Here is a 71,909-nt window from a genome sequence, read left to right as displayed (position 1 = left end):
CACATACATATATGACGAATGGAAATAACATTCAGTTCAGTTCAGTTGCTCAGTCATGTCCAACTGTTTATGACCCCATGGACTGCAGCATGCCTGTCTTCCCTGTTCTTCACCAACTCCCAGATCTTGCTCAAATTCATGTCCATTGTGTGAGTGATGCCATCCAGCCAACTCATCCTCTGTCATCCCCTTCTGCTCCTGCCTTCAATCCTGCTCAGCATCAGAGTCTTTTCCAATGAGTCAGTTCTTCACATCAGGGGGCCAAATATTGGAGTTTCGGCGTCAGCATCAGTCCTTCCAATGAATATTCAGGACTGATTTCTTTTAGGATGAACTGGTCAGATCTCCTTGCAGTCCAAGGGACTCTCAAGAGTCTTCTCCAACACCACAGTTCAAAAGCATCAATTCTTCAGTGCTCAGCTTTCTTTATAGTCCAACTCTCACATCCACACATGACTACTGGAAAAAACACAGATTTGACTAGATGGACCTTTGTTGGTAAAGTAATGTCTCTGCTTTTTAATATGCTGTCTAGGTTGGTCATAGCACTTCATCCACGGAGCAAGCATCTTTTAATTTCATGGCTGCAGTCACCATCTGCAGTGATTTTGGAACCCATACCCGCCCCCCCCCAAAAAAAAATTCTCTCACTGTTTCCATTCTTTCCCCATCTATTTCCCATGAAGTGATGGGACCAGATGCCATGATTTTAGTTTTCTCAATGTGGCTTTAAGTGAGCCTTTTCACTCTCCTCTTTCACTTTCATCAAGAGGCTCTTTAGTTCTTCTTCCCTTTCTGCCGTAAGAGTGGTGTCATGTGACGTTACTGATATTTCTCCCGGCAATCTTGATTCCAACTTATACTTCATCCAGCTGGGCATTTTGCATGATGTACTCTGCATAGAAGTTAAATAAGAAGGGTGATATTATATAGTCTTGATGTACTCCATTCCCAGTTTGGTACCAGCCTGTTCCATGTCCAGTTCTAACTGTTGCTCCTTGACCTGAATACAGATTTCTCAGGAGGGAGGTCAGGTGGTCTGGTATTCCCATCTCGTGAAGAATTTTCCATAGTTTGTTGTGATCCACACAGTCAAAGGCTTTGGCATATTCAATAAGTAGATGATTTTCTGGAACTCTCTTGCTTTTTTGATATCCAACTGATGTTGGCAATTTGGTCTCTGGTTCCTCTGCCTTTCCTAAATCCAGCTTGAACATGTGGAAGTTTACAGTTCACGTACTGTGGAAGCCTGGCTTGGAGAATTTTGAGCATTACTTTGTTAGCATGTGAGATGAGTGCAATTGTGCGGTAGTTTGAGCATTCTTTGGCATTGCCTTTCTTTGGGATTGGAATGAAAACTGATCTTTTCCAGTCCTGTGGCCACTGCTGAGTTTTCCAAATTTGCTGGCACATTGAGTGCAGCACTTTCACAGCATCATCTTTTAGGATTTGAAATAGCTCAACTGGAATTCCATCACCTCCAGTAGCTTTGTTCGTAGTGAAGCTTCCTAAGGCCCACTTGGCTTCACATTCCAGGATGTCTGGCTCTAGGTGAGTGATCACACCATTGTGGTTATCTGGGTCATGAAGATCTTTTTTGTACAGTTCTTCTTGTCACCTCTTCTTAATATCTTCTCCTTCTGTTAGGTCCCGACCATTTCTGACCTTTACTGTGCCCATCTTTGCATGAAGTGTCCCCTTGGTATCTCTAATTTTCTTGAAGAGATCTCTAGTCTTTCCCATTCTATTGTTTTCCTGTGTTTCTTTGCACTGATCAATGAAGAAGGCTTTCTTATCTCTCCCTGCTATTCTTTGGAACCCTGCATTCAAATGGGTATATCTTTCCTTTGCTCCTTTGCCTTTAGCTTCTCTTCTTTTCTCAGCTATTTGTAAGGCCTCCTCAGACAACCATTTTGCCTTTTTACTTTTGTTTTTCTTGGGGATGGTCTTGATCCCTGCCTCCTGTACAATGTCATGGACCTCCGTCCGTAGTCCTTCAGGCACTCTGTCTATCAGATCTAATCCCTTGAATCTACCTGTCACTTCCCCTATATAATCATAAGGGATTTGATTTAGGTCATACCTGAACGGTCCAGTGGTTTTCCCTACTTTCTTCAATTTAAGTCTGAATTTGGCAATAAGGAGTTCATGGTCTGAGCCACAGTCAGCTCCCAGTCTTGCTTTTGCTGACTGTATAGAGCTTCTCCATCTTTGGCTGCAAAGAATCTAATCAATCTGATTTTGGTGTTGACCATCTGGTGATGTCCATGTGCAGAGTCTTTTCTTGTGTTGTTGGAAGAGGGTGTTATGACCAGTGCGTTCTCTTGGCAAAACTCTGTTAGCCTTTGCCTTGCTTCATTTTGTACTCCAAGGCCAAATTTGCCTGTTACTCCAGGTGTTTCTTGACTTCCTACTTTTGCATTCTAGTCCCCTATGATGAAAAGGACACCTTCTTAGGGTGTTAGTTCTAGAAGGTCTTGTAGGTCTTCATAAAACCGTTTAACTTCAGCTTCTTCAGCATTGCTGGTCAAAGCATAGACTTGGGTTACTGTGATATTGAATGGTTTGCCTTGGTAATGAACAGAGGTCATTCTGGTGCTTTTGACATTGCACCCACGTACTGCATTTCAGACTCTTTTGTTGTCTATGATGGCTACTCCATTTCCTCTAAGAGATTCTTGCCCTCACTAGTAGATATAATGGTCATCTGAGTTAAATTCACCCATTCCAGTCCATTGTAGTTCATTGATTCCTAAACTATTGATGTTCATTCTTGCCATCCCCTGTTGGACCCCTTCCAGTTTGCCTTGATTCATGGACCTAACATTCCAGATTCATATGCAATATTGCTCTTTACAGCATCGGACTTTACTTCCATCACTGGTCGCATCCACAACTGGGTGTTTTTGCTTTGGCTCCATCTCTTCATTCTTTTTGGAGTTATTTCTCCACTGATCTCCAGTAGCATACTGGACACCTACCAACCTGAGTTCATCTTTCAGTGTCCTATCTTTTTGCCTTTTCATACTGTGCATGGGGTTCTCTAGGCCGGAATACTCAAGTGGTTTCCCATTCCCTTCTTCAATGGACCATGTTTTATCAGAACTCTCCACCATGACCCACCTGTCTTGGTCGTTGGCCCTACACAGCATGGCTCATAGTTTCATTGACAAGGCTGTAGTCCATGTGATCAGTTTCGTTAGCCTCTCCCATCAGGAAGCTTCCATAAGCCTCTTATCCTTCTCTGTCAGAGGGCAGCCAGAATGAAAACCACAATCACAGAATATTAATCAAACTGATCACATGGACCACAACCTTGTATAACTCAATGAAGCTATGAGCCATGCTGTACAGGGTCACCCAAATTAGACAGATCATGGTGCAGAGTTCTGACAACATAGAGGCCTTTCTCCACTGGACAAAGGAATGGGAAACCACTTGAGTATTCCGGCCTAGAGAACCCCATGCACAGTATGAAAAGGCAAAAAGATAGGACACTGAAAGATGAACTCAGGTTGGTAGGTGTCCAGTATGCTACTGGAGATCAGTGGAGAAATAACTCCAAAAAGAATGAAGAGATGGAGCCAAAGCAAAAACACCCAGTTGTGGATGCGACCAGTGATGGAAGTAAAGTCCGATGCTGTAAAGAGCAATATTGCATATGAATCTGGAATGTTAGGTCCATGAATCAAGGCAAACTGGAAGGGGTCCAACAGGGGATGGCAAGAATGAACATCAATAGTTTAGGAATCAATGAACTACAATGGACTGGAATGGGTGAATTTAACTCAGATGACCATTATATCTACTAGTGAGGGCAAGAATCTCTTAGAGGAAATGGAGTAGCCATCATAGACAACAAAAGAGTCTGAAATGCAGTACGTGGGTGCAATGTCAAAAGCACCAGAATGACCTCTGTTCATTACCAAGGCAAACCATTCAATATCACAGTAACCCAAGTCTATGCTTTGACCAGCAATGCTGAAGAAGCTGAAGTTAAACGGTTTTATGAAGACCTACAAGACCTTCTAGAACTAACACCCTAAGAAGGTGTCCTTTTCATCATAGGGGACTAGAATGCAAAAGTAGGAAGTCAAGAAACACCTGGAGTAACAGGCAAATTTGGCCTTGGAGTACAAAATGAAGCAAGGCAAAGGCTAACAGAGTTTTGCCAAGAGAACGCACTGGTCATAACACCCTCTTCCAACAACACAAGAAAAGACTCTGCACATGGACATCACCAGATGGTCAACACCAAAATCAGATTGATTAGATTCTTTGCAGCCAAAGATGGAGAAGCTCTATACAGTCAGCAAAAGCAAGACTGGGAGCTGACTGTGGCTCAGACCATGAACTCCTTATTGCCAAATTCAGACTTAAATTGAAGAAAGTAGGGAAAACCACTGGACCGTTCAGGTATGACCTAAATCAAATCCCTTATGATTATATAGGGGAAGTGACAGGTAGATTCAAGGGATTAGATCTGATAGACAGAGTGCCTGAAGGACTACGGACGGAGGTCCATGACATTGTACAGGAGGCAGGGATCAAGACCATCCCCAAGAAAAACAAAAGTAAAAAGGCAAAATGGTTGTCTGAGGAGGCCTTACAAATAGCTGAGAAAAGAAGAGAAGCTAAAGGCAAAGGAGCAAAGGAAAGATATACCCATTTGAATGCAGGGTTCCAAAGAATAGCAGGGAGAGATAAGAAAGCCTTCTTCATTGATCAGTGCAAAGAAACACAGGAAAACAATAGAATGGGAAAGACTAGAGATCTCTTCAAGAAAATTAGAGATACCAAGGGGACACTTCATGCAAAGATGGGCACAGTAAAGGTCAGAAATGGTCGGGACCTAACAGAAGGAGAAGATATTAAGAAGAGGTGACAAGAAGAACTGTACAAAAAAGATCTTCATGACCCAGATAACCACAATGGTGTGATCACTCACCTAGAGCCAGACATCCTGGAATGTGAAGCCAAGTGGGCCTTAGGAAGCTTCACTACGAACAAAGCTACTGGAGGTGATGGAATTCCAGTTGAGCTATTTCAAATCCTAAAAGATGATGCTGTGAAAGTGCTGCACTCAATGTGCCAGCAAATTTGGAAAACTCAGCAGTGGCCACAGGACTGGAAAAGATCAGTTTTCATTCCAATCCCAAAGAAAGGCAATGCCAAAGAATGCTCAAACTACCGCACAATTGCACTCATCTCACATGCTAACAAAGTAATGCTCAAAATTCTCCAAGCCAGGCTTCCACAGTACGTGAACTGTAAACTTCCACATGTTCAAGCTGGATTTAGGAAAGGCAGAGGAACCAGAGACCAAATTGCCAACATCAGTTGGATATCAAAAAAGCAAGAGAGTTCCAGAAAATCATCTACTTATTGAATATGCCAAAGCCTTTGACTGTGTGGATCACAACAAACTATGGAAAATTCTTCACGAGATGGGAATACCAGACCACCTGACCTCCCTCCTGAGAAATCTGTATTCAGGTCAAGGAGCAACAGTTAGAACTGGACATGGAACAGGCTGGTACCAAACTGGGAATGGAGTACATCAAGACTATATAATATCACCCTTCTTATTTAACTTCTATGCAGAGTACATCATGCAAAATGCCCAGCTGGATGAAGTATAAGTTGGAATCAAGATTGCCGGGAGAAATATCAGTAACGTCACATGACACCACTCTTACGGCAGAAAGGGAAGAAGAACTAAAGAGCCTCTTGATGAAAGTGAAAGAGGAGAGTGAAAAGGCTCACTTAAAGCCACATTGAGAAAACTAAAATCATGGCATCTGGTCCCATCACTTCATGGGAAATAGATGGGGAAAGAATGGAAACAGTGAGAGAATTTTTTTGGGGGGGGGGCGGGTATGGGTTCCAAAATCACTGCAGATGGTGACTGCAGCCATGAAATTAAAAGATGCTTGCTCCGTGGATGAAGTGCTATGACCAACCTAGACAGCATATTAAAAAGCAGAGACATTACTTTACCAACAAAGGTCCATCTAGTCAAATCTGTGTTTTTTCCAGTAGTCATGTGTGGATGTGAGAGTTGGACTATAAAGAAAGCTGAGCACTGAAGAATTGATGCTTTTGAACTGTGGTGTTGGAGAAGACTCTTGAGAGTCCCTTGGACTGCAAGGAGATCTGACCAGTCCATCCTAAAGGAAATCAGTCCTGAATATTCATTGGAAGGACTGATGCTGAAGCTGAAACTCCAATATTTGGCCACCTGATGTGAAGAACTGACTCACTGGAAAAGACTCTGATGCTGAGCAGGATTGAAGGCAGGAGCAGAAGGGGATGACAGAGGATGAGATGGTTGGATGGCATCACTGACTCAATGGACATGAATTTGAGCAAGCTCTGGGAGTTGGTGATGCACAGGGAAGCCTGGCATGCTGCAGTCCATGCAGTTGCAAAGAGTCAGACATGAGTGAGCAACTGAACTGAACTGAACTGACCTGACTCTGGGAGAAACTAGTTCTTATTCTGATAGGCGGGGCCATACTCCGTAAATCTTTAACCAAATTTTCTGTTGATGGGCAGGGCTGTGTTCCCTCCCTGTTGTTTGACCTGAGACCAAAACTATGGTGGATGTAATGATGATAATGGCAACCTCCTGCAATAGGTCTTGTGGATGCACTGCTGTACTCAATGCCCCTCACCCTGCAGAAGGCTCCTGTGGACTGCTGGAGACTCACAGGCAAGTCTGGGTCAGTCTCTTGTGGGGACACTACTCCTTTCTTCTGGGTCCTGGTGCGCACATGGTTTTGTTTGTGCCCTCCAAGAGTCTGTTTCCCAGTCCCCTGGAAGTTCTGTAATCAAATCCCACTGGCCTCCAAAGTCAAATTCCCTGGGGGTTCTCAGTCCATTTGACAGATCCCCAGGTTGGGAAATCTGTTGTGGGTCCTAGAACTTTCTTAACAGTATGAGAATTTATTTGGTATAATTGTTCTGCCATTTGTGGGTGGTCTGCTCCGTGGTTCTATTGTGGGGTTAATGGCAACCTTGTCTATTAGCATAAGAGGGCTTATGCTACATGTTGTCTGAGCCAGGTCTGCTGTACCCAGAGCCCCTGCCCCTGTGGTAGGCCACTGCTGATCCGTGCCTCCACAGGAGATACTCAAATACCATAGCTTTGACTATGTAGACCCTTGTAGGCAAAATGATATCTCTGCTTTTTAATATGCTGTTTAGCTTTCTCATAGCTTTTCTTCCAAGGAGCAAGCACCTCTTAATTTCATGGCTACAGTCACCATCCACAGTGATTTTGGAGCCCAAGAAAATAAAATCTGTCACTACTTCCACTTTTCCCCCTTCTATTTATGTGAAGTGATGAAACTGGCTGCCATGATCTTAAGTTTTTTTAATGTTGAGTTCCAAGTTGGCTTTTTCTCTGTCCTCTTTTACACTTATCAAGAGGCTCTTCAGTTCCTCTTAGCTCCCTGTCATTAGCGTGGTATCATCTGCATATCTCAGGTTGCTGACATTTCTCTGGCAATCTTGATTCCAGCTTAGGATTCATCCAGCCTGGCATTTTGCATGATGTACTCTACATATAAGTTAAATAAGCAGGGTGACAATAGCCCGACTTGTCATACTCTTTTCCAGATTTGGAACCAGTCAGTTGTTCTATGTGTGGTTCTAACTGTTGTCTTCTTGACCTGCATACAGGTTTCACAGGTAAGGTGGTCTGACACTCCCATGCACTTAACTTTTTAAAAAAGATTCTTTTCAGGGATAATTAGCACCTGTGGTCTTGCAAGTAGTGAAAGCAACTCTCCACATTGTTGAGTAAGTGTGGCCAGGGTCACCCTGGAGGGTGAGAGAACAACTGCATAGCATATTAGCCCCTTCCCCACTCTCCCACTTCCCTTGAGGAGGGAACCATGGCTTTAATAAATATGGGTCTTTCTCTTCCTTTTGAGGACAGAATAAAAATCATCACAAACTTTGGGATAGAACTTTACAGTTGACAGAGGACTTTCAGATTCCTTGCTTGGGTCAATTCCTGGCTAGCCTGGGTGGTAGGAATCACATGCCCATTTCTCAGATGAGGAATATAGAGCTCTGAGACAGAATGTGTGGCCGGGACTGCACCTGGAGGAGCCCAAGCTGGACCTTGTGTCTGTTTACTGATTCACAAGCAGTCCCTTCCCAGGGATGGCACCAAGGACACTCCAAGGGCAGCTTTGGGCCAGCAGCAGTCTTGAGGCTCCAGAAAAACCTATGTAATTAAAACCCTTACATCAGAAGCATTTGGTTCCTTCTCTGATGGTCACATTTAGCACCTTCCTGGCAACTGGAAATTCACAGCCAGGTTCTGGTGAGTCAATCAGCTGGAGACAGCTTCCAGCCCTGCCCCATGAGGGGCTCACCAGCCCTGTGTCCCCCTGGGGCTAATGTCCACCCCCTTGTTCCCCTCAGCAGAAACAATCAGGGTGAGTCCACTCTCCCCAACCCCTAGCTCTTTCCTTACTCCTCTTCTGGGGTGCCATGGACTCCAGAGCATAAACCTGTTTTTAAATGCAAAAAAGAAAATATATTGAATTATAAACACAACCAAAATACAGTTGTAAACATATTTTTAATTTGCAATAAATTAATATATATGCTTTCTTTATTTTTATTTCATTGTTAAATGATATCTAATACCGAACATACTTTAAAGTAGCAATGAACATAATGATATTATAAAATATCTGCAGATGTAATATGACAGGAAAATATCTGTGATTCTACAAGTATCATAATTATCAAGGTTTAATGGTCTGTGGCTTACATTCATTGTAGAACGAAACAGTTTTAGTTACAGGTTAGTGAAAATAGAGATTTTACTTTTCCACCATCAGTTCATGAACCCCTGGGTTAGGAGGGGCATGGGGTCTGTAGATCTCAGGTTAAAAAGCTGTGCACACCAATTTTGTACTTGTACATCACTTTAATTCCCTGCTTACAGGTAGGATAGAGCAGTGGCTAGAAGCTCACCATATAAGTAGGCAACATGAGTCTAAACCCCTGCTCTGTCTCCTTAGTAGCTGTGTGACACAAGTAAGTTACTTAGCCTGTCTGTTTCTCTATGTCCCATCCACACAATGGGTAGTAATAATAATTTCTACCTAATGACACTGTTGCTTTGCCCAGAGCCTGGCAAACAACAGTGTTCTATTAAATATTTTCCATTTATGTTGATTATTTTATTTGACCTTTTAGAAAGCCCTACATGGCCATTATTATGTCCATTTTTCCATCTGAAGTAACTGAGACTCAGAAGAGGGAAGTTGTGCCCAGTATAACATAGGTTTTTCTAATTATGATACTGCCAGAGGAAAATTCCAGAAAGGTAGCCTTAAAAAAAAAAAAAAAAACATAAGTCTGGACAGTGAGGAGGTACTAAGGAAAAAGACAAAACTATCCAACCATTTGCAGTTAGATGATTTGGTGTCCAAATTAAAAAAACCCTTTTTTTTTCTCCTCAGGAGCTAAGACTGCAGTATTACTGACCATCTATCTGTACTCATCACTATGAGCAAAGATGATTCTCCATGTTCTCAGCAAACTAGAGTGGGGATATGCTAGCACTGCAATAGCCTTTCCTCTTGGGAAACCACCTCTCTCTCTCTTAGTCCATGAGATTCTGGTGTGGCAGCCCTCCCACTCCCACCACCCACCCTAGCACGATCCAGATGAGCATCTTTCAAGTATCACACAAGACTCACACCAGAAGAAACAGGGTCAGATTTGTGAATTTAGTCAGAACATGAGGAAAATGGCCCTTTCCTTCTCTGGGGGTTTTTGAGATAGTAGCAGGGAAGCCTAGAACCATTGTGAGCCATATTTATCAGCATATGGGAAGAGCCTGCTCCACAAAAAACAACAAAACAAAAGGAATCAGAGCTGAGGATTGAAGAGATAACATCTTGGATTAAGCCATGCCTGAAGGCCATGCAAATGTCTCATTTATGTTTAATACCTTTTATTTTCTGTTTAATAGGAGTTGGTTTTCTGCCATTTGCAAACAAAATGAATTTAGCTTACAAAATCCCTTCCTATTTTCTTATCTCTAACCTTCCTAGCTCAGCTCAGCAGGGTCCACTGTGCTCTCCAGCTCTTGACGCCTAAGTCTACTGCAGTTTCTTAGCCCATCATTCTGATGGAAAAGAGAATGTCTCAAACACCGCATCGCTCACCCTCCACCACCACCACCTCGTGGAACCATTTGAAGAGTCTGGGTCCCAGAGAAGCCCCCGAGGCTGTGTTGGAGTCCTGGAGTCCAGTCCTGGCTCTCTGCCTTGGCAGCAGTGTGTCATGCCTGGAGTCCAGTTCTATATCAAGTTTGCCGGCCCTGATTTGGGGACTTCTGTTCTGTTAGTCCAGTGTCTGAGCACATCATACTGGCTGCCCAGCAAGCCAATTGCTTTTCTCCCTGCTATTCCAAGGCAGATCATCAACATACCAGCATCTTTCAGCTTAGTCATAGCCTGACTCATATCAAATTTTTGACACTGTTTCTATATCTGGCAAAGAAATGACATGGAAAGTCAGACTTAGGGCAGACTATTAAACTGAAAATAAATTCCTTATGGGGATCACTTAAACCTAAGCCATTACAAATCCCAGCTATAAGAAGACAGAGGGCTAAGACTTTTTAATGCCCTGACAGTTAAAATAGTCATTAAAATTCAGCCTGACTCTCTAAGCCATGATTTTAAAGTCCTATTGGGAAAACACACAAGGACAGAGTGGGTTTATGCAGTGGTGGGACAATTATGGGAGCAGTGAGAGCAAATAGTGAGCTTTCTTCTCCTCCCAGCTTCAGGGAGGTACAGCTGTGCAGCCTGAAGGGTCCTGCAATGGAGAACTGACTGGCTGTCCCTGAACGCTTCTTTCAAGATCAGTTCCCAGATGCAGCCACACTTGGCTCAGAATAGGGAAGAAGACAAACTCCCCTTCCCGTGCACAGAGAAAGATACAAAGTTCAGAGGACAGTGGTCACAGGTCGGTGACAAGTGTGAGGCTCTCTGGGCCAGGAATTTAGCCCTTTGCACTGCCTTGGATGAGGCCCATCTGATAAGGAAAGAGTCAGCCCCCTGGGGGAAATCCATTGATTAGAAATTACAATGGGCAAAAATGACAATAACCATCATCTGCCTAACCTTACTCCATGCCAGGCACTCTTCTAAGGCGTTAGGTGCGCCATCTCAGCTAAACCTCATAATAACCCTATAGAATCAAGATAATATTAGCCCCGTTTTACACATGAGGAAGCTGAAGCTTAAAGAGGTCAGATTCCTGCATTAGTTATTTATTGCTATGTTAAAAGTTTCTCCAAAACATAATGGCTTAAACCAATTTTATATTATCTCAAAGTCTCTGTGGGTCAGAAATCTGGAACCATCCTAGCTAAGTAGAGGAGGGGGGAGGAGGTGGGTTCTCTCCAAAGGTGTTGTCAAGAGATTAGCTAAAAGCTGGAAGGTCCACTCTCAAGATTGCTCACTCCATGGCTGCTGGCAGGAGGCCTCAGTTCTTCACCAGATGAGCCTCTCCACAGGGCTGCTTGAGTGTCCTCTCAACATGGCAGCCACCGTCCGCAGAGTGAGTAATCCAAGAGAGTCTGGGAGGAAGCCGTAGTGCCTATTACATCTTCATCGCGAATGTCACGCAATGACACTCTGCCATGTTCTGTTCATTAGAAAGCAGTCACTTAGTTCACATGAATAGAGGAGTCAGCTGTACTTTTTGAATAATCGGTTTGTGAACATATTTCAAAACTCCCAGAGCAGCTATCCAAGATCACAGTGTGGCTGAGCCAGTGGATAATCCTCTGCTCTCAACAAGATCATTTTGCCTCTCAGGAAACAATGAAAGAAAAACCTTCCTCCTATGTATGCCTTTTAGAAAAGGCAGAGGAACCAGAGATCAAGTTGCCAACATCCGCTGGATCATCGAAAAAGCAAGAGAGTTTCAGAAAAACATCTATTTCTGCTTTATTGATTATGCCAAAGCCTTTGACTGTGTGGATCACAATAAACTGTGGAAAATTAATTCTGAAAGAGATGGGAATACCAGACCACCTGACCTCCTTCTTGAGAAACCTGTATGCAGGTCAGGAAGAAACAGTTAGAACTGGACATGGAACAACAGACTGGTTCCAAATAGGAAAAGGAGTATGTCAAGGCTGTATATTGTCATCCTGCTTATTTAATTTCTGTGCAGAGTACATCATGAGAAATGCTGGGCTGGAGGAAGCACAAGCTGGAATCAAGATTGCTGGGAGAAATATCAATAACCTCAGATATGCATATGACACCACCCTTATGGCAGAAAGTGAAGAAGAACTAAAGAGCCTCTTGATGAAAGTGAAAGTGGAGAGTGAAAAACTTGGCTTAAAGCTCAACATTCAGAAAACTAAGGTCATGGCATCTGGTCCCATCACTTCATGGGAAATAGATGGGGAAACAGTGGAAACAGTTGCTGACTTTATTTTTGGGGGCTCCAAAATCACTGCAGATGGTGATTGCAGCTATGAAATTAAAAGATGCTTACTCCTTGGAAGGAAAGTTATGACCAACCTAGACAGCATATTAAAAAGCAGAGACATTACTTTGTCTACAAAGGTCGGTCTAGTCTAGTCAAGGCTATGGTTTTTCCCATAGTTGTGTATGGATGTGAGAGTTGGACTGTAAAGAAAGCTGAGTGCAGAAGAATTGATGCTTTTGAACTGTGGTGTTGGAGAAGAGTCTTCAGAGTCCCTTGGACTGCAAGGAGATGCAACCAGTCCATCCTAAAGGAAATGAGCCCTGGGCGTTCATTGGGAGGACTGATGTTGAAGCTGAAACTCCAGTTCTTTGGCTACCTGATGTGAAGAGCTGACTCATTGGAAAAGACCCTGATGCTGGGAAAGATTGAAGGCAGGAGGAGAAGGGGACGACAGAGGATGAGATGGTTGGATGGCATCACAGACTAAATGGGCATGGGTTTGGGTAGACTCTGGCAGTTGGTGATGAACAGGGAGGCCTGGCGTGCTGTGGTTCATGGGGTCGCAGAGTCAGACATGACTAACTGAACTGAACTCAACTATGTATCCAGGAACATAAACTCCAGGTAATCATTTGAACAGGTAAGACATGCATCTGGCAAAACATTTACAATTATGCAAAAAGGATATATGGATTCCCTGGTGGCTTAGCTGGTAAAGAATCTGCCTGCAATGTGGGAGACCTCGGTTCAATCTCTGGGTTGGGAAGATCCCCTGGAGAAGGGAATGGCAACCCACTCCAGCACTCTTGCCTGGAGAATTCCATGGACAGGAACCAGGCCACCATGTGGTTGCAAAAAGTCGGACGTGACTAAGCATCTGACTCACACACACACACACACACACACGATGCATAGTGCAAAGGAAGCCCTTGCATAAACCCTTCCAGAGATGGCCTAAGCCAGTGATTCTCAGTGCAGTCCCAACCAGCAGCATCAATCACTTGGGAACTCGCTAGAAATATAAATTCTCAGGCCAACCCCAGGCCTAGTGAGTCAGAAACATGGGGACAGGGCCCAGCCATCTGGGTTATAATAAGCTGTCAGGTGAGTTTGATGAACACCAGTGTTTAAGAACCACTAGTTTATGCAGCAAAGCATCAAACAACTTAAAGCCCTTAAGTGCTCCCACCATCTTGACTGTGTTAGGAATAAACTTTTGTGTATCTTGAAATTACCTTGTAAACATCACAATGATGGTACATTGCATTATGCCTGAGTGAAAACCACAATGCAATATCTGTTGCCTGGCTTTGGTAAATTTATATCTATATCTATATCTGTATCTATATCTCATGGGAACTATTCCCAGTTGGAAGTATCTATCCCACAGTGCCTTATCTCTTCAAGGCCCTGCAACTTGTCTGCAGAGAAGTCATTTCAAGATGATTCTATCACAAGTCTTTTTATATGGCAGGGCCCACAATATTTTCTTTTTAAGCTTAAGATTGTTCATCTGTTGATCTCCTGCAACCATCATCTTCATGCAGAGGATGTGTGATCTCAGGAAGTCATGGAAAGATCCTATGCCTTTTTGATTGTCATTGGAACTTCTCTTTTATGGAAATCTGATTGTGGCATTATACTAATGAGAATACTAATGGCAATATGAACACGGCAGTTATATCGTCTCTAAAGAAAACAAAATATGTTAAATTCTAATTTAGGAAATGACTTTATTTTACTAAATTTATTCCAGGTACAAAACAGCACACTAGAGACTTCTTTTAGCTAGCAACTCTTGTGACCTTTAAGTCTGATTAAACTTACAAAAAGTCATTATTCATTCAAGCAGTGTTTTGAGAAGACAGCCACATGATAAAGTGATGCTTGCTGGACAACCAGGGCATGATGACAACGCTGATGTCCTCAGGTTGTGTTAACACAAGCAACACTTCTTAACTTATTATGTTTCACATATTGGAAAAGCAGTAATGAAGGTAAAATGTCAGACTTCATTCCTCTTTAGGCATTAGATCAACCAGAGAGCATCCAGGACTTCTGGGCATGTGTCAAAATAGAGATGCTGCGTGTGTATATATGCCTGTTTCTAGAGTGCATTTCCATACGTCCAACTAGTCTATTCACATGTGTTGTATTTTTCATCTACTGCTGTATAACAAATAACTCCCACATTTAGCAGCCTAAATAACAAACATTTATGAATTCGCACAATTTCTGAGAGTCGGGAATATGCAGGGGTTTTCTTTTCCCATCAAAAGTGTTCACTGTTTTACGTTTTAAATCATTAGTCAGTTAAGTTTGTTGTGCCACTTTCCCAGCCTGGCATCCAACAAGGGGGAAAAAAAATGAAGCACTGACAGTGACAAAAATCAGAATATTTATTTAAATTTGGGGTGGGGGACAACCTAAACACTGATAGGGGATTGTTTAACAAGTTATGCCTCATTCCAGCGATAGACTACTGGACTATCATTAAAAATGATCAAGGGTGGGAGGGGTGGGAGATGGGAAGGAGGTTCCAGAGGAAGGGGATGTATGTATAGTTATGGCTGATTCACATTGTTATGTGGCAGAAACCAGTACAACAATATAAAGCAATTATCTTCCAGTTAAAAATGAATTTTAAAAAATGATCATATCGTCAAAGAATATATGGTGTTATGCAAAGATGTTCATGTGAGTGCGTGCTAGGTCGCTTCAGTCATGCCCGACTCTTTGCAACCCTATGGACTGTAGCCCATCAGGCTCCTCTGTTTATGAGGATTCTCCAGGCAAGAATACTGGAATGGGTTGCCATGCCCTCCTCCAGGGGATCTTCCTGACCCAGGGATCAAACCTACATCTCTTATGTCTCCTGCATTGGCAGGCATGTTCTTTAAGTGCCTTCTGGGAAGCTCACGAAGAAGTTCATAGTATGATCTTAAGTCAAAGACTATGATCCCAATTTATATAAAAATGATGCATATGTATTCATAACAAGTAACGTTTCTTGAGCACTTAAACACACCAGGCATTGTGCTATTGCTGTAAATCAACCTTTTTATTTAATCCTCACAACTTCCATATTTGCAGATATATCTATCTTTTAGGTGAGGGAACTGCATCACAGCAAGATTAAGAATCTGCTCAAGAATGGGAGAACATATTTGCAAATCACATATCTGTCATAGGTCCACTATCCAGACTATATAAAGAATTCTTACAACTCAATGACTGAAATATCATTCAGTCATAAAAGTGACTGAACATCTAATACATGGTACATTGTAGATGAACCTTGAAAATGTGATGCTAAGTGAAAGAAGCCAGACACAAAAGATCACATATTATATAATTCCATTTATATGAAATATCCAGAATAAGTAAATTCATAGAGACAGGAAGCAGATTAGGGTCCTGGGGACTAAAGCATGTGTAAGGTGTACAGGGTTCCCTTCTTGGGGTGATGAAATGTTTTTGAACTAGGCAGAGGTGATGGTTGCACAATATTGTGAATATAAGAAATGTCATTGAATTGTAGGCTTTAAAATGGCAATCGCATCATAGCATCTTTTGTCAATTTCACCTCAAGTTAACGAGGGAAGGGAAGAAAAGGGAGGGGAGGGGACAGAAAAGAGGGACTTTCCTGATGGTCCAGTGGCTAAGACTCCACTGTCCCAGTGCAGGGGGCTTGGGTTCAATCCCTCGTCAGAGAACTAGATCCCACATGCCACAACTAAGATTGAGGATCCCGCATGCTGCAACTAAGACCCAGAGCAGCCAAATACATACATAAATAAATATTTTAAGGAAAGGACTTTTCCCAAGGTCACACAGCTGACATATTGCAGGATTCGCACCTGGATGGTCTGGCTTCCTGACATCTTCCTCAGATCAGGAGGAAATATATCACACAATTAACAGAAGTTTCCTGGATGATGGGACTGAAAATATTTCGTATGTTCTTCTTAAAAATGTTCTGAAATTCCCAGCTTTTCCAGACAATGATAATAAATACATGCAATTTAATGATGAGGCTCTGTGAGTATCCCGTGTGTCAACATATAAACCAAAGGCTGGCCTCACTTACTAGATGCCACTAAGCTGGGTCATTAACACCTGGGAGCCTCAATTTATCTGTTAAATGGGAACAAAAGAAATGAGAAAAGAATCTATCTATCTCAGAGGATTTTGTGGGGCTCACAGGACAGAAAGTGTGTGATAGGTCCAGCCTAGCTAATAGGGGATAAAGGAGAGGTCATGGCACTTTCTTGGTGGCTCAGTGGCTAAGGCTCTGAACTCCCAGGACGGGGGCCCAGGTTTGATTCCTGGTCAGGGAACTAGATCCCACATGCTGCAACTAAAGATCATGCATGCCTCAACTAAGACACAGTGCAGCCCAATAAATGAATAAATAAATGAAGAGAAGGTCATGTGCCTGATTAGAAAGAACTTACAACCATTCCCACTGGGATTCAAACCCACTTTGATTTACCGACTATGATTTTTAGCAAGATCCTGTACATCTTTCAGGCTCAATAATACCGACCTTCTGGGTTTTTTTTTTAAGAATTAAAGGATAACCCCTGCTAAGTGCCTAGCGCAATACAAAATACACAACAGGCACTCAACAAAAAATAGCAAGTGTCCCCAAGTGTTTACTCCCTTTTTCCAAGGAGAGGGACAGGTGGTGAGTGGGAGTCACTGAGGATGGGTGCTGCCCTTGACTTTCTAATTCCAAGCTACACATGGTGTGTTCCATTCTCTCCAGCTATAAAGGAAAACAGTCACAATCCCAGATGGCTCCACAGCCATTCTCTTCTGCGCCCTGCTTTGCCAAGTGAAAGGGCCACAAGGAGAGAATGGAGAAAGTTTTTGTTCTAGGTTGGCAACCAGGCACCTGCTAAGTCAGCCAGGCTTTACAATGCTGGAATTTGAGAGTCAGGATAGTTATAGAGAATGACCAGGACACTTAAACTGGGGCTATAAAGGAGGGACTCAGAAAACTTGGTCTCAAGATTCACTGTACTCTTAAGATATTCTCCCTGAATAAGATTACACAGTTGCAAAGATATGAAGAATGTGGTTCATCATCCAACTTCAAATCTAGGTCTTATTTGCAAATTAATATATATATATATATATATATATATTCTAAATCTTGTAGCCATCCTGTGATTCATATAGACTGTGTATTTTTTTTAAAAAGCACAGACTTCTAAAAACAAGATCAAACTTTCAATGCCAGCACTTTAAATATAGTTTAACACAGCTTATTTGGTTCTAGCATTTCTTCTAGTTTCAATTATTTCGGGAGCCTGGCAAACTGGGTGTTGCTAGGTCCCTGGAGATGCCTGAGGGACAGCTCCTGGCGTCTTAGGAATGGACCCAGCCCTTTGGGGGAATGGACCTCTGGGCGAGCCGAGGGGACAGCGGGCCTCCGCACCTGACGGGCCCCGACACCCTGGCCAGGGAGAGCCCAACAAAGGCCCCGTGAAATGCAGCGGCAGAAAGAGCTGCAGCCAGCCCCCGCCGGATGGGAAACCCTGCTGCCAACCAGCCCCCGGGCCGTGCGCCCTTGTCCCCGGAGTGAACTCTCCCTCTCTGCGCCCAGCTAATGGCGGGGCGCGCGGCCGTGGCCCCTCTTCTCCCTCCCTTTAAAGAGAAGGGCGCGATTGTGTGGATTTCACAGTCTGAGCACAGCTGAAAGGAAGAGAATGAAGTCTCCCTCACGGCTCTTTTCAAGGAGGCCGAGGCTGCGATTCGCCTTCATTCAGAATATATGAAGCTTTTGTGCGTCGGGGCCCGGCAGCCGCGGCGGCCCCGCTCCCCGGCTGACTCTCTTTACAGTGGAAACGTACAGTAATTAACACGGGTTCCGCTCCCGCCAGCGCCCGGAGTTGAAGGGGGCCGCCGCCTCCGCGCGCCTGGGAACCCGGGCCCGCCGCAGAGGCCCGCATTTGTCCACCTGAGAACGCCGCGGCGCATTTGTAAACCTTGGCCCCGCGGCCCGAGAGCCATCCATTTTGGCTCCGAGATGCCGGGCTGTCTGGGCGCGCGGTGGCCCCCGCATGTGTTGCTAATAAAAGTCAAGCGCGTTCCTTTACCCCGCGAGCTCGCGGCAGGGGGCACCACCCGGGCCGGGGGAGGAAGCCCCGGGGCCAGCCCAGGTGACCCTTGGGGGCTTCTCCATCTCTGACTGCGGGAAGTCTTCTGATTCTGAGGAGGCGGGAGGGCTGTAGACAAAATACTTTAGCCTTCTTCCATGGGAATTGTCACCATGAGATTAAATTTTAATTTAATTTATTTTAAAATTTTATTTATTTATTTTTGGTCTAAAGCAGTTGAAATCTGAAATCTGGCTCGAGTGGCCGAGGCCTGCCAGTATTTTGGCTGTGCATAGTTTTCAAGCTTCTTTTTTGTCACTTTACTCGGATGATTCATGCTGGAAGGCATGTTGTATCATTTATCCAGTAATGCAGCCTAATAACCACCACCCCCCCCTTCAAATACGTTCCTTAAAGAGCCAGAAGAATTTGTTCCTGTGGACTCAAACCTATGTTCTTAATAAAGATTGATTGAAGAAATGGAGCTGGGGGAGTGGGTGGTAGAGAAGGGGGCTAAGCTTGTTGATGAAACTCCAACACTGACCTTGTCCCCTTCCTTTCCATTCTGGCCTGGTGGGATTAAAACACGTGGTTTGACATAAAATTTTGAATGCAAAGTTAATTTTAAAAAACCATCCTTCTCCCAGTGTCAGCACTAGAGGGATGCAATGTTCAGTTTTGAGCTCTGTAAGAAGGAAAGCAGTGTATTAGACCAGTAATCACTGAAGTAAATCGGCTCCTGCCTGTGTTTGAGCGTCACGGTGAGCAAGGTGTCCGGAATGGAGTTCAGAATGCTCCTTGGGAGGTAAGTCACCTGTTTTGATGCACAATGGGCCTCTTAGAGCAGTGCCTTTGCTTCCTTTCAGCAAGATGGGTATAAGTGACAAGGCCTCCAGGCAGAAATGACAGCCCCCTCCCCGCTGAAGGAGACTCATTATTAAGGCAGCAGAGCTTAGTGCTCTGTCTGGGTTCAGATGCTGGTGCCGCCTTAGACCTGGGTAATCCCCTATTGTGTCTCAGTGTCCTCACCTGTAAAATGGGGATTATGATCTACCTACCTTTTTAGGTGTAGTGGCCATCAAATGATAAAATACATGTTACCTACTGGTTCATTATTTTTAATAACTACCATTGATTGAAACTCACTCTCTGTCACTAACCAATATACCATCATTCTATCATCAATGGAGATTATTATCCCCATTTAATAGACAAGGAAAAACAGAGAGGTGAAGGAATTAGCACCATGTCACACAGTGGTACTAAGGGCCATGATGGAATTTCAAGTCATTTTGGGAATATCGAACAAGGGAGAGATCTGATCAAGAGTGAGACAGGGTATGATCAAGGCTCTGGTTGAGAAATGATTTTTAATACTTTGAAAAGGGGGCTTAAAAACTATATGTGAATACAGTTTGGGTGGTAGGGCAGAGCAAAGTAACTAAGAAGCTTATCTTCAGCATCTCTGTCATCAGAAAGTCCTGAGTTCAAATTTCATTTCCACTAATTACTAACTGGGTCACCTTTAGCAAATTCCTTAATCTCACATTGATCTCCAGACTCTTGGTCTCTTAAGTGAGCATCACAGTAGTCCTTGCTTCAAGCAGTTTTTCTGTAGATTGAATCAGACTACACACGTCTGATTAGCTGTTGCTCTTATGAACAATCATCCCAACTTGATTTGGAGGGTGCTAATACTTGTTTCACCTGAAACAAACTCTTTCCTACAGTCTGGGCATTTTGAATTCCAGCAGGAGAGGTCTATTGCCTAGTATGTTACATTTTATGTATCAGTTTCACATGCCTACTAATTTAACCCTCTCTCTGAAGTTCAACGTCTAGTTAGACACTGAGAAGGAAGTATTTCTCCCTCCAGTCTCAATCCTCTCCCCTTCCTCTTTCCCCATAAATCCTGGACTAGGACATGACATGACATGAACTTGCCCTTCGCTTAACACATGCTCCACTAGTCTCCCAAGTCTGATTAGGGGGCCATGAAGACAGGCCCCATAGCAATCTTTTCCTGTCTGTATAAGCTCAATGCCTAGAAATAAGCATCTCTAATGCTCAGGATGTGGCCTTGAATTTTATTTCCCACTAAAAGGGACCAGTATTCCTTTATAGAAATGTCTAAGGAAGGAAATGTACAAGATGAGGCTTGATCATCTTTTTCCAGAAAGCAAGGAGACTTTCAAAGGTGATTGAAGTTGTATTAAGAAGAGATGAGTCAATTTTAACACTCCAGTCAGAATGGCTGCCATCAAAAAGCCTACAAACAATAAATGCTGGAGACGGTGTAAAGAAAAGGGAACACTCTCACACTGTTGATGGGAATGCAAGCTAGTACAACTATTATGGAGAACAATGTGGAGGTTCCTTAAAAAACTGGAAATAGAACTGCCATATGACCCAGCAATCCCACTGCTGAGCATACACACTGAGAAAACCAGAATTGAGACACGTGTGCCCCAATGTTTATTGTAGCACTGTTTACAATAGCCAGGACATAGAAGCAACCTAGATGTCCATCGGCAAACAAATGGATAAAGAAGTTGTGGTACACACACAATGGAATATTACTCAGCTATAAAAAAGAACACATTTAAGTCAATTCTGATGAGATGGATGAAACTGGAGCCTGTTATTCAGAGTGACATAAGTCAGAAAGAGAAACACCAATACAGTATATTAACGCATATATGTGGAATTTAGAAAGATGGTAACAATGACCCTATATACAAGGTAGTAAAAGAGACACAGATGTAAAGAACAGACCTTAGGACTCTGGGAGAAGGTGAGGGTGGGAAGATTTGAGAGAACAGCACTGAAACATGTATATTACCATATGTGAAACAGATGCCAGTGCATTTTCGATGCATGAAGCAGGGCACCCAAAGCCGAGTGCTCTGGGACAACCCAGAGGGATGGGGTGGGGAGGAAGGTGGGAGTTGGGAAGGGGTTCAGGATGGGGGAGACACGTGTATCTGTGGCTGATTCATGTCGATGTATAGCAAAAACCACCACAATATTGTAAAGTAATTAACCCCTAAATTAAAATAAATAAATTAATTTTTTAAAAAGACAAAAGTAGATTTAAAAAAGCTCAGGTTGGCCAAAGAGAGATCATCTGTGCATCCAGAAAATAACTGAAATACATATAATATGTTTAAAAGACATGAGCTGACTGACCTTTGGAGAAGGCTACATAACCAACTCATTCTGAAAATTGGGAGCTAAAGAGAAAGAATGGAACATTCCTCTTGCTTTTATATACTAACTGTTCCTTGGGGCACCTAATAGTAGACGGAGAGAAATTTCTCTTTATGGAAGTAGTATGGCTAATAAATGAACAGGGAATGATAGAATTAGGATGTCACCATTTCACAACCTCTAGTGAAGTAAAGGATCTAGAAATGGATCATTCACAGCTTTAAATATCACCGAAAGCAAGACAACCAGCCGTTAAGTGCCCTGAGAGGGAGGAATATAATGTCATCTAGAAAACAGTCTTTCTAAAAATAGAACTGCAATCTGATTGAGCCTCTAGATCTAACTAACCATTTGTAAGAATTCCAGGAGACAGAGGAACCTGTCAAAGCTACCATGGGACTTCAGGAAAACATCTGTGTATGTCTGGGGGAAAATGCAGAAAACGGCCTGCTTTTTTTTTTTTTTTAACAAATATAGTAGAAGAAAAAAAAGGAGAGAGAAACCTATAAGTTAAAAGAAACTTTCAGAGATGTATCAACAGATTGCAATGTATGCACCTTATTTCCATGCTAATTGAATAAAGTGTAATTTTTAAAAATAACAAGACAGGTTTAAGCACTTCCTGGATATTTAATGATAGTAAAGAATTACTGCTAATCTTAGTTGGGATAATGTCATTGTGCTTACGTTTTTTGAATAATTTCTTTTCTTTTAGAGACATATTTTAATGTTTATAAATTAAATATAAATGTCTGAGATTTGTTTCAAAATAGTCCTGGAAGAGAGAAATATTACGATTATATTAAGGTGTAACAAGCATTAACTTATAACAACATTGAGCATGAGTTAAAAATAGGTAAAGCGAGTGGTAGTAAGTGTAATTCTTTATCCTATTCTCTCTTATATATGTCTGAAAATTTTCAGAATAAAAATGAAAAAAGAAAAAAAAAAAACAAACATTGCAGGAGTGAGCTTCTGCCAGAGTCAGGGGACTCTTAGGAAAAAGAAGGCCCGTATTCTCCATATATCTTTTGGTGGATTTCACATAACAAAAGAATGTGTTCATTCATCTGTTGCTGTTTATTTACTGTCTGTTTTCTCTGCTAGAATAGGAGCCCCACAGGGGTGGGCTCTTTGTTTTGTTCACTGGTTATCCCCGCTGCCATCGAGCTTGGCACAAGTGAGTCATCTGTAATATACTGTTATGTGAGTGTTCTTCACGTAGGAGGCCAGGGTGTGTGTTTCCATTTCACAGATGAGAACACCGAGGCATTCAGAGCTGATGTTCTTGCCCAGGACTACATAGCCGGTTAGTGGTGGGACGGGGACACACACTCTGGCAAGTCCCTTGTAGACAGGGCATCCCAGCCTGGCGCAGTAAGCTGAAAAGGGGTGTAAGGGTTCTGGCATTTGTAAGTACATAGTGGTTATCCTTTCTCCATGAAAAAGATGGGGAATGGGAGAGGTGGGTAGCTCACATTCCTTGGGGCTGGTCACTGTGAGTACTTGCTTGACCACAATGAACTCATTTAATGCTTACAACTGGGGAGTTGGGTTCTGCTGTTATCCCCAGGAGACGAGAAGCACATGCATTCTGATCCTGGAGCCCAAAACCTTCATCCTGAAATTAAACCCTCACCTCCTTCATTAAAGGTCACTGAAAAATAAAACTGTATTGTCGAGTTGAACTGGGGGCTGGTGTTTCTGCTATCTGCTAAAGTCAGCACACATGTGAGCCTGAAGATCAGACTCGGAGGACAGACAGACGGAACGCTTATCTGACAGTAGCCCCTGGACAGCAGGGGGACAGGTTAGCATCTGATAGCTGGAGAACCACACTGCTCTTGATGGGCTAGTCTTCTTCAGAGTCAGAAATCCCACAGAAAATTGCTAGTCAGGGCAGGTCTCCTTCCCTCTCTGGGCCTCTGTTTCTCCATGTTTCAAACTGAGAGAGTTGGACTAGACAGATATTCCCAAAGGACACTGCACACTCTGATATCCTTTCATTCGCCCTGCAATTCTATGATCCCACCACGGGAGCCGTGGTGTGTCTGGGACGTCTCCACATCAAGCAGTCAGAGGCTCATTTTTAACCCCTCATAGATGTCTCTTACAAATTATCCAGGGTCATGGATTAGTTTAAATACAAAAGCTTCATTTCCTCTGCTTGGCTACTGTTATAAGGAATGATCAAAAGGAGTCAAGGAACAAACACAGTTGGCTGGAGAGAGAATGGCCGGGATGAACTGAGGGACGTTCTCGGCCTGGACCCCTCCGGGTTTGGAAGTCTCTGGGGCCTGTAATTCACTGCTGCATTAGGCAGTGCTGAGATGAATCATAACATTTTGAGCCCTCAAAGAAAGGGAGAAGAAAAAAAGACAGAGGCCGGGGAGGGGGAAGGCTCAGTGTTTTCTCAGTTAAATACATGTTTTCATTGCAGTGTGATGGGTCGAGAGGAATGAATGGCCATGATTTAGTTATCTTTTGGATGGATGATTTTAAATGCACGTTGGAAACGCTTTCATGAGGCTGACTTTTAAAGCCGAGACAGAGTGGAAGTCTTTGGGGAAGGAGCTGCTGCTCGTTGTTCAAAGTTGTAAAGGCCCAGGACCTTGAGCTTCCTGAGGCAGGCATTTTGTTTGTTTTCCCCTGGCACCCATTCCCTTCCACTCCAGAATCCTTCAGACTGTCATCAGACACCTTGTCAAGGGGGAAGCTGCTGGATAGCACAGGGAGCTCAGCTCAGTGTCTGTGATGACCGAGGGGTGGGATGGCGGAGGGGGGCCAAGAGGGGTTCAAGAGGAAGGGGACATTGAATACATTTTCACTTCTTGGACAGCAAAAACAAAAATAACATCCTAAGGCAATTATACTCCAGTTTAAAAAAAAAAAAAAAAAAAGAGAGCAGGGAAAACAGCAAGGTGGATGTTAAAAGGGCAGGGAGGAAGGATGGGAGGCGGAGGAAAGGTGTGACTATGGGATTCTTGAAATCCCCGCAATGTTTATTTGGGGCTTTGAAGTGCCCCTTACCATGGGTGGGCATCGTGACGGCGGAGGAGGGACACTGAGGAGTACCAGAGCTAGATAGATTATTAAAACTTCTACTCTAGGTGACTGCAAAATGGCTCAGGTTGGCAAGTCTTGCTCAGTCATGGGTACCTGCCTCAACACTGAGAAGTTTAGGGTTGTCGCCCATATTATCCAAAATGGCACCAGGGCAACCAGCTCAGTTATTCCTTTGTCTGCATCCCACTCCTCCTGCCCTGATGTCCTACCAGGCCCTGTCACGACTAGCTTGAAAACCTCGAGTGGCTACTCAACGCCCAAGATAAGGACCAGAATCCTCACCAAGAGGACTAGGTTTGCCGGCACTTCCGGAAGGGGTTTCTCCAGGTCAGATGTCAAGGGTAGCATGTTATCCTCACAGCATCATCCAAGATCAGTGCTGTTGTCATCCACAGGTGATGTACAAAGAAATCGAGTTCCAGAGAGGTTGCGTGCCTGGCCCCAGAGTCGGTGGAGCGAAGGCTTGAACCCAGCAGCACTGACCTGGAGGCCCTGTCTGTCTGGACCCCCTCGGAAGCCCTTTGGCTCCTTTGGAGTGTTCAGTAACCTGTAGGATTCTGTGCCACGCTTTTCCATTTGTTTCAAGAGTTCTTCCTTCATACTTCCCTCTACCTGGAAAAGGAAGACTAATGCTGAATAGTCCTCTTTCCTATCCCATTCTCTTCAATGTGAATATAGGACAACCGAAAAGAACGTTGTAAAACGGAGCAGTTGGCAGCTCCTGGGTGTGGTGGTTTTTTCTTGCTTTATCCCATCTGCTTGCTTTGCCTGAGGAGTTGATGAATCAGTTGGACACCTGTGAAGCCAATCTTTGTGGAAGAGGTGAAATTGTAGTCAGTACTCACCCACCACCATCACCACCACCCCGCCACCTGCCAGGATTCACCTCTTAAGGCTGCACAAATATTATCCTCCCCTGACCTCCAATCTGCCAGCTACAGTGACTGACTTCATCCCTAAGTCCTTTAAAAATTAAATTGTGTGTACTTTAACTTGAATTTTCTGTCTGGGGCGGAAGTCTCAACCCTTCTGAGAAGCTTGGGCCCCAACCCCTGTGTATAAGCCTCTCCTTCGCCTTCCACATAATGCCACCTGACTCGAAGAAAGAGGTTAGGTGACAGAACATTGTAAAGTGGTACCTAAATATCGCTCCTGACTCAATGGTTGTGGGATGGGCTCCAGGCAAGCTTTGCAGAAACAGTACCCCATGTCTGCCATGCCGCCTGCCATCTATGTAGAGTAGCTGGGGTTACCTGGCCTCTTGAAATCCTTTACAAACCCAAATAAATGAACCAACACAATCGACCTGGGGCTCTCTCCATCACAGAGTGCTCTTTGTCCATTTATTTTATGTGAGTCACTTACTTTTCATTTATGATCATATTTCATAACCTACCAGCAAATGGCCTACAGTTTGTGAGATGTGATGAAGGCTCAGTCATGTGCAACCTCGTTCTGGCCCAGAGTTTAGAAATCTGGGCTCTGATAAGTGCAGGGTGACTATCAGGCTTTGAGGTAGATTTTTACACTCTATGAATTAGTAACACGTGAAACGGTTAGGTTTTTCTACAATAACCTCAAAATCAAGATATGTTTCACAAAGGGTTGTTGCAGCCTCAGATATGGGTCCTGTGACCTGTGTTATTATGTCCTTCAGAAAGTCATGGAACCTCCTCACCCCCTAAAGAGATTTTGAGTTGAGCATAGTTCAGTATAGCAGGGATGACGATTTTTACTTTTGTCTGCACCACACAGCACATGGGATCTTAGTTCCCCAACCAGGGATCAAGCTCTGCATTGGAAGCTCGGAGTCTCACCACTGGATCACCAGAGAAATCCCATGGATGACACTTTTATTCTGAAATGACTACTTTTTAATTTCCCACCTGATCCCTTGAAGGGCCATTTTGCTTTAAAACCCTATCACATGTCTCAAGGGAGCTGGAAAATGTTAATTATGTCTCTGAGGCGTTTCCCTGGTAGGGCAGCTGGTAAGGAATCGTTTGCAATGCAGAAGACCTTGGTTCGATTCCTGGGTTGGAAAGATCCCTTGGAGAAGGGATAGGCTACGCCCTCAGTTTTCTTGGGCTTCCCTAGTGGCTCACATGGTAAAAGAATTGGCCTGCAATGAAGGAGACCTGGGTTTGATCTCTAGGTTGGGAAGATCCCCTGGAGGAGGGCATGGCAACCCGCTCCAGGATTCTTGCCTGGAGAATCCCATGGACAGAGGAGCCTGGTGGGCTACAGTCCATGGGGTTGAAAAGACTCCAACATGACTGAGCATCTAGGCTCAGTGCAGCATGCCTCTGAGAAGTACATCTCAGGGCTGCAGAAGCAGGGACCCTAAGTCCTGCACTACAGAAGAGAAAACTGAGGCTCTGAATAATAAAAAAGAGATTGTCATCCTGAGTGAAGTAAGGCAGATAGAGAAAGATATATATCATATGATATCGCTTATATGTGAACTTATTAAAAATGGTGCAAATAAAGTCATTTACAAACAGAAATAGAGGCACAGATGGTTATGATTACCCAGGGGGAAATAATGGAGGGGAGGGATAAACTGGGAGATTGGGACTGACATATACACACTGCTGCTGCTGCTGCTGCTAAGTCACTTCAGTCCTGTCCGACTCTGTGTGATCCCATAGATGGCAGCCCACCAGGCTCCACCGTCCCTGGGATTCTCCAGGCAAGAACACTGGAGTGGGTTGTCATTTCCTTCTCCAATGCATGAAAGTGAAAAGCAAAAGTGAAAGTTGCTCAGTCATGTCCGACCCTCAGCGACCCCATGGACTGCAGCCTTCCAGGCTCCTCCGTCCATGGGATTTTCCAGGCAAGAGTACTGGAGTGGGGTGCCATTGCCTTCTCCGATATACACACTACTATATGTAAAATAGATAGCCAATAAGGACGTATGGTATAGCACAGGGAACTCTTCTCAATATTCTGTAACAACTTATATGAGGAAAATATGTAAAAAAAAGAGTGGATATTTGTATATGTATAACTGATTCACTCTGCTGTACTCTTAAAACTGACACAACATTGTAAACCAACTATACGCCAAAAAAAATTTTTTTTTAAAGAAATTTTTCTGGAGATTCTCCTTCCAAAGTAGTTCTCATTAGAGTCAGAACTCACCCCCTCCCACTCCTGTGAGTGAGTGCATTAATTAACCTCTGGACCACCCTGTAAAACAAACTCTAAAGAAGTGTCCTACATCCACTTAGACAATTTTATAACTCAGGAGAGTTTCATTTAACGCAATGCTTTAAATATTTCTTGCCCATGAAATATAAGGACAAGCAGAATTGACTCTACAGAGTCTGGCTAACATACCAGTCAGGGTCGTGAAAGTTTCTTTAATATTCATCAGTGACCAGTCATAGCAGACTTGAACCAAATCAAAAAAGTTTTTATAACTGCCTTGATAGCACTACCTGGTCCATCTTGCCAAATGCAAATCATTTTTATTGTCTTGGTGAACTGAACCAACTTTTTAAAAGCTTGAACTCATGGCAAACCTACATATTTTCTAAAATTTTAAAAATCAGCAGAACCCAGAGCTCCAAAAAGTGTTCCCGGAACCATTACGTCATTTAGTAAAACATTCGCCTTCATTCATTCAATAAACGCTGTGCTTACTGAGCACCTTCTAAGGCCATGCACCATTCAGAGCACTAGGGATACGGTTCAGAACCAGATGGAACAAAGCTCTGCCCTCTGGGCTTCCTGTCTCTTGCATGCATGCAAGCTAACTTGCTTCAGTCCTGTCTGACTCTTTGCGACCTCATGGACTGTAGCCCGCCAGGCTCCTCTGTTCATGGGATTTTGCAGGCAAGAATACAGGAGTGGGTTGTCATGCCCTCCTCCAAGGGATCTTTTTCAACCCAGGAATCAAACCCATGGATCAAACCCATGTGTCTTCTGTCTCTGGCATTGGCAGGCAGATTCTTTACCACTAGCGCCACCTGGGAAGCCCTTATCCCACTGCTAATCCCTGCCTTGATTTACCTGTAAAGTGAGATTCCCTGGAGCCATCAGTGGCTGGTTGGGACTTGAACTCAGTAACTCAGGTATCTCATTTGACGGTCTTTGGTGGAAGCCTCGAAATATCAATAAAAAGAGGGGCATAGCCAGAGCAATCTTTTTGGAAGAGAGTATGATGGCGTTGGAGACTTGTTGCCTAGCAGGCATGCTATTTTTACCAAGATGGCATGTTACAAGATGAATAAAAATAGCAAAAGTTTTCTGGAAAAAAAAATTGCTTTTACTCACACTTTCTCTAAGCTTGGGAAAATATTATTTGTTCAGATCAAATAATAGACGCAGATGGTTTTAATTTGAACTGACTGCAGGACATAGATGGATATTATTGGGGACCAGAATCCATCCCCTCATTCTGGTGTTCTTCATCTGACTGTCTCTTTAAGTGAGCTAAAAGTATTTACGGTAGAGGAGACCTGGATGTCAGGTTGCTCAGAAATCAATTTGCCAATGTCTATTTGAGCTCAGATGAGCTGAACTGAACTAGAGATGTAACTATTCCCCCGACTTGTTTTCCCAATATTGTTCTTCCACATAGCTCCTATGTGACTTTGAGCAAGTCACTCCACTCTGAACCTCTTGCACAATATAATCACAAAATTCCCTTCTACTCTAAGACTTTTTTTTATTATTCTTGAACCTGCCTGGTTCAAGATACTAGCCTGAAATGTCTTTTGCTTCAGATGACAATTTCTTATTTTAAATCAATTCAGAAAGCCGTGGGCCCAAGGACAATCTCTTTCACCTGGTTTCTGTTCCTGTAAGTGACACAAACCCCAGATTCTTAATAAAACAGTGACCATTCCGCAGTAGCGGTTTCTGGACCATGATCCTTGGACTCCAAGGATCTGCCATCCACCAGTTGGGAGACCACTGGCAAATCACATAAACTCTTAGGGTCTCAGTTTCTTTATCTATAAAATGGGATGACATAGATTGGGCTGCTACTCAGATTAGGATGAAATTTGGGATCCACTTCCTGGCCCATAGAAAGTGCTCATTTAATTCAGCTATTCTCCAAGGAGATGAACAACATCATCTTTTCCCTCTTAGTTGTAGTGTATTTTAATAATTCTGTTTGGAGAATTTCAGGAAGGTCTTGGGGCATGTTGGGATCTATGTTCAGGATCAATGGTGTGTGCTGAGATCCAGACAAAAAGGTCTTAACTTGCTGTTGATTAAGGAGAAGGGAGGCTTAGTTTCCCATGCTGTCAATGTTGCAATTTTGAATCCCAAAGAGTCATTACAAATTTATTTTATATATCTTGCTCTAAAAAGCATATGATTTCCCCCTTTCTACACTTAGCCAGGGATGGCATGTAGAGGTAAATTTGGGCATTATTGCCTTTGAAAGAGACATTTGAATCTGGCTCAGCTTTCATCAGAGTGGGGAAATCTGCCTTCCCTCTAATTGCTTCCTTCCTTCTAAGACCTAAAATTTCCTTGGCACTCTCCTGCTACTTGCAAGGGAAAAATCAGTTTTACCTTCTCTTCAAAGTGGGCTGTGCCTTAGTGGACCTGTCTACACAGGACAGAGAAGTCCCTAACCCTAGGAATAATTTAGATCTGCAAGTCCAGCCCTAAAGGCGAAGCCACCTCACACTGCCCTCTGCCCGCTCCCGGGAAGGCACTGACGTGGCAGACACGTTGCCCGCCCCCCCAGCCCACACCCATTTGGGATGACTTCATTGCCCAGTTGCTTTCCTGGAATTCTCAAGCCCGAGATCATATTCCCCACACCCACCCCTGGGATCTTTTACATTGTCTTTTGGCTCCTCTCTGTTCCCCTTGCTAAACAAAGAGAAATCCAACCGGAAAGACTAGAAGGGGTAAGTGGCTGATGTGGTGGAAAGGAGGGGGCAAGGGACACTTTGCAGCCCTCTGACTTTCCCTAAATTGGCCAATTTCACATCAATAAGTGCTTCGTCCATCACCACCACCTTTCAGGTGATTTTCTGTGATGGAATTTCGGGAGGGGAGGCACTTAGCATCTTATACACAATTCCTTTACAAAGTCAGTTTTTCCATCATCAGGCATTCTCAGCGCTCAAATAAAAACAGGCAGAGCTTGCTACTAAAATAGCTCTTTTTACATAAGGCCCTGCAACTCAGAAACTCCTTTCAGGGGCTTATATACTTTCTTGAGTCAAAAAGAAAAAAGCAAACTAGACAGACTTCTAGTCCAGTGAGGACTTAACCTCCCCCATGAGGGAGGAAACTATACAATTAGCTGTCAAGCCTGACTCTGCTTCCTTGCTGTTTGACCTTAGGGAAGTGACCTCACCTCTCTGAGCACCCTTTTTATTTTCTATGACATGGTAATAATAATAATACCCCATCGATTGCCTCAAGGGCCAAATGAGGATGAGAGTATTTTGGACACTGTCATATACTTTATAACAAAATATAAGGGATTAAGAAAGGGTATGGTATAAAGGAAGTTAATCACTGACTTTAGATGACTCTTGCCCCTCTCATCTTCTTTTTTAAATTACAGTTGACTTACAATGTTATTAGTTTCAGGTGTACAACATCTCTTTTTTTAATATGGAAGAGTTCTTAATAAGAACTAATAATAAGTATAAAATTCTAGGTAATTAAATATTGCATCATAATTTGCAATTTTTTATTTTAAAGTGGAATATAAAATGTGTATTATGGTTAATGGCATCTTTGCTTAGTTGAAATACATTGCATATATTTAACACAACTCTTTCTCTCGTTCTCTCTCTCTCTCTATATATATATATGCTATAACTTGCTCTTTTCACTTAACCTTTTATGTCAGTATTACTGCAAATCGACCCAAGCCAATCTGGCCACTTGGCCCCACACAGCAAGTCAGTGTCACCTGCTTCATCCTTGGTTAGGTGTATAATCGTTCCCTCTCAACGAGGGGGAAACTACATAAAACATAAACATAATGCACTTGTTTTAAATCAAAGGCTCTTGATATGGATAGAAGGGGCAGAGGGCAATAGAAATTGCTGGAACTGACATGGCTTGTTGGGCTCTGAGCTCCCCAGCTGCGTGATTCAGCCTTGCCTTGCCTCCTCTCTGGGAATTTCGCTATCCTCGGTTTGTTTTTCTGCTCTGCGAAAACGAGAGACGCCACAGTTCCTGAGTTGCAGGGATTGCTCTGAAGGTAGAGTGCAAAAGGGAGTGGATGGCATTCAGGCAGGAGACAGGTCAGGACCTCAGTTTGAGGGCAACCTCCCCACAGCTCGCCCCGGGGCTCCGGCCCCAGTGTCCTCACCTGGAAAACGGAAACACTTCCCAGAGTAGGTGGAGGAATAAACAAGCTCCTGTAGGTAGTACCTGGTCCGCACACCTTAATGCCGGGGCTCCGGGTAAATCCTTGGCCTCTGGGAGGCACTATTGTCTCGTTCTTCTACATATGGGCTGTGGAATTGCCGGGTCGCAAGGTCGCGTCCCAGGAGGGCCAAGGCCTACCTTTGCCACCTGGGGAACATTAAAGAATAAACCTAAATTCCCTTAATTCAAATGGAGATGGTAACACCTCCCAGACAGACGGTGGTGAGACTTCAAGGAGTGTGTAAATCGCTGAGCACCAGTGTCTGGCACTTGGGATGCTCTCAATAAAAGGGGACTGTTATTATCTGCTTGGCTTGCTCCTCGGGGCGTCGAGGTGTAAGTTTAATGACGGGGAAGGGGGTGGGAGCGGGATGCGGGGCGCCTGGTCGGCTGAGATGTCCTGGGCCAGAGCGGGCCGGGCCGGTGTCAGCGCGCATTTATTGATGGCAGGTATTTGGGGAGTAATTGAGCGCGGCGGCCGGCCCGGGGCGAGAGTGGGCCTCCACGAGCAATTAAATGTGATTAGGCCGAGACCTTCGGGATCCAGCTGGGTGATTGATAACCCGGCCGCATTCCTGCCGGGCCCGCGACATCAAACGGGCGGCCGGCGGCGGGCGGGGCGGAGGGGCTGAGCGCGGGGACCTGGCCCTTCTCGGCCCGGCGCTGCCCTTCTAGCCCGAGACGCCCACGGTTCCAGGGAGAAGCCCAGCGACTTGCCCTGCCCCCTGCTCAGGGGTCTCTTCCTTGCTGGCTTGCCAGGTGCAGCAGGGGCGGGAAAGGCACCGAGGGGAGGTGGTGATCGGGAGCCCCCTGAGCGAGGCGAGGCGTCCGCCGGAGCGGGGCCAGCGGGTGCTGGCGGGGTTCCTGCAATCAATCGGGCACAGAATCGCTGGAACCGGGGAAGAAAGAAGTAAAACAGAGAACGAGAAGGGGACAAGTAGGTAGGAATAAGAATAAATAGAAAAGGAAAAACTATTGAGAGACACGTGGAGGAACAAAATGACAGAAAAGTGAAGACAAGAGGGAGAAAAGAGGAAGTTAAGAATGAGACCCTGAAGAAGAATTGTATGGACTGAAGATAAAGGGGAAAAAAATTAAAAAGAGAGTGGGACAGACCTGAAAAAGATTGAAAGCAGGTGAATAAAAGAGCAAAAGAATAAAAAAAAAAAATTAAGTGAGGAGTGGGCTTAAGATGGGGCATGAAAGTCAAAAAAAGGGGGGGAGGGAATAAGGGAGATGAAGATAACATGAATTTGAGCAAACTCAAATAATGAGATAGTGAAGGAAGGGGAGGCCTGTTGTCCTGCAGTCCATGGGGTCACTAAGAGTCGGACACGACTGAGTCATTGAACAACAGCAGCAAAGGCAACTGGAAGCCCAGAGGCAGCGCTGGCCGGGTGCCTCCCTCGCTGTACCTTCACCCCCACCCCAGCCCTGCCTCAGTCTCAGCCAGTTCTCTGCCTGGAGCTCAGTGCTGCCTGGTGCCTGGGAGAACTGGCATGTGCCCCCAGCAGCCTGAGTCTGGCCCAACCCTAGCCCCAGGCCAGCTCCTTGCCCCTCCAGGCTGGACGAAGGGCAGCTCCCCCCACCGCAGGCCCAGTGTGAGCAGAGGGCTCCCTGCACCCCAAGTCAGGCCCCACACACCATAAATCACAAGTGGAGGTGCTGGGGGGTTCCCGGGGCTGTTGTCATCGTTATCTCCGGAGCCAGGGCACAGTTTCTGTCTGTGCTGACTCCACAGACAGGATCAAAACAGCATGAAAGAAATCAGAGCGAGAACGTCGGGCGGCGGGAGCTGGACTTCTAAAACCCCCTTCCGCCCCCATAGGCTTCAATATTAAAAAACCCCCTAGGAGCCTCAGACACTGTATTAATTAGTGCAACCACCCATGAAAAGTTGGGTTTGGAGCGGCATTCTTTGCCCTGTGTGAAAAACCAAGTCTAATAAACAATTGTTAAGTTGGCCTGTTGCCGCTGGTAAATTACATAGCATTAAAAAAATAATGCTTTTCATATTAGGCACTAATTAAAGGTTGGGACAGCTTTAAAACAAGAGAGGGAGGGGGGAAATCAAAGAAAATATAAAAATGTTCTTTCAAGAGTTATGGGAGGTTAATAAAGTAGGTCTGTTAGAGTGAGCCTACTTTGCCCCTAGCTACAGCCAAACTGGAGCCACCACAATTGGGTCTCAATAAGATAATGATATTCCTTTCTCTGCTATTAAAAGCCTCCCAGTGCAAACTTAAAATGATTTATTTAATTTAGGAAATTATGAGGTGTAACTTCAAAGCCCGAGCCGTTAGTAATGGAAAATACCAGGTTGTTTAAAATTATAATAATAATTGTTTGGAGGACTCAGGACATCAAAGTGTTTTCATCAACAAATGCAGAGGGGTCCGGAGGAGGTTGGAAAGAGTCAGAGGAGGTGGATGGAGTTTGGATTTGATTATTATGAACCTTATCAGGGCAGGATTCAGGATTCCCGCAGCCTGGTACTCTGTTCTGCTTTGAAGCAGGCTATTTTGGAAAGTAATTTTACTGCTTTTTATTTAGTTCCTAGCAGGGAGGGAGGTGAGAGGGTTGTTGGGGGTGGGAGAGGGATGGAGGGGTCCAGGAGTTGACAGCAGACTTTTCCTCATTGCTCTTTGGCCGATTTCATTGATTTCATTAAGGAGGCCTACAGCATCACCAATCTTGAGATTTCTTTTTTTAACTTACATTGAAGGGGAAAACAGGCACAATCAACTTCACCAACTGGGCCCTGTGACTTCAGGGAGGGGTGTGTGTGTGTGTGTGTGTGTGTGTGTGTGACGTGGGTTCTTTTATAAATGAGGTTTATGTTTATTCCAAACCCAGCAGTGGAGAGGGATTGGGGGTGGGGAGGTGGCCTCTCCAACCCGTGGCAAATGAGCGGCTTTTATAGCAAAGAATGGCCGTGGGAGTTTTCATTCGGTCAGACAAGGTTCTGCTCAAAGGCAGGGATCCTCTTTTCAGTCGGGTCAGGCAGACGTTTCACCAGCGCCTGCTCTCAGCCAGCCAGGCCTTTGCCGCTTACCTCCTGCCGGCCCTGCTCCTCCCCAGGGCTGCAAGGGGGAGGAGGCTGTTCAGGCTGAGCCTCAGGTCCCCTGTGATGGAGAAGCTGGCACCCTGGGTGAGAAGCCCCTTACAGCAATGAGGGGTGGGGAAGGAGATGCAGAGAGGGGCTCCAGAGCAGGGCTGTGCTGGGATCTGGGCTGGGGGGTCTGGAGGGCTCCCTAGGGTCCTTCATCCCTTAACTCCTCTAAGACAGGTCCTTCAGGGCCCCCTTTGCCAGACTTCACCTCCTCCAGGCTCATACTTTGGCCTGAATTCTGCTGGCCCCCTTTATGGACTCTGGGACCTTAGTGAGCCCCTGAGCCTCAGTTTCCTCACCTATAAAATGGCATCAATAATACCTCCCCAGGGGGGTGTGCAATGACTGGATGAGATGAGACAGAAGATGCCGAGTTCCATACTTAGTAGGAGCTCAATACATAGGATTCCTTCTCCTTTCCGTCCTCTCTGCTTCCTGAGAGCAGAACCGTATTGCTGGGAAGTTTTAGATAAAAGCCTTAAGAATTACAGGAGGCCGGGTGGAGCTGTGTGCCAGTCTCCCGACAGCTTAGGCGACTATGGCCAAAACCGGCACGCGGACATCTTCGGTTTTCATTTCCAAGGCGCGCTGCGCGGGTCCTTGGTGACTCGGGGCCCTCTGTCACCGCAGGTTGTTGGTCTGGTCCCTGAGACGCCTGGCATACCAAGCCCGACATACTCAGGGACTCTGGCGACTGCCAAACCTAAGGCGGGGCCGGCAGTTCGGAGGGAGCCCCAGAGCACGGCGCACCGGCGGCCCCGCGGACCTCTGGCCGCGGTCTGGGCCCCTGTAACCCGGCCACGTCCTCGACTAGGGGGTAACCCCATCCACCCAGGAGCTCTGTGGTGCATGTATTGGAGCCTGAGCAACTCTTTTCCCCTGTCCCGGCCTCAGGTTTTCGCTGGGATTTAGGGCGATTGAGGAAATGCGCAGGCGCTTAGACGGTTTCCAATCCACCCCGCTGACCACGCAGGACGCAGCCCGGATTCTCCGAAAACCACTCTGGCCCGTGACCCCCTGCTCTCCGGGGCAAGCTGACTCTTAACCCAGAGGCGGCAGTGTCTCCGGATCCCCCATCCTGGGCTGAGGTCGCCGGAGGCTAGGGTCTGAGAGCCCCCGGGAAAGAAGCTCGATGGGCTGGTTCATTAGGGACCCAGCTTGGCGGCAGATGACGAAACCGGGAAGGGCTTCCGCCTTCAGAAAGGGCATCCCGTAAATGAGATGGCCCAGCGGGATGGCAAGGGCACACGTTCGGGGAGATTTGAGACGCTCTTGCAGATCATTCCAGCTCCGGAGTGCAGCGGCGGAGCTGGGAGAAATCGGTCAGACCCCAGCTTCGGAGGCGATCCCTGGGTTTGGATCACACTTCGCAGAAGAAACTCACCGCCCGACCTTGGGAGCCTCTGCCCGACCGGAAAATGGAGTTTCCGGAGCCCACCTCTAAACCGGGTGTGGCACAAAGCAAACGGACGAAAGCGCTAGTCTTAGTAGGCGTCAGGTTCCAGTCTCCTCACCTCAGTCTTCGCACCACCGTTTTCCGCTCCCTTCCGACTTGTTCCCAGGGTCACCGGAGCCCCTCACCCGAAAAGAGCCCTCGGAAAGGTATCATCAATGGCTACTTGGTTTCTTTGTGCAACAGAAAGCAGAGTTTGATTCTTCCCCGCTTCCTCTACCCATTACCAATTTATTTTCATGGTGATGCCTCAAAACCCAAGCCTGACCCCCGTTCCGTAGCCAGTGGAAAGGCAGACTGCAAAGCAAAGGGCACTTGAATGGACTACCTTCCCCCTACAAACCGAAAAGAGCATTTGTTCGAGATCGATCTCCTTGGAAGGGAGATAGGAATGGTAAACGGAATGTGATTTCACACAGTCCTGAAAGGGCAACAGGCATCCATCTATCCTGCACCCCATCCCCCAAGTGAATGCATCCAGTTACCATCTCCATTTGCAAAGAACTATATAGGTCCGTTCCCTCAGCTTGTTTTGTTTAGCTGAGAGATTTCAAGTTCAAGATTTTTCCCTTGAAAAACCCCTGATTCTGGCCTATCCCTGGGCCCTGCCACTTCTAAGCTCATCTTTCACTGATTTGAAAAACTCCTAATAGCAATTTTCCTTGAGTAACACAAGCTGCCAAAGGAAGCAGTTCAAAGTCTTTTGCTGTTTTCAATGGACTTCCCTACCCCAGGCTGAATCTGGCCACAGCTCTTGATTGATTCACATTAAAATCATCATAAAAATCACCAGGCCCCCTCCCCCATTTGGGTGGCATTTCTGGGTTAAGTCCAGCTAAAGAACACAGAGCGCCTCTTAAAAATAATTGTGACTTTGGACAGACTTTACTGCAATAAAACAAACGTTTAATTTAATTCAGAATAAGAGATAAGAAATAACTCTTCATAAAATATATAAAATTATACAAGGCACCCTTTCAAAGGGATAAAGGTATACTTGGGACAGGGAGGGGGTGCTGGATAGAAAGATTAAATACCAAGGAGCTATATGGGCTGTCTGACAACACCATTTTTTATCAAGTCAAAACATGGCTTTACCCTCTGCCCCCAATATGTTAAAAAGTATATAAATTTTTCTAATAAGTTTAGCACATACAATAGGTACACACAGAGAAAGCATGATTTTCTTCTTTTTGGGTCTATTCATTGCTCAAGAATATTTAGCATATAGACAATGGTTACAAGATACTCATTTTTTTTTTAAAGCAGAGAATTAACTACATCCCTCCCCCAAATTGCCTTTGCAATGTGTGAGGACTGACATACCCAGTGGTTCACAGAAACCATCAATTCCTCCCAACATGCTTTAACTTTTCTCTCCCCAATTATCTGAAATGAAGTTAAGCAACAGCCTTGAGAGGAATTAGGAAGGACCTCCGTCTTCCACCTTACCCCGGAGGACTCTCAGGATTCTAATCTTTTATTGATCTTACAAAAACTTTTAATAATGTGTAATAAACAAGGTGGAGAGCGGGGAAAAATATAGGGCCAAATAGGGTCATGTCTAGTGAGTTTTCGATCTATGTGAGTTTTCAATGCACATGAAAAATGCAAAAACATGGTGTGTCCCTTCCCTGGGAGGAATCTCTCCATATCTACTCCTTATGCAAGTAATGTCTAATTCTAACGTTTGTTTTCCATAAGCTAAAGTCAGTTATTCCATCCAAATCACCAGATTTCAGCAATTTTAGCAAATAATTTGTCTCCCCCATAAGAAAAAAAACAACAGGTAGACTTAAGCAGTATCTTTTAGGAAGGTGATATATAGAGAAAAAAGATATATATATATATAAATTTTGCCTTTCAAAATAATTTGATTTTTATGTCTGCTGTATAAAAATGTATTATATTTTATTATATATATATTTATATATAAAAACTGTCAGAGCCAATCTTTTATGAAAGGGGTGGGGGGGCGCATCTGGCAGATTAACCAAGAAAACAGGGCTTGGGTGTCTCCAGTCAAAAGAAGCAATTTGAACTACGTCTGTGGCCCTGTCGACCTAGCCGCTGAGGCTGAGGGTGGTGCATGCAAGGTTTGTAGAGCAGGACTGTCTTCTTGGAGAGGGAGGGGGGAGGCTTTTAAACAAACATCCATCCCGGAGTCTATTGAGCTGGTCTTCCTTAGGATAGGTGGTACATGCCATATCCCACTGGAGTCGCATAGAGTCCGACGGGCGGGATGGGGAGCACAGGTCTATGGAAAGGGTAAGATGCACCATATAGAGATGCTGCTTGCAGGGGAGAGTTGATGGGGAAAGGGAGGCTGAAGCCAGAGGGCAGCATAGGTTTTGCAGCCATTTTCAGCTTTTCCAGTTCTGCCTCCTGCAGTCTTTTCGCCTTGGCTCTTCGGTTCTGGAACCAGATTTTGACCTGGGTCTCTGTGAGGTTCAGAGAGCTGGAGAACTCTGCCCGCTCTGCGATGGAGAGGTACTGTTTCTGGCGGAACTTGCGCTCCAGAGCGAGGAGCTGGGACGTGGTAAAGGGTGTGCGGGGCTTCCGATTGGTCTTGTGTTTCCGCAGGGTGCAGGTGGTGGGGCTCATGTGTCCTAGGGAATAGAAATGGAGAGTGAGTTAGCAAAAGAAAGTGGCTTTGTCACCAGGTATGTCCATGTGGGCGGGAGGGAAGGGCTCCTCTTCATCATTCAAAAAGGAACCTCAGTGAAAACCATGTAAGGTTAATGTGTTTTTTGGTGGTGGAGGGTCGAGAAGGACCAAACTTAAGTGAATTTGTTGTTTTGCTTTAAAAAATTGAATCTTTTTACAAAAAGTTGGGCAGTTAAATGGTGTCACAGAATTTTCTATATGGCAAACAAACAGCATTAGAGATCATAAAACATGAACACATCCCTGATATGCCAAGAGAGCTGAGGGTTCTCTGAAAAACAAAACCCCATCTCTTCCTGGTGACTCATCTTAAAGGGGGGGTTTCATGATAATCCTCACATCCCTAGGATGCTGAAATAATCACATATGAGAAGGAAAACGAATAGGATCTTATAAACTGAGTTGGTCCCCTCTCTGTACCAGGAAATGTTGGGATTGCATCAGCATATTTATGAAGGATAATTGTGCCGATAAGGTCTGCTGTAAATTAATAGCATCTTTGGATTGGGGAGCAGCCTCATGCAATAAACAACCACAGAGCTGTCATTCCCTCCAGTCTACAGATTATAAAACCTGAACATCATTTCACAGATCTGGATGTCGGATAACTTTCTTGGCTGGGTGCTTCTGTAATATAAACTTTACAGAAGGAGGGAAAAATTAGCTTGCCCATAAATGTAAATGTCAGGGGAAATCATACTGCCTCCTGAATTGAGAGCATGTGATGACATCTTAGTCATCTCTCCTACCCATTCTATGGTTTGGAGCAAACGTGTAAATGATTAGCTTGTTGCTGGCATTTAGAAAGAAAGAATAACAAGCAAAATAAAGGTATGCCAATGGCATCCAGACTTTACATTTAAAATGGATTCAATTATAGGAAGTCACAGGACAGAGCATCCTTGTGATTCCATAGAATCAACTAACTTTGGGCTTTTCCTTAAACGGAATGGGGCCTGGGTGGGTGGGTGGGGGGGGAGCTAAGGGACAGATGCTAAAGAATTCATTTTCTGCATGTGGCTTTTATGAGCTATGCTAATTTTCCAAATGCAGCCACAGTAGTAAGTACTCCAAAGGGAGAATGTTGCATTTCTTGTTTAGTTACTTTGGTGGCCCAAGAAAGTTTACACTTCATAGTTGAGGGTGACACAGCGCAAGTGCCAAGCCAGCCTCCCTTTCCAACAAGAAATGGACTTGTCCTAATGGGACATTATTAACCATCACTTTAAGTGATTACAAAAGAGAGGTAGTGGGTTCTGCACTCAATCAAAAACCAGAAGTCTGGGCAACGGATGGATGAGCAACTACCACAGGAGTGCATACTTCTGCATATGCTAATCCCTAAGTAAGCCAGAGACCTAGGGGTGCCTACTTCTTAATTTGCAAATAAAATAACAACAGAGGCTCAGAGATCTGTGAAATTCTCACTCTTCAAAGACTTGACCGGGCTGCTTGGGAGAACCCAGTGGTCACAGCACAGACACCAAGCTTCTAGAGTCTACACTTGCCCCTGTTGAAAGGAACTCCGTGCCTGGGCAGTCATTCCGCTGATCCTAGGGGCTGCATTTGAATTATGAAGTCCAGGAGATGGGTATCTTGCGGTATATCAAAGCTATAAGGCTATGAGGCTTCCTACCCAGCATACTACTCCTCACCCTCCCATCCCCACTCCATTTTAAACCTGAGGAAGGATGAGATTATACAAAGCAAAACAGCATCGGTCCTACTGCCTATGAATAACAAAACCCGGCCTGGGTAAGTGGCTCCCTCCTGCCCCAGACTCTGGCCCTAGGCTCCCGGAACCCACTGCTTCTACCACAGGGGTCCCGAGGCCATCTCCAGGCCTAAACCACGACTGACCCACTTTTTGTTTTAAAGTTAAAACAAACTTTAAAGTTTATTTTAAAGTTAAATCCTTTCTCATAATCTCCGATTTTTCTCATGAGAAGGCCACATCCAGGGCTGCCTTACCTTGGGCCCTGGCAGGCATATTTACAGAACTCCAAGAACCTAAGTGGAAATCTCTGACCTCTGGATACCACTCCCTGTAAGGTCTGAATCATTGATGTGAGGCTGGGAATTGACCCAGGCCTATGAATACACAGACACTCAATATTTGTCAAAACAAATTAAGTTATTTAAAGTTTCTGAGCCTCTATTTCACCATCAATAAAATGGGTAAGTAACACTGATCCTGCAGTTCAGAGTACCAAATTTTAGAATGCCCAGAGTCCTGGGCTGCCACCAGGTAGGTGATCATTAAATGTCCCCAAGCCTTTCTTGTCAAGCCCAAACTCGACGTGTGCAGATTCCTCTGAACTCTGCTGAAATGTCCTCATCTGTTACTGGGAGGCTGGCTTCAGCCACAGAGATCAGATAAGATAATACGGTGAAAAGTGCATAAAGCACTGTGCAAACTTGAGGTTAAATTCTTTGAGTCCTTAATCTCCACGCCCTTTGAATCTTTTGGAGTTTCTAACAGGGTGGAGAAAGACGCCAGAGGGGACCGCCACTGACGTCTGGTTATATGGCCTTGTTCTGTTCACAAAATACTTGTTTCTGAGTTTTCCCAGCTGATGGAAATAGGGTAAAATGTGCTGCTCCTAGCTTTGGAAAAAAAAATCCCTCCGCAGGCCCCTTCTCTCTCACTTTTCCTAGAGGTACAGTGAGGGCAGAGACATCTTAAAGGTCAGGAGATATAAGTAAAAGGAGCTATAGGAAATGAATGGTTTGTCCAAATTGCAAAAAATACCCAAGGCCCCCAAAATAGATGTAAATGCTGGAAGAGAAATCAGCTTTCCTGGGCCTCTCTGTTCTTCCTTATTGGCAGGAAGCGGGGTGCAGGTGTTTCAGCTTTTCCTTGGTCTCTCTGGGTAGAAGGATCAAAGGTGGCCAGGGCTAGGGCTTGGACACCAGGGCCCCTTGCCCAATTCTGCCACTGTTGGTGACCTGGCTGAATCAAGTTCAATCCTCAAAGTCTGGGTGTCTGAAAACTGAGATAACCACAGGTCCCGGGCTTCTCCCCACACTTCGAGGTTCCAGCGATGACCGGGATATGGTGAACTAATAAGCATCACTTTGTAAACTCAAGCGCTGCTGGAATGCTGTTAATTATTACTCTGAGCCAAGCGGAGCCCCACGCCGCTGACCCCAGCCCGCTCCCAGCGAAGCGACTTGCCGGCCGTCGGGAGATACTTCTCGCCGCATAGGTCTCTGCCGCCATCCCTCCGAGGGATCGTGCTTCGATGCCCCAGGGACCAACGGAAGATGATCACTGCTACCCCAAAGTCCGATTAGATTTTAACGAGCTCATCTTTAAAATGAGGGCACACCTCGCAGGATTGTGAACTTTGAAAAACAGTAAGGCACTCCGCTTCTGCCTGGTATATTTCGGGTGCACATTAAACGAGAATCCTTCTTCAACTCCCTAGACTGAAACCCCGATGGACAGTGAGAAAAAGCTAAGTGGCCTGAGCGCAGGGCTGTGGGCTAGAGAAAACGACAACCGAGCGATCCCAACTCAGCTGGGTTCACCCTTCAAAGACCAGGGAGTTGGCAATTGTATAGAATACTTTGTGTAGCTGGGGGATCCCGAACACGCGCTGCGCGGCTATCACCCAGAAGGTGTCTTGGATGCCGCTGGACTCTGGGGATATTAAGGGGCCAAGACCTTGCAATGTTTGCTTTAGGGGACACAGTACAGGGGGGCCTCCGTACCCATAGCTTGGAATACTGGCCCCTAGTTCCCTCCGGTACCCCGCGCACCCCACCTACTCCTGGTCCCGGCTCCCGCAGGGACTCACTTGGCGGCGGCGAGTATCTGCCCGGTTCCTGCATCCACGCCGCTCCGTCTTCTGAATTTTCCGACTTGACCGAGGCGGTCTCGAAGGGTTTGACCAGCGGCCCGGGGCTGTGAGCTTCCCGGACGCCGTGGCCAGGCAGCAGAAGCGGCCGCAGGGTGGCCCCGGCGGAGGCGCTTTCGGCTGGCCGCGGGGACGTCTCCTTGGGCGGCTTCTTGTCCGACATGAGCGCCTCCACACTGAAGGGCAGGCTGGAGACCTTGACGCGGCGCTCCTCCGCTGCCCCTTCGGCGCCCCCAGGCCCCGGGCCCGGTCCGGCCACCATCGCCGGGCCCTCCTCATCAGACGAAAACAGGTCATTGCCTTTGGACGGAGAAGCCATGACTTCTCTGCCCTACGTAGCTCCGGGCGCGCGACTCCGCTGGCAACCCGGCAGCTGCGACTCAAACTTTTTTGGGGGGGAGACGGGAGGGGCGCGCCTGGAGCTGTGCCTTTCCTCCAAGGGGAAGTGAGAGACTGGGCTCAGCCAATCCGCGCTCGCCCTGGCGCTGACGCCACGGATGCTAGCCTCCGATTGGTTCTTCCAGAAGAGGCTGGGACTTTTTTTTTTTTTTTTTTTTTCTGTTTGAAATAAATTAGGAGTTAATTACAGGAGCAGTCAGCAGAGTTGTTATTAGGCGATCCCTCAAGGGTTATAATCACGCCAAAACTGAAAAGTCTAAGGCGTAATTAAGGCCGATTATTTAAAGAGGAAGTTCGCCGAGTCCCATTTCTTCTCTCTTTTGACCCCTCTTTTAAAAAGGTTCTCCGCTCCAAAACACGTTTAAAATCTGCAACTGACATTGCAAAAAACTTTGATGAAGCTCCTACTATGGGCCGAAACTGGGCTAACTTAACAGTTTTCCGGGTCAGCACTGAAAACAAGGGCCAGCATCCCTGTTAAAGGAAATACTACATGCATGGCGCTTATAAGGGTAGATATTTCGCTATTAGCAAGTACCCATCAGCGTTTGCTATTACTGTAACTCCCCTAGGAGAGGGGCCGGAGGGAGTCAGAAAGGAAGGTGGTCACGACAACCCTCTCCCGAGTAGCTGGAAAATTTAAAGCAGAGCTTTCCATCTCTTACACTCAAAAACAAAACCAGCGCACTCTTAGAAACTCGAAATCCTGGAGTTTTCTTTTCCCTGAATCTCCTCACTGGACGAAATCCGGATCCGACCTTTTTCTCAAGACAGCGTGCACTGTGTGTTTATGAGTTTGTTTGAGCCTGTGCTTGTCATGTGTGTTTAGGTGCCAGTGTTTGCCTTCAAGGAGGAGGAGGGAGGAAAAGGCATAGATAATATCTACTGCTTCCCAAACCCCCCCCCGCCCCCCTCAAATCTCATAAATATTGGGTGCCAAGTTTGCACACCCCAGCCTGTGTATCTTTTAGGGAAGCACATTTTTATTCATTGCACCTGGCTAAAAAAAAAAAAAAAAAAAAAGTATAGATATCCCCACCCCACTTGAAATTATACCCTGGGTAATTACATCTCAAAGCCTTAGTGATGACTGTCTCAGTATGGGAAAGGGGAGAGCACAGAAGCTTCTAAAGTGCAGAGACCAGTCTTGCTGCAGGCCACTGGGTCAACACCTATTGCTTCAAATGAACCCTGCTATGCTATGGTTGCCTTTTCCTATATCTAAGTGATTTCCTATATGCCAAAGATAATGAGGTGAATAGAAGTATCCCAACTCAGGAACTTGCATACAGCAGATGCTTGTTAAATAGTTCCCAAAGCTTTAGAAGGAAGAGACATTGTTTTTAACTAGTGAAATGACCAGATCTTGGAGCTAACTGGATATTCAAGAGAAACATGACCCCTAGATCCACTTCCTAGAGCACTTTCCTTCACCCCAAACCTCTGCCTGGACTGAAACTGTGCTGGCCTAGGATAACCAGAATAAGTGTTACTGACACTTAGAGGATAAAAACACTGCACTGTCCACTTAACTCAATTTGATTAAAAATGGTCCTGAATAAAAGTTTAAAAGTAAGTAAGTCTTAACCACAGCCTTCTAAAACCTCCCTCTCCCACCACTATCAAGAAACTGAAAGTTTAGGGAAAGTTATTTAAAAATTCACACACACAATTATGAAAGCTATCTGGAGATACATGCCTTATGCATTTTCCCCTTGAGTCATACTTGATAGTTGGCTTGATATGCATCTCAAATACCGTACAGTAAATCCACATTAAGTTCTGTGCCTTCTAGAGATAGCTAAGCAAGGTGCAGGGTATATATTTTGGAAGCTAACCTGAAATTCGTTTAGTACTCAGCTGCCAAAATGTACAAATGGTTCAGTTTTCAGTTGGGTGGTACCCAGCCACTGCTTGATAACTGTTCTTGAAACCTCCTTGTTAATATTTGTCAGTTAGGGGACATGCAGACTCATTCCTGGGATTTTTTTTTTCTTTTTCTTAAATCAGTGCTACTAGAGCTCTTTTGATGAACTTTTCTAGGAGAGGATATGGTAAGTTCCTCTCCCCTACTCTCTGGTCCTGATGTCCAGGCAAACGATGAAAAGTATGAAGCCAGAAATGACAAAATAGAAGAAATTAAAATATATATATAACTGGTGTTCTAAGCCAGGATACTAAGTTTTGGCCATGAATAGATGTCCAGGGAGAAACCAGCCTGACCGTCTTGTTTTCTGCCGGCTCCCCCCAACCCAGCTCCCTGCTGGGGTTGGACAATTCTGGAAAGGGTCTCTCTTCTGCTGTGAAAAGAGTGGAAGCGCAACATAATTCTAACCTTTTATGGAAAGTCCCGTCTGTTCATTTGCTCCTGAGTTGGCTGCGTTTTTTAGAATATTGTATTCACCTCTTCCTGGCCGCGTGACCCTGGTCTTTTTACTTCTTCCTTACGCACCCCCCACTCTGTCCTTTTTTTTTTTTTAATCTCTAGAATGAGAGAACCCCTAACCAGGATGACTCTAGTGGAAATTCCGTTCAAGGGGCCAAATAAAATAACTAGCAGGTGTAGGGGTCCAAACAAACGCCACCACATTATTGTATATCAAAAGCAGCAACAAGTTATTTCTTTCTCTGCCAGATATCCAAAATGAGGCATGTCGCTCCCTTTCACAGAGTTCATGATGGGTTCTTTGTAAAATCTTCAGGACTGAGAATTCGGCTTTCGTACGGTCCCTTAGCAGAGGCCTGGCTTTGGCACGTAGGGAGCATTCAGTAAAGGTGAGTTCGGTGACATATTCGCAAGCAAAAACGTGAGGTTCCAACAGGAACTCAGTCACCACCGAGCATCACCTCTGCTTTAGTATCTGAATCTGTCTTCCAGGGTCTCATTTGTTTCTTCCAGCACATCGCTCAGGGCAGAAATTATTTTCCCTATTTTACAGATGAAAACCCTAAAGCCAAGAAGCGCTAATTCTGCCGCAATGTCACGCAGGTAGGAGCGGAGGACCGGGCCATCCCCCTTGCAGCACCGGGTGGTGCACGCAGACCCGCCGCGCTCCACGTTCGCACGCGCCCCAGCCCCGCGTGGAGCGGCCGCGCACGCGCACCGCAAGTCTGGAGGCGAAAACCGTGAAGGAGTGCGCGCGGACCGCCGCGTCTGCAACTCCAGGACCGGTCTCTGGATCCCGGCGGCTCGGAGGAGGCGGAGGAGGGACGGGGGAGGGGGCTGTAGACGGGCCAGGGCTGCGGGCAGGCGCCAGGCGCGGGGAGATGAAAGGCGGGCTCCGGGGGAAGGGGCTGCGCCGGGTGACCGGCTCCAGCCGCGCCGGGCGCCCCGCCCCCGCTGCCCGGGGCAGAGGCGGCTGCCCGAGCCGGAGCCGCGTTAATTGCTCTCGGCCCCGGCACTCAGCCTGCGCGGAGCCGGGACAACCTCGCTCCAGGAGGAATGACAATTCGCCCTAATGGGACAACCTCGCTCCCAGAGGAGTGACAATTCCTCCTAATGGGCCGCTCGTTAGCGGCCTATTCTCCCGAACCCGGGTATCAGAAGCGGGCAGACAAGCGGGCGCCAACGTCCGCCTGGAATTCCACAACACCGCTCCCCCATCATTCCCCACCCCCCAAGTCCTTCGCTGTGTGACCTCGGGCAAAAGGCTGCTCCTCTCTGAGCTCATTTTTCTTACCTGTGCAGTGCGGAGTAGGTACGGGGACCATGACCTCACTAGGGCGGGCATATTTCCAGGCATTTGAGAGATCACTTTCCGAGTTAGAGCACGAAGGCGAGTAGACAGGGCTTGGGCGGAGGGGGGGGGGGGGGGTCGCTGCTTGAGGTTCTTTGCGGGGGCGGGGGGGAGGGCAAATCCCTTGCTTATGAAGTTCTGGACGCTCCAATCGGTTTGCTATGGCCCCTTGCTCACTAAGGTCTTTCACTGGAGAGAAGGAGCCTTTGCCAAAGCGCTACACAGATTACATAAGCTACCGGAAGCCTGAGCGTTCATGCCTCCCCATTTTACAGATGAAGAAGTGGAGACCCACACAAGAGAGAGGCCAGCCTAAGATTTGCTGGGGTGGAGTCCGATTCTACACAGTCCCCCTGGAAGAAGCCCACTACAGGGACATCCTCGGAAGAGAACAGAAGAAATGGAGGCAGACGTTGTTCCTCTCGCTAAGCCCCACAGCCTCGGAGAAGAGAGGGCCGGTTCATGGAGACACAGTTGTTCCTGGTCACAGCAGGCGTGAGGGTTGCGAAAGGGGAAAGAGAGTTGTGAGTCTGCTTCTGTGGTTAGTTTCCTGTTCAAACCCAGGCCCTACTTCTTACCATTTGCCACCTGCACTGAACTGGGGGCCTCAGTAACCTCTGTTACAAAAGATGCCCAGTCCGATAGGGTTGCTGGTGAGGACTAGGTGAGAAGCCTCATAAAAAGCCGGTAACACAGAATATGGCAGCCTCAGGCACCCCCATCCAGGAGTGGCTGTAAAGCTTCTGCTTCCATCCTCCTGGAGGGTTTAAACATCATTCAGTTTAATCAAGGCACTTCACCTCTCTGCACCATGGTTTCCTCATCTGTAACAGGGCAGTATCTGGCTGTTAGTAAACGTTGGCTGTTATTATTTCTTAAGGCATTGTTGATAGTATTTTTTTTTAACCATCCTTTTCAATAAGTCTGCCTGACATCACACACATCTGCGATCCAGTGATCCAAAGCTAGATAACTTAAGGCATGAGAAAGTAATTTTTCTGAGCCTTTTTTGCCCCTCTCTGCAGAATGGGTGTAACTACTCACCTCTTGAGAAGGAAGCAGATTGACAACTCTGTCAAGCAAGGGTTGGTGATCAAGAGAAGAAACGGTCAAGACAAACAGCACAGGGTATCTCCCATTTCCCAGCCTCTGGGCACAGCTTGCTGGCATCTTCCCAATTCCTGCCTGCACTGGAGAAAGGTTCCCACGAACAGAGCCCAAGCCCCCATTTGTCTGCACAGAAAGACCCAGAAGGCTCCCTGGAAAAGGTAACTCCAGGAAGCTGGGTGGCTGAGGTTCTATGGAGTCAGTCCAGCCCTCCAGGGCATCTTGCCCAGCCATTCACAAATATCTGTCCTCCTTCTCACTCCTTCTCAGTTTGCCCATCTGTAAAAGCAGGAAAAATACCCATACTGAACTGGGCTGAAATGAGTTTTAAACCACAATTCAGTAACTGTCAGCTCCCTCCTATACCTTAAGCAACCCTATGATGGAAAGGCCCTCATTCCTGCTTAAGGAGGAGAAAATTGAAGCTTAAGGCTAGATAAGAGTTTCTCACAACTAGTAAATACCTGGCAGAGATGCACATCAGGGTTTGGCTGATTCTAAAAATGTCTGTATTTTGCCTGAGGTGGAAGTTGCTATAAAGGTGGGAGGAAAGGCATCTGGAATTGCTCACAGCATTGAAGTATCTACCATTCCCATTTTCTTCCAATTAGACAGATGGAACTGTTGAGTCTGGGAGGGGCTTAATTAGTAGGGAGAACACACAAAGAAAGTATATCCTGTTTTATGGATTCCCAAATAGTTCAGCAGGAATCTGAAATCTCTCTAATTTAGTGGCACAAATTGGTTTAGCTTCAAAATGCAGCCGACTGGACTTGGGAAGGGGAAAAGGAAATTTGAGGAGTTACTTAATAGATATGATTGTATTTTTTAATTAAGAAAAATAGAATCTCACCCAGTTACCCCACCCCCAGTTGCCTGGTAGGGAATAAGCAAGGTTTGCTTTACCTTAAGGATGAAGACAATTAGAAGCAATTATTCAGAACTCTGTTAGTCATTTCTAGAGGAGGGGTTGGGGCATTGGAGCTGAACCCAGAACTTGTGCCTGCCTTGGGAGGGGGCTGCGGGCCACCCCTGGCAGCAAAAACAGCACACCTTGAGCTGTAGGCTTTGAAACAGCGCTTTCACACCCGGTACTCTACTCACTCCTCAGGACCACCCTGGGCGTGAGATGCCCTGCTCCCTCCTACACCCTCCAGGTCTCATTCTAGTCCATCACCTCATTTTACCGCAGCTCAGAGAGGTGTGACCAAATGTCCGGGGTCACAAAAGGAGTCTGGTGGGTGAGCACATTGGTTCCATTTCAGGGGCACCCTTCGGGGACCTGTGAGGCAGAGACCCATCCATCCGGGTCAGGCCCAGAGAGGTCTGATATCAGGGTCCCTGAGATCTGTCCTGCCCCCTCGGATCTGTCTCAGGTGCCCTGCAGAGCCTCTGACACAGTGAGGGGCTCAGTAAATATTGAGTAAATGAATAAATTCAGGTATAGAAGCAGCAGCTGGCTGAGGCTGTAGGTACCTCTTACCCTGCTCGGTACCTCTTACCCTTCCCAGTAACAAGGAGTGAACCGTGAATTGTGAGGGGGAGACTCACCATGCCTTAACAACTGGATCCATGCTGGGAAGGGTCAGATTTTTAAATTATCCCTAAAGAAAAACTGAAAGCTCATTTTACCCCAAACCCTTAACTTGCTAGACTTTCAATTAATCTCCACCTTCCCCCTCTCCCTTCTGTCCTTTCACAGATGGATAAAGAGTTGGGGAGGTTGTCCCCTGCCCAAGGTCATGCAGAACTAAGTGACCCAGCCAGCATTTGACCCCAGGTGAATCTGACTCCAAACCCCAAACGGATTTCTCTTTATCATCCTCCTGATCACATTTCTCCTGACATGACTTGACAGCAGCCAGAGAAACTCAGCATCACACTGCTCTCTTCCCGGCCCACTTTAGCAATATCTTGACTTTGTGGCATTTCCCAGAGTTCCTAAAACAGGAGCCTGGTTATTTGGTAGGAGAAAAAAGAAGAAAAAGACCTAGGTGTATTCAGAAAACCATATAGTTTGAATTTCTCCTCCTCCCAATAATAGCAGGCATTGCTCACCAACCACTTAGTACACATCAGACTCTGTCCACAGCACTGATGTGTGCTCATCCATTCAGTCCTCACAACCCTATTTGGTCAATGCTATTTTATCTTCATTTCACTGAAGGGCAATCTGATCCTCAGATGTGGAAAATCTGGATAAATATAATTTCTGTTTTGAACTCTGCCTGTGCAAAGTGCATTCTCTCCCTCCCCATCCTCTACCCACCTTTCAACCCTAGAAAATAAAACTCACCATCATTTAAATAGAAAAATGAATTGTTTTAGATCCACAAACTAAATACAGTTAGGCCTTCCTCATAACACTAATACTGTTCGTAACTTAAAGTGTTTATGTGGATGGTAGTGGTGGTGGTTTAGTCGCTAGGTTGTGACCGACTCTTTTGACCCCATGGACTGCAGACTGCCGGGCTCCTCTGTCCATGGAATTTCCCAGGCAAGAATACTGGAGTGGGTTGCCATTTCCTTCTCCAGGGGATCTTTCCATCACAGGGATTGAACTCAGGTCTCCTGCATTGGCAGGCAGATTCTGTACCACTGAGTTACCTGGCACCTATGTCCATGGTAGCTTATTAAAACTGGCAGATTTTTTTCTTTTCCACATCTCTGAAGCACATGACTTTTCGCAAATGGATGCAGTCTTTGTGGGGAGGGTGGGAGAGTGAAGAGAAAGGTCCTGGGCCTCAGCCAAGAACAAGGGTCCTGAACTCCACCTAGCATTCACTGGCCGGATGACTTGAAGCAGGTCCTCCCCTTCTAAGGTCCCCTGTTCACCTCCCTGGCAAATAAGGGGAGTGAAGTTGCCTTTCTGGTTCTGTAGTTCTCTGATAAAGGAGTGAGTGAACGAAAAATTCATCCTGTTCCTTGTCCTGTCTCTCACCAGGATGTGTGAGGGGCCCAGGAAGGTGGAGGCAGAGAGTGGACCGATCCCAGGTAGTAGGGGGCACTGGTGGGAACCCCCACTTTATACTGGGTCAGCTGTGGATCCTGGGGCAAGTCTTCCCTTCTCTGAACTCAGCCTCTTTCTTCCCACCCCCATCTCCCCATAAAGAGCTAGGCATCCTTATTTCAGGGTGACGGGAGGATCAATGGGCTCATGGATATAAAACTCTAGGAGCGGTTAGTCCGCTCCCGGGCCCTGGTGCCTGTCTCCCATGTGAGAAAGGAAGAAAGTCTCCAACTCAGCAGATGAGAAGCCTGGGAGGAAACCTTGTGGATAATTGTTAATGATACAATTAGAGCTGACACTGTTGGTGTGGACAAGTGCAAAGAGGCTTATGAAAATGCTGCTTGCTAAGAATCCTCGGGGCATTTGGGCACCCCAAGAAAGCTTTTGCCCCATGGTGGCACAACCCTTCCCAGAGAAAGAATTTTACAGAGTCCGTGGACCGAGCATGAAGTAACATCTAAGCACATGACAAGAAGTTATTCTCTTTTCAGTGATCTGATAATCCTCCCATTATACTCAGGAGACTGTCTTGGTACAACTCTAATACCTCAGTAATGATTGCTAACCTCCTGTGGACAAAGCACCAGGCTTCAGTCTTCAGGAGACAATAGCATCTGGTGAGATAAGGACAGGCTTGCTTCCCATTCTACTAATTTTCAGAGTGAACCCATCCCCGGCTGATAAATAATACTGTGGCATTAATTTCCTTTTACAAATCATTTTTGTTGTTTTAAAACGAGAGTTTAGTTAAACGTTAATTAAATGATACTATTGTGGGTATTGGGATAAGGCCAACAGTCATAATGATTGTTCTTTGACAAAGGAACAGTCATGTAGGCGGATGCCTGAAATTCAGGTTAGCACTGATTTACAGGAGAGAACACTGCATCTTCAACAGCCCCAAATCTGGCTGGAATCCTGCTCCGCCTCCTCCTAGCTGGGTGGCCGTGGGCAAGTTACTTCCCCTCTCTGGATCTTGAATTCCTTATCTATGAAGCTAGGGGGATGGTGATTATTCTGATCTTCTGGGTTTGCAGGAAGAATCTACTCCTGAGATACCAGATGACCATACCATGTTGGCGATATGGGGTTATTTGTATTATTAGTAAACAATGAATGGGAGAATTTGGTCAAAACACTAGCTTATTTACCCTGGACCTTGTTATCTGCTAGCTTAGTAGTAATTGTAAAAGAAGGGAAGAATTCTTTGAAAGCTGAAGATTCTACTTAAAAATCACTTACGCTTGTTTAACTTTACCCATCTTCAGTGTCTGGATATTCTCACTGTTTAACAAACACTTTCACGATATTCAGAGGACTTCACTGTACTCTGTAGGCAAAATGTACAGGACTCAAAGTTGCAAATAAGGTGGAAAATGTTTTCTTTTGTTCTTTTTTGTAAATGATTAAATGCATTGCCGGATCTATCCTTTTTTCCCTCTTCCTTTCATCCTTCCTCACTATTTCCCTCCCTTCCTGTCTCCTTCGCTCAGGCAGCTGTGTGCTGAGTTAGTGCCACATCTGGAAAACAGACATCATCCAGATGGGTTTCTGCCCTCAAGAGTCTCCCACTCTAGTGGCAAGACCACCTCATCAGCTACTCTAGGTGTTTGTCAAAAGGACTGTCCCAAAGTCAGATTCATCTTGTAGAATTCTTTCATGCTCATAGTGTCATCCTGAAGACAGTTTATTAAACATCTGAATGTGTTTCCCATATTTAAAAATCAGGGAATTTTCCCTAGAAACCTGGCATTCTGGCTTCTCTGTATCATCTGCAGGTGAGTGGCCCCATGTGTGCTCAAGTGGTGATTCTTTGAGATGGGACGTGCCTTCTTCAGGCATCACCAGCCAGAGTATCAACTCTATGCTGGGATATGGGTGGGGCTCCTGAAGGTACAGGGGAAGTGTGGGATGGTGAGGAGGACTGACCTTGAGTGTCAGGGTTAGGCTACTGGAGGAAGTGGCATTTGGCCTGAGCCATGAAGGGTGTTGCCAGGTGGAGAAGGGGAGAGTTGCTGGCAAAGGGGTCAGTTTGTGAGGAGGGATAAGAATTGAAATGACCTGTGACCTGTGTGTTTGAGTGTCAAGAGGCTCCGGGAGCAGCAGGTGAGGGGGGTGGGAGTGAGGGGCGCGGGGGTGAGAGGAAGGTGTGCAAACAGGCTTGGGAGAAGCGGGGTGGTGGTGGTGGAGGGGAAGCTTAGGGCGATAGTGAAGGGTCTTCTTTCCCTTTCCTTTGCATTCTGTCATCTTTTACTAAATTCTGCTTTTACAATTTCAAAAGCAGTAGATATTCATGATAACCAGTGAAACAAATCAAAGATATGCAAACAATGAATAATCTCTCATTTTTTTTTCAATCAGTGTAAGTCAGATACACAATCTCTTGTGTTTCCTTAGACATTCCTAACCATATACAAACACAAAATAGAGTACAGAAACGTGGAAATTGGTGGTATTTTGTGTGTCTGTAAATGTGTCTACAGGTGTAGCTCCATCTGTGTAAATCTGTGTAACTTGCTTTGTCTAGTTCATATCGCAGACATCTCATCATTCATGCTTTTTGTTTCATGCTGCTGCTGCTGCTAAGTCGCTTCATTCGTGTCCGACTCTGTGCGACCCCATAGACAGCAGCCCACCAGGCTCCCCTGTCCCTGGGATTCTCCAGGCAAGAACACTGGAGTGGGTTGCCATTTCCTTCTCCAATGCGTGAAAGTGAAGTCGCTCAGTTGTGTCCAACTCTTAGCAACCCCATGGACTGCAGCCCACCAGGCTCCTGCATCGATGGGATTTTCCAGGCAAGAGTACTGGAGTGGGGTGCCATTGCCTTCTCTGTTTTGTTTCATAGTAGGGCAATATTAGAATTTATTTCACCATTTTCTTATTGATGGAGATTCCCCCCCTCCGTTTGCCAAAAATCTTGAAAAAGAAAGCTTTGCAAACCTTCATACTCAAGCTCTTATTTTTAAAGGTTTAATTTCTGAAGCTGAGATTGCTGAAGCCAAGTGAGCCATATGTGTATTTTTCATCTGAACAGATATTGCCAAATTATTAAAAAAACAAAAAACAAAAAACACCCTATTCCACTGCACATTTCCACTGGCAGCATGCATTCGTTTCTCCCCCAGCTCACCCAGAACTGGACAGCATTGCTCTGGTTTAATTTCTGCCATGGAGCATTTTTGAGTAAAGAGAGTAACAGTGTCCCATATCCCTTTGAGAAACTCCCTGGGGAACATTATGAAAAACAGGGAGGTGGGATATATTAAGGACCAATGAGGAGGCTGTGGCAGGCTTCTGCGAAGAGAAGAGCAGCAGTGAGGATGGGAAGACGAGGAAATCAAGAGGTAGATCATGAAGAATAGAGATGCTGTTTAGAGCCGAGGGTGCCCTGCTGGCATCTCAGGTCTGACTGCACAGTAAGGAGCTGGAGTTTAACCTCTTGCTGTTTCTCCTGTTCCTTAGTGGCCAGCCACCCCGAATTTCCTGTCCTCCAAGTTCAATTACAATAGCCTCACATGTCTGGAACCGAGGACCAAGGTGGTAGGGCACTTAGAAGTACCAGCTCTCTCCATCCGCTCAGGGACTAGGTGGGTAGGCAGGACAGGGCAGACAGACATGCTTCCATGCGGGTTGAGCCTAGGAACCAGCCTTGCCAATGAAGTCACTGGTGACGTCACAATGCAGCTTGATAATTAACAGTGTTGTTTCACCTAATCCTCACTGATCTGCTTTTTAACCTATGCAGCACCTGGTGACAGGTGTGTTAGAAGCTACAGCAACAACATGCAAAGGTTTGGATTCCTAAAAAGGGCTAGACAGGTCCAGGCTGCTGAAGGGAGCTGGGACTCCTGCTAATGTTCCTGGGATGCTCTTAAGAGTTTTCCTTCAGTCCCATGCTCCTGTCTCTCTTTTGCTCTGGTGCTCTCTCTGGCTCTTTGTTTTTCTGGCTTTGTCTTTCTCTCCAAACCTGGGTTGAAGAGAAAATTTACTTTCTTGTAGGCCCCTGTAATGCATGTTGTTTCATTGCTACATTGTGTCCGACTCTTTACCACCCTGTGGACTGTAGCCTACCAGGCTCCTCTGTCCATGGGATTTCCCCAGGCAAGAATACTGGAGTGGGTTGCTGGTTTTTTCTCCAGGGGATCTTCCCAGCCCAGGGATCGCACCTGCATCTGCATTGGCACACAGATTCTTTACCACTGAGCCACCTGGGAAGTCTGTAAGACCCTAGAAAGCCCTAGAACCCAGGGATGGGACCATCTTCTCAAGAGTTTCCCCAACCCTGTGGGAACCTGGAGCAGTGATTCAGGGCCTAAGGAGAAACAGACTGTCATCAGGACAGGGTGACCTGTCCAGACAGCGCATTTGCTCAGCCCTTATATGATCTAAGAAAGTGTGGTAAATTTCCCTTGACAATGGGTCCATCTGACCTCATGATTAGCTCTCTTCTCCACGGAGCAGAATGTGGGGAGCTCAGGCCTAATCCCTGAGATTTCTACCCTTGGCTGTGTGTGTATGTGTCTCTGACTCTTTGAGGATGCACAAATTAATTATCCATCTAGCCTTAATGGTGGGTCCTCAAACCAACACTCTGGCCCCGTCTTGGATGAAGCAGATCCCATGTTCTGGTTCATCACCTCTGACCTGGCTGTGGCTGCATGGCACCAGAGGAAGAGTCACTCAAACTGAAATGTGGGGCTGTGTGACCTCTGGCAAGTTACTTAACCTCTCTGAACCTCAGTTTCTTCATCTGTAGAATAGGATGATAACAGTACTGACTTCCAAAAGCTGTTGGGGTTATTGGTGCTAAAGGAGAGCAAGCACCTGTTACAGTAGGCACTTATCTTGTGTTGATACTTTTTGAAAAGCAAGTTAAAATGACAGAGACCAACTGACTCTTTAAGAAGGAGGAGGACAGGTGATGGGAATTGTTTTTTTTTTTTTTTGCCATCACCTCACTCCAATTTTGAGGCTGGTTCTTGGTCACCTTGGCCATGGAAGCCAAACTTGCCTAGAATGCGTGACCCTGCAGAGGCTCTGGGCGCCCTGCTCCCAACCCTCTATGAGATTTGTATTGTTCAAGTATTTCCCTTGAGTCCAGAGGAGAAACTGAGGCCAAGTCACTTGCTGACACCTCAGTGTTAGTTCTTGCTATTGGCAGCGATTGTTGGGACTCGGGGCTTACCTCCCATGGTGAAAGTGAGCTCAAAACCAGTTGGAATCACATTAAAACAGAAAAGAAAGAAATCATTTTTAAATTAAAAATTAAGTTAACAAAACAGCAAAACTCAAAACCAGTTGGTGTCAAGGGGAAGGGAGGTTCTCAGTTTGTTTATAAACAGAGCTAAGTAACTAAATAAAGCGGGAAAGATCAGGGGGAAGCAGCGGAGTGTTTGGGGGGCTGACTTCTGTTTTTCATGGAGTATGTTTCCCATTACAAGGGGGAAAGGCAGGCCACACATGGACAGAAGGAAAAAATGCAGACAGGAGAGTAATTGGGGGTGTCAGGGTCGTGGGATAATCTGTGAGTTTGTTTTCAAAATCTTCTTGAATGTTTCGTTACTTTTACAGTAAAAAAAAAAAAACGTTTAAAAAGTCGACTTGAAGTTGAATTTGGCTGCAACAAACTTACTCTGCTGGTGTGATTTCCCATAGGATGTATCCTTCCTTTTACTTGAGGAAAAAGACCACGGTGATTTTTCTTTGTATTTCTCTGTTTCTCTAAAATCCTTTTCATATCTCTCCTGCATGATCAAGTTTAGTTAGAATCCAGGTACCCATTTCAGAAAAGGTTCCCTTGGCTGTCGGTTGAAGCATGTGTAGTGGGAAGGCCTGGAGATCGCATGCTGCCACTAATAACCTTGACTTTATCATCGCTGTTTACAGGTGTGAACCCTGAGTTTAGGAGGGAGCATGCCATTTGCTCAAGCTTAACCAACTGTTATCGAGTTATAGTAGTTTTCAAACTTGTGAGTTTTCTTATAAGAGAACTTACCTATAACCCTAATTTGTAAGTTCTCTTACAGCCCAAAATACATCCCTTTCTAGGAAGGTGTCTCCTTCCAGAGTCTCCCAGGCAATATGGGAATCAAGACAGTGATATTTACCCCACTGCCTCTAACATAAATCTGGGGGAAACACTAAGAGCTTGCAAAGGGGGCAAACATAAAAATCTCTCTGTTTCTTTCAATCTCTCTCACACTAGGAGTCAACCAAGCATTTTCATTGTTGAGGAAAACCCAAATGTCATAAAAGCGATCTGGATAGAAAACAAAAACTCTATAGTTTGGGAAGGAAAGCAAATATTCCTCATTACCAAAGACAATGCCTCTTCGGATAAACATTTGCCTAATCCAATTCTTCTTCCTTTCTCCCCGTTCCTCTGACTTTCTCAGGAGCCACAGTGGCCCTGTTAGAACAGACGGCGTTCAGCGTTTCCATCATAAGGCATGTTTTTCTGGGGTTTATTACTCAGCTGTAAAAATGTGCTCTAGGCAAAAAGTTGGCATTAAGTCTCATCTCCGAGGTAATTGGTGGGGATTTAAAAAAAATTTTTTTTTTTCTTTTTACAGACAGTCTTGGAAAGGGCAACAACAACAACAAATCAAGAATTTACTGTTGGAAACTATGAGGTTTCACCCCCATGGGTTTTCCTCTTTAGTTTGGTTTATTCTGTACTAATTTTGTTCTCCTCTAACCAGATACTTGGGGGCAAAGTTATAAAGGCTATAACCTCAGACATTCATTGATTCTTCTTTCTGCAAATATTTACCCAGTGCCTCCTATAGCCCAGACACTGTTCTAGACTCAAGATACAAAATATCCATGCAGTCTACGCAATCATGGGGCTGGTGTACACACACATTCATGCACAAACCTCACGTGTTTCCAGAGTGGGAAAAAAAAAAATTCAATTTGCAGTAAGTGGTTGGTGTGGAGGAAGACCAGGGAAAGGGGTGCAGGGGGGACCCTCACCTGAGAGAGGCTGGTATAGGAAAGTCCTCCAAGGTGCTGATATTTTCTCTAAGACTTTGAGGTTAACAGGAGCTTCACGCCAAGTTGGACGAGAAGCAGGGAGAGAGCAAACGTGTGAAGGCTGGGAAAAGCGTGGTGTGTTTGAGGAACACAGAGAAGGCCTCCTATGCTAGACCGCGTTGAACGAGGGGTGCGATGGGAGATAATAGTGGATACCTGGGGGGGCCGGGAGGCATGGGTGGCTCAGGCGGAGGGATTTCAGCTTTATCCAGGTGAAAGGGGAAGCTCGGGAAAGATGCTCAGTAGACCACGGAATGGTTGAACCCTACTTTTGGAGGAGCTTCCTGGCCTCTGTGTGGAGGACGGACCGTAGAGGTGCACCAATGCAGCAGGACTCATGCGGGAGGCTGCTGCCATTGCCCGGATGTGGGCTGGTCGGAGAAAGCGGTGGCGGAGGGCAGAGTGTGGCTTGGAGGGTGGTCGAAAGGGACCTGGACAGGCCAAGGATGAGCATGCTGCTGTGATCCCAGAGAGGGAAGGAGCAGGAAAGGGCAAGTTAGGGGGAGGGGCCGTTGGGAAGAACTCCCTGGCTTCTGCTCCAGCCCTGGGTGGTTCTGATATTAAAGCCTGTGAGGAGAAACAGTGTGAAGAACTGTGCAGTCTCATGGTTCAGACTCTGCCATCACCCAGCCTGGGGCCTGTCCTGGCTTTTAACACTCGCCAGCGGGGCAACCTGTCCCTCACTGTGCCTCAGTTTCCTCCTTGAAAAAATGGGACTAATATTATCCTCTGGTTCATGAGGTAGTTGTGAGGTGAGGTGAGTTCAGTGCCTGCATATGTATCAACAAATAGAACTCCATTTTATGTGGGCTGATGGGCGCATGAATTCCACTAGCCCTTCTGGGCCATCAGCCCTCATGGGGCTTGCTGTCTGCTGGGGGAACCAGACACCCAACAAATGGATATAACATGCTGTGGCAAGGGCTTCTGAGGGGGTGGTCAGGAGGTGGTCACTGGGAAAGTCACGGACCATCTGAATAGGCTTTAGCGAGGAGGAGAGTTTGGGGAAGGGGTGTCCATTCCAGATCCAGAGAGCAGCAGAAGACCCTGAAGTCCGATAGGTCCAATTGTACTAAGCCTGTACAATACACTGTGAGGTATATGCAGTTACCCACATTTTACAGATGGCCAAATAAGATCCAGAGCTTCTTTCTGGGCTTGAGAAAGGCGCTGAGGTCCGATAGGATGTGCTTGAGAAACTGAATGTGAGAGAGTGTGTTTGGAGCAGACCAAGCAAGGGGGAGCATTGTGGGAGAGGCAGCAGGCCCAGATGGCCCCAGGGCCTGCCAGTCATGTTCAAGGGCTGAGGTTTTATTCTAAATGGGATAAAGACTTGATTGAAATATTTCAGACAGGAAGAGAGAAAGTCTGACATGTTTTTTAAATGATCACTTTAGCTGTGTGTGAACTGGGTATAATTTGGGAGACAGGAGGGGGAGCACCAGTAATAGAGAAATAGGAGGAAAATGGCTGAGACTATGATTGTCCAAGAAATGATGGTGGCTTGAACGATGGTGGTGATGATGCCAGTGGAGAGACATGGATGTGCTGAGGAACATTTCTAAGACAAAACACATTTTCTTTGTCTACAGAGCTGCCTTAGGGATTCAAGAAACAGGCAAATTTCATCTAGTCACTCCCCTACTCAGAGCCCATCAATGGCTCCCCAGTGCTTTTAGGGTAAAGCCCACATCTCTTTTGGTATCACCAAACCCCCTTCTCCCTGTAACACCTGGCACTCCTCTGCCCTTTACATCTGTATCCTCTTCTTAGCTCTCAGAATGCACCTGGCTCTTTACTCTCTGAGGGGCCTGGCTCCTGCTGCTCCTCTCTCCTGGAATCTTGTCATCCCTCTCCAAGCCCCAAACCCACCCGCCCTCTTTCTGGTGTCAGTCTAGCTCCTCCCTTACTAGCTAGAGATCTAAATATGTCCACTGCAGTTATTAAAGGAAAAATCAGACAAGACCTTCAAGGGCCAAATTAAATAGGTCAAAAAGCTATAGTTTATCTACCAGATGCAGTCATCTGAAAGCCCTCTGGGATTGATCCCCATTCTCCCAGTGCATGCTTGGTGCCTTTAGCTGGTTGGGCTGGGAGAGGGGACATCTAAGGGCATGGAGGAGGAATTTGAGGGTTGTGCTTCCTCTGTCTTACCTTCCTCATTGTCCCAACAAGCCTGGGAGGGAGACAGGGCAGATGAGGATGCTGTTTTTGAATTCTCACTGCTATTCTGTAGCTTTTTATGCCAATACAAATTCTCTTGACTACTGTAGATTTTTAGTAAGTTTTGAAGTCAGAAAATGTCGATCTCAAACTATTATTTGTCAAAAAAATTTTTTTTGGCTGTTCTGGGTTCTTTGTATTTCCATATGAATTTTGGGAACAGCTTGTCAATTTCTGAAATGAAAAAGAAAAGCTGGAATTTTGGTAGGGTTTGCATGAAACTGTAGGTCAGCTTGGAGGGTGTTTCAATCTGAACAATATTACATCTTCTAATTCATGGGCATGAATGTCTTTCAATTTGCTTAGATATTCTTTAATTTCTTTTAGTGATTCTTTGTAGTTTTTAATGTGCAAGTCTTGTCCTGCTTTTGTCAAATGTATCCCTTAATATATCATTTTTTGATGGTTTGTAAATGGGATCATTTACTTAATTTTCCAATTGTTTATTGCTAGTGTGTAGAAATAAGATAGACTTTTTCATATTGGAGAAAAACTGCACTAAGTCCCCATTCCCCCTCCCCACCCCCTCACTTCCCGCACAGCCCCTGGCAACTGCCAATGTACTTTCTGACTCTATGAATTTGACTATTTTAGGTAGAAAAATGGCATCTTTCTGACTGCCAAAAATGAGGCCCAGATTCAGACTCTGGAACCCTTTGGAACACTCCACCCAGAGGTGCCAGCCGGAGGCCTGGCCACCAGCAGGGTCCCAAGACAACCAGACTCACTCCGGAGTCAGTGTGCATGACCCATCCCTTTTGACTGAGGAACCCCAAGTGCCTTATAAATAATAATTTTAAAACACAGCATCCCAGAGGCTGGGCTTTCAACTGAAGAGGAAAAGGGTTCATTTGCTGGTGTGGTGAGGAGAAGTCCTTGCAAGAGCTGTGCTTGGGTCAGGGGAGAATAGTAACTCCCTCTGGGTCCAGGCTGAATAAGTACTAAGCCTGTACAATGCACCGTGAGGTGTATGCAATTAATATCCACATTTTTACAGATGGCCAAACCAAAATCCAGAGCTTCTTTCTGGGCTTTGTAGCCCAGGAAGGACTCAGATTCTCTGGGATTCTAAGCCAGTAGTATTTTCACTCCTCCTGTGCTGCCTCCAATAATTACTCGTTGAATCTGCAAAGCATTTCATAGTTTACAGAGCATGTAATGTTACAGAGCATTTAAACATGCATCAGTTTGTTCATTCCTTACAATAACTCAGCTAAGCAGGAAGTGCAGAGGTGACTAGCTCCATTTTATAGATGAGGAAATGGAGGCTGAGCGAGGAGGAAGTAATTGCCTATGTTCTTACAGCAGCAATAGTAAATCACATTTATATAGTTTATATAGTCCCTATGAACTGTAGCCCATCAGGCTCCTCTGTTCATGGAATTCTCCAGGCAAGACTCCTGGAGTGGATAGCCATTCCCTTCTCCAGGGGATCTTCCCAACCCAGGGATCGAACCTGTGTCTCATGTCTCCTGCACTGCAGGTGGATTCTTCACCCTTTGAGCCATCAGGGAAACTCCTAACACTTATAGCTGCAATAGTAAGTCACATCTATATAATGATTTATAGCTTGCAGAATGCTTTCTGGTTTTGGACATCACAATATCTCCTTGAAGTAAGTAGGTCTGGTGTTATTATTATTATCCTCATTAGTAGTAGTAGTGCTGGTAGTAGTATTCCCATATCACAGATGAATGAACTAAGATTCAGAGAAGTTAAGAAAGATGAGAAATGAACATTTATATATCAGCCCCAAGCTAGGTACTTTAGCTATGTTATCTCATGGAATCCTAGTAGCTCTCGGAAAATATTTGCAGAGGCTTGTCTTTCATTCATGCATTTTATTCATTCATTTGAAAAATGCTTACAGAGTGCCTACTGTGAATTGGTTGTTGTTTTAGGCACAGGGAGTGCTGCTGCTGCTGCTAAGTCGCTTCAGTCGTGTCCGACTCTGTGCGACCCCATCAGGCTGCCCCGTCCCTGGGATTCTCCAGGCAAGAATACTGGAGTGGGTTGCCATTTCCTTCTCCAATGCATGAAAGTGAAAAGTCAAAGTAAAGTCGCTCAGTCGTGTCTGACTCTTAGCGACCCCATGGACTGCAGCCTACCAGGCTCCTCCGTTCATGGGATTTTCCAGGCAAGAGTACTGGAGTGGGGTGCCATTGCCTTCTCCGATAGGGAATGCAGTAGTGAACAAAAGAAAATCCTTGTCTTCACTGAGCATATATTCTTTTGGGTATGGGTGGAACAGACTATAAATAAACAAGTAAATATATCCAATATGAGATGGCACTTGTAGCAAAGAAGGAAAATAAAGCAGGAAAAAGACAGCAGAGAGGCGTGTGGTGTCAGTGTGTGAAAGTGCTCAGGAATGACAGGGAGGTCTGGTTTAGTGGCACAAATAGAGATGTGAGTAAGGGGAGCAGAGAGGAGTGTCAGTGGGCTCTTGAAGAATAAGTACACACTGAAACGTTTCAGTGGGAAGCAGAGGAGAAACCCTAGTGTGATGATCACCCCACAAGAGCAGCTTCTCTCTCTTGAGGCTTTGAAATGGGCTCAGACTGCTATAGTGTCGTTCCTTGTCCTTACAACCGTGGGATGTGGGAAATTGAGGCTGGAAGGTGAAGTTCACTGTTTCATAGCTAATAAGTTACAAATTCAAGGCAGGTGCCTGGCACCAAGCTGGTGCTCTTGTCCATACCACATCCTCTGTGTGAAGGCTTGGAAGAAGTGCAGGGAGCAAGGGGAACGCGGATGGGAGGGCAACCAGCGTGTGGGGAGGACCTCACACTTCCAGATACAGAGGTCAGGTTAAGAATTAGGGCGCCATCCTGAAGGTGGTGGAAAACCTGGCAGGCAGGTGGGTCAAGCAGGGACAAGACGGAAATAGGTTTATGTTTCACTGAGAGCTCTCTGTCTGGAGAGAAAAAGGGGAGAATCTAGGAGAATCTAGCTGGAGGGATGGAGTATCATTTTCTGAGATGGGGAGGAGAGAGCCTCCTCTCTGCCAATCTTCCTGGTAAAGAAATCCCATCTAATATCAAAATTCTTCAACTGCAGTCCAAGACTATTTTGGGGGTGAGGAGGAGGGGAGAATGTCTCTGCAGCTGGGTGGGAAAACATTACATGTATTTCGGTTATCCTCTGAAATGCATCATTTCTTTTCATGGTAAGTGCAGCAACCCAGAGCAGCACCACCGGTAACTGACTCTGTCACCGTGGACACCATATGTTTTCAGGTCACATTACAGTTGTTACAGATATCTTGAAGCTTTGTTTCCACTCATCACTACTTCAAAACTATGAAAGTCAAGGTCTCAGCACCAGGTGGGGTTGATGGATATTAATACATTAACAAAGAAACAACAGGAATAACACATACCACCATTTTGATAACTATATTTAAATACAATTAGGTAGCTTGGCCATTTGGTTTCATTCAATTCAAAACGTTATTTTGAGGTGACATCCGTAGGCTTCAGCGGCTGCCAGGGGCACCCACCACATGGAAAAAGGCTTAGAACTCCAGAATGGGGGCAGTCTGTTTCTTGTGCATCTTTTGGCTTCCATTCTCTGCATTGGCTCTGTAAGAGAAAGTACTGTCTCTGGCGTAGAGGCTCCTGGAGGCTGAGGTCTGGTCTTGCGCAATTCCTCAGCCTTGAGATTCATGGATAAAGCTTAGGAAATGTTATTTTAATTTGGAATTGATGCTAGCCAAAGGTTTTCCTGGATATCTGGATTTCTCTTACAGATTCTCTTACAGAATCAGAAGGACTGATGACTCCGGGCCCTTCCACTTCCCATGGTGCAATGACAGGGATTCTGGAACAGCCAGCCCTGTGGACACAGCACCCTCCCCCAGCTTGCCACAGCCCCTGGGCACTGAAGGGTACGCTCCTTGATGAGCCCCAAGGCCTTTGAGGTTTTGGTCCCCGAGTTGGGGACATGTGTGACTTGGGGATACCTCCAAGCCACACTCCCAACTCCAGGGACAAACTTAAGGGCAAATGGTGATTTGCTGAACCGCTCCCAGTTGCTGCATTGAAAGAAAGAACAGCTGAAGCTTCGCCAGGCCCAGCTTTACAGATCAGAACCCAGGCAAACAGGAGCCACGACCAACTCCCTGTCTGCCTGCCCCCAGAGTTCTCCTTGCTTCGCTGAGCTCACTCCCTGAAAACCTTCCCATTGCTTCTCATCACGCTAGGAATATTATCCAGACTCTGCAGAAGGTCCCAAACCTCTGGGACCTCACTGCCCTGCCAGCTTCTCCAAGCTCCCCTCTTTCTCAGCTTCAGGACTAGTGTCAGCTCCTGGGAAGGCTCCTGCCCACTCTCCAAAATCGTGCCCCCAGCCTTGCCTCCCACTCCAACACTCTCTTGCCACCCTGCTTTCTTTTCCGCAAAGCTCTTACCATCGTCCAAAAATGATATTCCTAACTTAGTCCTTTACTCTTAGCCTCCTACTGGCATGCAGACTTCACGGTGGCTGAGTCCAGCACGCTGGTCCATCACGAGCTTTTGTTAAATACAGATGAATCAATAGACAGCAGATGGAGGCCTTATGCCATCCTGGTCTTACACCTCATCTCTCTCCTCCCGCCAGCTCTCACCCAGGGATCAGAGTCAGGCTCAGAGACTGGGCAGAGATGAGCGTTTACTAACTTGGTGATTTTAAAAAGCTGACTTTTAAAATGTTGTTAAAATATTCTTGCAGTTAAATATTGTGCCCTCTCTGCCACCTACCCACTGCCTTCCTGAAGGTCGCTGCGAAAATCACTGAACTTTTCTGCCCCTTTTCTTCATGCATGCAGCAGGGATAAATACCATTTTCCTCTTGGGGCCCACTGTTTGTGACCATGAAATGCCGGCACAAGAAGTTCCCACCAGCACCTGAGCACATAGTAGGTGCTTGAATAAGTACCTTGACCTCTTCACCATTCCCCGCCCCACCCCCAACCTTTCCCCTTTCAGTTGGAGCTGGAAGAAAGCGCGTCAATCACGGAGTAATTTATGCAGCATGATATGCCTTTATTATTCCACGCTGAGTTGGGGCTCCTACTGTCCAATGAAGGTCAAAAGGAGGTATGGCTTTTATCTCTCCAGCAACTCTGGAAACACAGGGGGGAGGGGGCAAACTCCCAGAGGTTTCCTCTTGAAAACAAACAGATCCTCTCCCCTGCCCTGAATAGCTTTCCTCAATCAAAGCTGTAAAAGTCTGTGAGCAGCGGGACTTTGCCCTAAGCCTGGAGGGGGCTAATAAAGCATTGAATGGAGAGAGTGACCCCGAACTGGCAGAGGGGTCCCCGCTGGGCCCAGGCCTGTGCCTGCTGCCTCGTGGAGAATCCAAAGGTCACGTGTCATTAGTCAGTGTCTTACAGCGACCCTTTCAGAATTATCGATAAAGGGGGAAGGAGACCCTTTCTCTTGCGAATCCCCCTGAGGATTTTCTTCTCTCTTTTCTTCTTTTTTTTTCCCCCCACTGTTGGAAGAGGTAGGCTGAGACATCTTTTTCTTATTTGCTTTCAGAGGCAAAAAGAACCAGTTTGAAATCAGGAGTTTCATGCTTTGGGAGACATAAAAGTCAGGACCTGGTACTTTTCTTTTTGATGCAGTTTTTTCTGGGAAGCCTTGGGTCTGAGAAGCCACTTGATTTGGGTTCCCATGAAAACTTGTCTCATTTCGTCCTTGTCTTCAATTTCTTCTCAACAGCTCTGAACACTCCTGAGGCGTATCTTTCTTCCTTCCTAACCTCAGTTTGGCCCAAGACTTGGGACCTCCGTAAGGACATGAGGGATGCACATGGTACTCAGCCAGCTGTGAACCTCTGGCTGTCTCCTCGTCTCTCCGTAACTCAGTTTCCTTGTCGGGCGCAGCATCCCAGGCCTAGGGCGAAGTGACCTGGATGACCTCAGTAGGACCTGAGGAGCACGTGAAAGAGATGCTCAGCCCTTGGTCCAATGGGAAGAATGACAGTGATCTTATTTTCTTTATTATTTACTTAGCTCGGGCAGGTACAGCCGAGGCCAACGTGTGGTTGTGGTGGGTTAATCCTTTAGCCACGGATTGATTCGATGACATTCCTGAGTTTATAGGTAGTCGTTATATTGCTTTTTATTTGTTGTACATTTTGTGAAGTAATTAAGGGCCACATCATACCTCCTCCGCAGTGCCTGCTGCGAAGGCAATTCATGATGCACACGTGTGTGTGCTTCAGCATGCGTGTGCGGTGTGGGCAATACGAGTGTGTTATATCCCACCCTTAGCAGAGACAGTGGGAATCACCTGGGGTCAAAAAATCCTCTGGGTAATTACTTAAATCATTCACGAAGCACTGTCTCTGTGATTATGTGTCTATAAATAATAGTGTATGGTAATAAACACATACACAACAGAGATAGAAGGAGCTGTGCTGGGACAACTTCCTTCTGCTTTGGACATCAGATGAAGCACTCGGCTGGTATTTGGAGAACAGGTTATGTGAATACTTTTGAACTACTCTTGCTCCTCAGGGCAGCAAGCACAGAGGCTCCTCACTCAATTTAAATCTTTCATATGAAAATTGAATTTGAGTACATTAAATGCCCTGATCATGTGACCTCCACAATAACTATTTTTTTTTCCCCTTGCCATCTGTGGGTATTGGGTTACTTTAACTCCAAATAAATTAATATTCCGACATCTCATTCATCTCACTAGAGGGGAACAGCCCCGGTGCAGGCCAGCACAGGTCATGGGTAAGCCGTGTGGTTGTATAAGAGCAGTGACACTGAACCTAAGCAGTACCTGTGAATGCGGGGTGGGATCCCCCTGCCATCAGCTGGCAGTTGCCTGATGGGGAGCTCAAGGCAGGGGCTCTGGGGGTGTCTGGCTCTCCCTCCAGCAGAAGAATTCCCAGAGAAGCAACAGGGCCCATGGCATCGTCCTGCTCCTGGCCATTTTCAGATCAGGATCCAGCACAGAGCAGGCACCCACGAACATTAACTGAATAAGAGCCTCTGAAAAAGGAGCCTGGCCAGAGGCTGGGGGCATGGTGGGGTGAGGGGTAGGCAACTGGGGGATGAGGGAATAGAGGTATGAGAGAGGGAAATTAGAAGGAAAAAAACGGGGAGACAGGGCTACGAAGGCACAGGCTGTTATGTTGAAGAAACAGCTAAGCAAACTGAGTTTATGGTTGAAATGAATGATCTGAGGTCAGAACCTGTGCACTCCCAGGGCTCCCCGACTAGCATGCTGGCTTCTGCTCTCCTTCTGGACCCACTTCTCTCTACCCCCACTGCTTGCTGCTTCTAGTCTCTGCCTGGATGGTTGCGGGACAATGCAGGCACCTCTGGGATGAAAAGGAAGATCCATTTGCCTCCCGTTCCTCTGGGCTGGACCAGGGCCTGGCCAGAGCAGTCCATCCATTGCTTAGTGTTTGGTGGACGACTTCTAAGTCCCACTGGACTCCCTGCTCACAAGCATTAAACAGCACACCAGAGACTGCCTGGGTTGACATCAGGGCCCCTCGTGTTTTCCAGTTGTCTCTAGAGGACGTCCCAAACCAAGTTCCTAGCCAAGCGGTAGGGACTCAGCCTTTGTTCCTTCCTGGGCTTCTCCCTATAGGAGAAGTGGGGTCTGATGGGGTTTGCCCTGCTAAAAAACAAGACTCTAGGATTTCTGGATGCCTCAGTTTTCCAGTCTATGAAAAAGGACTTTGTGATATCTCTTCCATCATAGAACCATTTTAAAGATTCAGTGGACAAATGCATGAAGAGACACAGAGGTAGCTGCTATTATTATTGCTAATGATGATTAGACAGCAAAAGAGTCTGAAATGCAGTACTTGGGTGCAATCTCAATGAGAGAATGATCTTTGTTCGTTTCTAAGGCGAACCATTGAATATCACAGTAATTCAAGTCTATGTCCCAAACAATAATGCCAAATAAGCTGAAGTTGAATGGTTCTATAAAGACCTACAAGACCTTCTAGAGCTAACACCAAAAGAAAAAAAAAGTCCTTTTCATCATAGGGGACTGGAATGCAAAAATAGAAAGTCAAGAGATACCTGGAATAACAGGCAAGTTTGGCCTTAGAGTACAAAATGAAACAGGGAAAGTCTAACAAAGTTTTGCCAAGAGAACACAATGGTCATAGCAAACACCCTCTTCCAACAACACAAGAGAAGATTCTACACATGGACATCACCAGACGGCCAGTACTGAAATCAGACTGATTATATTTTTTGCAGCCAAAGGAAGAGAAGCTCTATACAGTCAGCAAAAATAAGATCAGGAGCAGACTGTGGCTCAGATCATGAACTCCTTATTACCAGATTCAGAGTTAAATTGAAGAAAGTAGGGAAAACCACTAGACCATTCAGTTATGACCCAAATAAAATCTCTTAAGGTTAAACAGTGGAAGTGACAAATAGACTCAAGGTATCAGATCTTATAGAAAGAGTGCCTGAAGAACTATGGATGGAGGTTCGTGACATTGTGTAGGAGGCAGTGATCAAGACCATCCCCAAGAAAAAGAAATGCAAAAAGCCAAAATGGTTGTCTGAGGAGGCCTTGCAAATAGCTGAGAAAAGAAGAGAAGTGAAAGGCAAAGGAGAAAAGGAAAGATATACCCATTTGAATGCAGAGTTCCAAAGAATAGCAAGGAGAGATAAGAAAGCCTTCCTAAGTGATTAATACAGAGAAATAGAGGAAAATAATAGAATGGGAAAGACTAGAGATCTCTTCAAGAAAATCAGAGATACCAAGGGAACATTTTATGCAAAGATGGGCTCAATAAAGAACAGAATGGTATGGACCTAACAGAAGCAGAAGATATTAAGAAGAGGTGGCAAGAATACACAGAACAACTGTACAAAAATGATCTTCATGACCCAGATAACCATGATGGTGTGATCACTCACCTAGAACCAGACATCCTGGACTGTGAAGTCAAGTGGGCCTTAGAAAGCATCACTACGAGCAAAGCTAGTGAGGTGAAGGAGTTCCAGTTGAGCTATTTCAAATCCTAAAAAATAATGCTATGAAAGTGCTGCACTCAATATGCTGCAAATCTGGAAAACTCAGCAGTGGCCACAGGACTGGAAAAGGTCAGTTTTCACCCCAATCCCAAAGAAAGGCAATGCCAAAGAATGTTCAAACTACCGCACAATTGCACTCATCTCGCACACTAGCAAAGTAATGCTCAAAATCCTCCAAGACAGTCTTCAACAGTATGTGAACTGTGAACTTCCAAATGTTCAACCTGGATTTAGAAAAGGCAGAGGAAGCAGAGATCAAATTGCCAACATCTGTTGGATCATTGAAAAAGCAAGAGAGTTCCAGAAAAACATCTACTTCTGCTTTATTGACTATGCCAAAGCCTTTGACTGTGTGGATCACAACAAACTGTGGAAAATTCTTAGAGATGAGAATAGCAGACCACCTTACTTGCCTCCTGAGAAATCTGTATACAGGTCAAGAAGCAACAGTTAGAACCGGACATGGAACAATGGAGTTGTTCCAAATTGGGAAAGGAGAATGTCAAGGCTGTATATTGTCACCTCCCTTATTTAACTTCTATTCAGAGTACATCATGTGAAATGCCAGGCTGGATGAAACACAGTTTGGAATCAAGAATACCGGCAGAAATATCAATAACCTCAGATATGCAGATGACACCACCCTTATGGCAGAAAGTGAAGAGGAATGAAAGAGCCTCTTGATGAAAGTGAAAGAGGAGAGTGAAAAAGCTGGCTTAAAACTCAACATTCAAAAAACTAAGATCATGGAATCTGGTCCCATCACTTCATGGCAAATAGATGGGGAAACAATGGAAACTGTGACAGACTTTATTTTCTTGGGCTCCAAAATCACTGCAGATGGTGACTCCAGTCATGGTATTAAAAGATGCTTGCTCCTTGGAAGATAAGCTATGACAAACCTAGACAGCATATTACAAAGCAGAAACATTACTTTGCTGACAAAAGTCTGTCTAGTCAAAGCTATGGTTTTTCCAGTAGTCATGTATGGATGTGAGAGTTGGACCATAAAGAAAACTGAGCACCGAAGAACTGATGCTTTTGAACTGTGGTGTTGGAGAAGACTCTTGAGAGTCCCTTGGACTGCAAGGAGATCCAACCAGTCAATCCTAAAGGAAATCAGTCCTAAATATTCATTGGAAGGACTGAAGCTGAAGCTCCAATACTTTGGCCACCTGATGAGAAGAACTTACTCATTAGGAAAGACTGTGATGCTGGGAAAGATTGAAGGCATGAGGAGAAGGGGATGATAGAGGTTGAGATGGTTGGATGGCATCACTGATTTAATGGACATGAGTTTGAGCAAACTTCCTGAGTTGGTGAAGGATAGGGAAGGCTGGCGTACTGCAATCCATTGGGTCTCAAAGTGTTGGACATGACTGAGCAACTGAACTGAACTGATCTGAATGATGATTTTCGGTTTAAAATTATTATTTTATTTTCATCATTAGTTTGTTATTTTTATTTTATGTATTACTGTCTGTTATTTCACTTTTATAATTATTTATGTATTTTTAATTGATTTTTCAAAACCTTTTGGCCACACTGCATGGCATGTGGGGTCTTATTTCCCAGACCAGAAATTGAACGTATGCCCCCATTCATTGGAAGCATGGAGCCCTAACCCCTGGACTACCAGGGAAGTCCTCTATGATTACATTTTACCAGTCAGCATTTTTTTTTTTACTGTTGGACCGGAGTATGACGTGGTGGTGTTAAAAGTAGTGTTATTATTTGCTCTTCCCAACAGTGTATGCAACAATTTCTAATGGCCATGATGGTCACATATGATGCTTATATATCTTATTTTTCCCTATTCATCTGTGGTGAAGAATTTATGCATTTGTTTATTCTTTTATCTAAATTTTTATTGAAATATAGTTCATTTACAATGTTGTGCAAGTGTACATCAAAGTGATTTAGCTGTACCTACATATATAAGGGCTTCCCAGGTGGACAGTGGTAACAAAGAAACCCACCTGCCAACGCAGGAGATGCCAGAGACTCGGGTTTGTTCCCTGGGTCAGAAAGATCCCCTGGTGTAGGA

General features: G+C 45.5%; 1 protein-coding gene and 1 long non-coding RNA gene across 2 annotated transcripts; one reads left to right on the top strand and one right to left on the bottom strand.

Annotated features, from left to right (window-relative positions):
• Positions 1–37,670: 37,670 nt before the first annotated feature.
• MSX2 (msh homeobox 2) lies at positions 37,671–43,762 on the bottom strand. The gene is made up of 2 exons (XM_061393245.1): positions 43,276–43,762; positions 37,671–39,414 (listed from the first exon to the last, which is right to left on the bottom strand). Exons 1-2 carry the CDS (start codon positions 43,652–43,654, stop codon positions 38,990–38,992), a joined length of 804 nt encoding a protein of 267 aa, XP_061249229.1. The 5' UTR covers positions 43,655–43,762; the 3' UTR covers positions 37,671–38,989.
• Positions 43,763–55,103: 11,341 nt separating this feature from the next.
• Positions 55,104–58,325, top strand: LOC133233444 (uncharacterized). Its single transcript, XR_009731712.1, has 2 exons — positions 55,104–55,379; positions 58,161–58,325. It is a non-coding gene; the product is annotated as an uncharacterized LOC133233444 (long non-coding RNA).
• Positions 58,326–71,909: the final 13,584 nt, after the last annotated feature.

This window comes from Bos javanicus, chromosome 20, assembly GCF_032452875.1.
Source record: "Bos javanicus breed banteng chromosome 20, ARS-OSU_banteng_1.0, whole genome shotgun sequence".
Taxonomy (NCBI): Eukaryota; Metazoa; Chordata; class Mammalia; order Artiodactyla; family Bovidae; genus Bos; species Bos javanicus.
This window is presented reverse-complemented; position numbering and strand designations above follow the sequence as displayed.

Excerpts from the sequence above, each read along its gene's own strand:
- MSX2 (XM_061393245.1), bottom strand. The coding sequence starts at position 43,654 with ATGGCTTCTCCGTCCAAAGGCAATGACCTGTTTTCGTCTGATGAGGAG. Across the intron at positions 39,415-43,275 it reads CAGATACTCGCCGCCGCCAA|GACACATGAGCCCCACCACC; the intron begins GTGAGTCCCTGC and ends TCTATTCCCTAG.